This window comes from Vicia villosa, unplaced genomic scaffold, assembly GCF_029867415.1.
Source record: "Vicia villosa cultivar HV-30 ecotype Madison, WI unplaced genomic scaffold, Vvil1.0 ctg.001451F_1_1, whole genome shotgun sequence".
Classification (NCBI taxonomy): Eukaryota; Viridiplantae; Streptophyta; class Magnoliopsida; order Fabales; family Fabaceae; genus Vicia; species Vicia villosa.
Genome location: NW_026705622.1, coordinates 287,042 through 353,103, shown reverse-complemented (window position 1 = coordinate 353,103; position 66,062 = coordinate 287,042). Strand labels below are relative to the sequence as shown.

At 35.3% G+C, this 66,062-nt stretch overlaps 1 protein-coding gene and 1 long non-coding RNA gene across 2 annotated transcripts; both read left to right on the top strand.

The window, feature by feature from the left end:
• The first annotated feature begins 32,969 nt into the window (after positions 1-32,969).
• On the top strand, positions 32,970-33,798 carry LOC131635246 (uncharacterized). The gene is made up of 3 exons (XR_009293763.1): positions 32,970-33,155; positions 33,500-33,535; positions 33,678-33,798. It is a non-coding gene; the product is annotated as an uncharacterized LOC131635246 (long non-coding RNA).
• A 5,212-nt stretch (positions 33,799-39,010) lies between these two features.
• Positions 39,011-44,149, top strand: LOC131635238 (U4/U6 small nuclear ribonucleoprotein Prp31 homolog). Its single transcript, XM_058905840.1, has 8 exons — positions 39,011-39,143; positions 39,261-39,326; positions 39,418-39,555; positions 39,671-40,563; positions 40,679-40,749; positions 41,623-41,725; positions 41,864-41,939; positions 43,860-44,149. Exons 1-8 carry the CDS (start codon positions 39,141-39,143, stop codon positions 43,965-43,967), a joined length of 1,458 nt encoding a protein of 485 aa, XP_058761823.1. The 5' UTR covers positions 39,011-39,140; the 3' UTR covers positions 43,968-44,149.
• Positions 44,150-66,062: the final 21,913 nt, after the last annotated feature.

The window sequence follows — 66,062 nt, the reverse complement described above, 5'->3', positions numbered from 1 at the left end:
GTCCAGCTCCAATTTTATGAGTGTTAAGAAAAAAAATTAAAAAGAAAAAATGAAATGATAAAGATGAGAGAGAGAAAAATGATGAGAGAGATAAAGACATAAAGAGAGCATGAGAGAGGGCAGTAGAGAAGTGGCAGCAGGTCATCCAAACTCGTTGATCTTACAGTCTGTTCCAATCTTGCTACACCTCATTTGAATTAGAGCAAAGCTGACCAATCCTTAGAAACATAGCTACCTTGGTGAAAAGAAAAAATTGCCTTCAATTTTCGGAGATGTATCTTTGGACGTATTGTTTTCACATAAAATAAACGCAAATGGTTGAACTTCCTTTAGATGCATCTTCGCATGTGTTTCAGGGTTTTTCCGCAAATGCATCTTCGGGTTAACCCTTATTTTCAAATTCAGATTTTATTTTAGAGATGTGTCTCAGAACGTGTTCAATTGATATATAACGTGCGTCAAACCCTCACTCTTCTCCTGCTTCATTTTCCGAAATGTTTGAGATACCTCATTGGAGCTCGTGAGCAACATTCTTCCATTGAATTTTTGAGTTTTGATTAATGTATTAGGTAAAATAGTTTGTTTTAAATGCATTAGGTAGTCACATTCGGAATATGTAGCTTTTAAAGACATGCACAATGTTTTGGTTGCATTTTGGGTTGTTAGGGTAAGACTGATATTCGTTTATGCCATTGTTATAAACACAACTTATTTGGAGATGCATATCCAAATTGTGTCCTTTTTGATATTCGGAGATACATATGTCCTGGATGCAAATTAATGTCTTTTTCTCAAGAAAAATGGCTACAAACAATGACGACATAATGAGACTCGGTCGTAAAACCTAACATGCATTCATTCGACGTGAGAGAGTTAGACTTCAAAATGAGCAAGTTAGAGCTAGGCGGGGAACTATCCCTAGGCCTTTTGACGGGGAAGCGTTGACTTCTAGGAGCCGTCTGTCACATAAGGTCCTCATCTCAGGAGCACATCTCACGTAGACCAGGAGGAAACTCCTACTGCACATGATGGTGTCATTCCACTTGCAGACCCTCATCCTGGAGGAGCCTCTGACACCTCTTTATTGATATACTTTATAGATAATGTTGATGGACATGTCTGAGCGGGAGAAGTATATTTGTTAGAGGTTGTTATTTATATGTTTTAAACAAATTTCCTGCGACTGATATTGTTATAGATTTTTAACAGGAGCGTGATTGTTTGAGGTTTGTTAATCACAACAGAAAGACTTTGAAACTTTATCAGCCTAAGGATGATTGGTTCCAGAGTGTCATCCAATACTCCAGTCTTGCCAACCTGTGTTCTTTCAGGTACACGACCATTAGTCATTTCATGCAGGGGGCTTTTGCTGAGAGATGGTACATAAAACGCCATCTTTCCACTTCCTCATTGGCAAGATGACAATTACACGAGATGATGTCGCTTGCCTTCTATATCTTCCCGTCATGGGGTAAGTTACTTGATCATTCCAAGATCAAACGCGATGAAGCCCAGAAGATGATGGTCATTCATATGGGAGCTAACCTAATGGATGTTGTGATGTAGTGTGAAAGCACTATAGGTACTTCCGCCAAATTTTCATACTTGAAAGAGCATTATGTTATGTTTTTTTTTTTTGTATTTTGAGAAGTTTTAGTATTATTTTTCATACTTTGAGTACAATGTTTGTAATGTTATGGGATACTTTTGTAATTAATGCATTACCTTATTTTATGATGTTCGTGTTTATCAATGTTTGAATCAAATTATGACACTGTTAATTGGATTAAAATGAATTTAAATTAAAAAAAAAAATATACAAATTTAGGACAATGTTTATGTCCAAGAATCATGGAGGTAAGTTTTCGGAGATGCATATTCGAAATTAGGCGTTTTCGAAGATACATATTCGAGTTCACCCAAAAAAATTCGCAAATGCATCTCTGGACTATTTATTTTACAGAAATAGGGTGAATATTTAATTTACTAAGGGTGAAAATATTTAAGATGCGTCCGAAAATGTATCTCCCAATATACTTGAGAATAATTTTAAATTTTTTAAAGGTGTGAGCCACATTATAAAGGTGAGAAAAAATTTCCTTTAAAATACTTGGCTAAGAAAATTGATAATGAATATAAAGATGGTTGATTTTTTTTTCCAAATTAGTAAAATCACTTTTAGTTTAGTCAATAGTATTTTTTTTTTTAAATAAATGATAAAAAAATTAATTTCTTTTTACACCAATGAATTTTCTTAGACACCTGTTGTGAAAACCCCAAAATACTCCTATATTTCGGATGTGCATCTTCGAAGTCACATTTTACTACAAAAAAAGGGTGATTTCGGTGTGCACATCCGAAGAAACCCTATTTTCTTATAAAAAATGTGCCTTCGGAGATGCACATCCGAAATCACTCTTTTTTTTTGGTAAAATAAGGCGACTTCAGATATGCACATCCGAAACCACCATCTTTTTTGTTAAACAGAAAATTTCGGAAATGCATATCCGAAATATAGTTTGAAATAGAACACACAAAAACAGAGCAACAAAGCACCGATTTATTATAAATAATCGAAATTACATAGATAGGTCAACATAAAATTAAAGTTACATATTGTTATACACGGGTAGTTGAGGATGACACAATATTTTGATAACGACTTCTCTAGATCTTTGAAGTTTTGCATCCAACTCGATCGGACCCTTCGACGAATATCGTTGAAAATTTGTCCACATAACCTTTAAGTCGTCGTCGTTCTTGAGCTCAATTGGGCTGAACTTGACGTTTCCCTCGCCGCCAAGTGAAGGTGAACGGTACTCAAGCTTGACAACCTTCCAATTTTCTAGGTATTGCAAGAGAAGTTAAGCATCGATATCAAGTCCGCGAATGGCGTGTCGTGCGAGAACCTAAATTGAAGCAGCATCGGATAACCACAGTTGAAGTAGACAAAAGCAAGGTGGGGTAGGTTTGAGACATTTTTGTTTGTGGCTTGATGTTGATGGAAATCTATAGAGGTGTTATTTATAATTTTTTGGTGTAATATAGACCCAATAAATCTTATCCTAATGTCAGTGGATGTTTTGGAAATATACTTCCGAAAAAAGCCTTGAAGCATGAAAATTTCAGAAGTACATTTCCGAATTTTGCAGAAATAGTAACAGGAAGACAACATTCTATTTTAACTAAGTTCAACCTTAATTCAATCAAAACAATTAAATATGAATACGAAAAATGTCGACAACATTAAATATAGATATATTATATATGTATTGAATCGTATTGGTTTTATATTTGTCACGATAATACATACAAAAAAAGACACACACTCAGTCAATACATACAAAAAATGATCCGGAGTATAATCTAAAATGCGTCTAACGAACCCTCACCGCTTAATTCTAAAACTGATAAGAGCTTCGACTTCTCCCTATTTTCTTCCCTCTCTTACTTCGTAATTTCTTTAAACTTCACAATTATTTTAAAAAAAGGATCCGGCCAAGTGTTCGCCTCTTTTGTATGATGTGTCATCCACTAACACAAAGTAGTCGGAATAGGACACCCGGTTTCAAAAAAACTTGTACAAAGAGGCGTGATCTTAGATACCCGATACAAATGATGCGGACGAACGCGTTATTAGGTGGTCAACTATGAAGTGGGAAAGATGTCTTTGAAAATCCAAATCTCGTCAAATCGACACACACCCGGTCGTACACACTTGCTATAATATTACCCATCTCAGGGAAGGACACCCACTTTGAAACCGGTGCGTGATCGGTAAGGGATGGAACAAGGGCATCATGAATGTTATCAAATTTTTTAGTTCTCATAAAGTTGGGTGTAGAGGTCTCTATGCAAAGTCAACTCCGAAATAAGTATCCGGCGAATAAGAGTGTGATTCTCTTCTCCTTTACCGAGTAAACCGACAATCGTGAAGGATAGAAAAACACTTAGAAAGGGGGGGTTTGAATAAGTGTAGCTTTAAAACTTGTAAGATAAAAACAATTTGCACAATGATTTTTATCCTGGTTCGTTGTTAACTAAACTACTCCAGTCCACCCCCTTGGAGTGATTTACCTCACCTGGGGATTTAATCCACTAATCACACGAGATTACAATGGTTTTCCACTTAGACAACTGCTAAGTCTTCTAGAGTATACTGATCACTGTCGCACCCCAATTTTTGACCTAGTCTTTTTCATATAATCATATGGTATTTCATCTGCATGCGAATCATGGCATCGTTGCATATTTTAGAAAAAAAAATTGACTTTTATTAAGGTCAACAAAAAATAACTTTGCATCAACATTCTCGCATATTTTATTTAGTTAAGTTTTGAATAGATTTCTTTTATTATCATTTTAAGATATCAAAAATAGGTGTTTTATTTCTTAATTTAAATTCTAAAAAAAAACGTAGGTTTAGTTTTAAATTTTAGTTTTGAAATTTTATTTATTTTGTTAACATTATTTATTTTTTTATTTTTATTATAGTAGTTTAGATTATTATATTTTAAATTTAGATTAATCTTTTTCTTAGTCCAAAAATATAGTTTGTTTCATTATTTCCATTTTTACTTAGGCCCATTCTATTTCTTAGTTAGGGCCCGATTACACTTTTTTCTCCTAGCCCATTTTATATTTATTTTTCAATACAACAAAACAAACAAAAAAAAACCAATCTATTCCTTTTGTTAAACAAAAAATAGTACAGAATTAAGAAAAAAAAACAAAAAAACTTGATCTGTCCAAATCTTCTCCCTCCCACGCCTATTGCCTCTGCTCCACCAACCTCTTGCTGTCACAAAACTACAAAACTCTGCACAAGGACCTGCATCACACAGTCCATTCCATGCCATAACACTCCAAGAAACCTGCTTCTTGCTGCTGTACATAACTGCCCAAAACTTGCACTAAAATGGATATACAATGACCTGCAAACATAAAACATAAATCAGGATACCAAAACTGATTTTCATTTTCAAATGTAAGGCTCCAATTTCCCCCCTAAAAACTCTTTTCAGTTTACCTATAAAGCACACAGTTCAGCAAGAGAAAAGGGGGAAAAAACCCAATGGAAAAACCAACAATACTACCTCAAAATCCCACAAAACATCTGCTAAAAGATTTCCCAACCAAACTCACTGCATAAAATCTACATCCTCACTTCACTCAACCATACACCATCTTTACACTTAACAGAACCCTCATATCACATCTTCCAAATTCATTCATCAGTAACCATACCATCGCTCACCACATATCCACCATACCTTAAACTTTCATCCTTAGCCACACTCACTAAACTCGTAAGACAACATCAAACTTCGCATCCTCACCGCAAAAACTCCAACTACACACACGCCAAAACCGGACCTTCATTCATACACCTTCACACTCATCAACCAAAACACACATTGTAACACATCAACACACAAACGAAGCAACATAAACGCAGAAGAAAGAAGAAGATTCGAGCAGAGTAAAGTACTTACTTTTATTTACTTTTCGTTTTATGCTCTGCAACACCCTGTAATCTATCTGTAATCTCTACATCATAATGAAGTTGGGGTATTGGGTTATTTGGGATTAGGTTTTCTTTTGATATGTTTGTTAGTGTTTGAGTTTAAACCGTGAATGCACCGTGAGAGAAGCGAGAGATTGAGATGCGGCCGAGAGAGTTATCGAGAATGATTCAGAGAGATGAAAGGAATCGATCAGAACAGAGAGAAACGAGAGAGAGGTAGACGAATCGTGATAGAGATCCACGAGAGTGAGAGAGAGAGACGCGATTGAGCGAAGAGAAGATCTGTTCTTTTTCTTTTTTTTTTTCTGCGTGGACATGAAAGGAGCCGAGTGTGGTCCTTAGGGTTTTTCTAACCCATTTCGTTTGAAGGACAAACCGGGTTTCCTCGACCCGGTCCAGTAGTTTTTTTAAAATTTAATTATCCTCTTTTTTGTGTTGCTAATGTTTTGGGCCAGCAAACTCCCATTTGGATCTCACACCCCCCCCCCACTGGCCCAATGTGCTTCCTTTTTTACCAATTTTATTCTCTACTTTTTTTTTTATATACCAAATTCTCTTTTTTAAAATGATAAGTCATTCTTTTCTTTAATTAAAATTAGATTTATTTTTCTATAAAATCCTTAAAAATGTTTATATTATTTATTTGATTTATCTAAAGAATAAAGAGTATCTTATTTAGATGTTTGTTTAGAATTTCTTTTCAAATATTTTAAAAATGATATAAAAATAGCTTTTTCTTAATCGAGCCAAGTTTTGAGTTTTAATGGATGAATCAAGGAGGGTTCGTACGTACTTGTACGATTTGTCCTAAAAGTATTTGGGTGATGGCCGTTAAGCTTTTATTCGAATACTTGGCTTCCATTAAAGGCTCCATAAAACTCTATTTTAATTCACCTCTTTTACAAAAAACACTTTCTTTTAATCAAATTATTTTATCTATAATGGAAAGAAGGGTTTGTACGTACTTGTACAAGTTGTTCTTTAAGCATTTAGGCGATGGTCGTTAAGCCTTTGTTTGGATGTTTAAACTCCATTAAAGACTTCTTAAAAATCGATTTAACTCACTCTTTTTTTTTACAAAAAACGCTTTTCTTTTAATCAAATCATTTTATCTATAATGGAAAGAAGAGTTTGTACGTACTTGTACAAGTTGTTCTTTAAGCATTTAGGCGATGGTCGTTAAGCCTTTGTTTGGATGTTTAAACTCCATTAAAGACTTCTTAAAAATCGATTTAACTCACTCTTTTTTTTTACAAAAAACGCTTTTCTTTTAATCAAATCATTTTATCTATAATGGAAAGAAGAGTTTGTACGTACTTGTACAATTTGTTCTTTAAGCATTTAGGCGATGCCCGTTAAGCCTTTGTTTGGATGTTTAAACTCCATTAAAGACTTCTTAAAATTTATTTAACTCACTCTTTTTTTACAAAAACGCTTTTCTTTTAATCAAATCAAATTTAGTCTATAATGGATAATGAAGAAGGGTTTGTACGTACTTGTACAAGTTGTTCTTCAAGTGTTTAAGCGATGGCCGTTAAGCCATCGTTTGAGCGCGTAGACTCCATTAAAAGACTTCATAAAAAACTTGTTTTAGCGAGTTCTTCTTTCGAGTATTCTAAGCGATGGCCGTTAAGCCTTTGTTTAAATACTTGGATCCAATTAAATGTCTTTCAACTCTTCAAATCAATCTTTTTCATCACCTACGAGGGGGTTGTACGTACTTGTACAATTTTCTCTTTCAAGCATTTAGACGATGGCCGTTAAGCCTTTGTTTAGATGTTTGATTTTCTCATAACAAAACAAACTTCAATTTATTCACACCCTTTAATTTTAAAACTCTCTTTTTCATAAAACGAGACACTTATTCAATTTCAATACGAATACACTTCCACATGTGAAGATCTAACATCTTCCACTCGAATGCGATGATGGCCAAAATCATGTCTTATCTTGATTTAGTTATCCATTCTTGTAGTGATATCATATCCATGTGCGTGTAGTATTTCCATTTGAAAGCGATCGAGTACCTCTCGCTAAAATCAATCAACCAAACTTTTCGTAGTTAGCCCGAACTACGATTGCTCTGACTTTCCCATTGCACTAGGGAATACGTAGGCACAAGATACAAATGTCTTGGCGAGCACAATAATAAAAAACTTTTTTTTGTTTCTTTCTTCTTTCCAACCTAATAAATAACGCAAGTAAATAATGAGCTAACAATCGATCACAAGAATAACTAAATGGGTCCCATCGAGTACGATGGAGGTAAGGGGTGCTAATACCTTCCCCTTACTTAACCGACTCCCGAACCCAAATTTGGTTGCGAAAGCCATCTTTGTCCATTTCATTTCATTTGTGGGTTTTATCAATATTTTCCCATTCCCATTGGAATAAATAAAAGTTGGTGGCGACTCTGTTCGATACAATTTCGTGGCGATGATTTTTTGACCCGCGACAGCTGGCGACTCTGCTGGGGAATACCTAAGAGAGTCAACCCTAGTTTAGTTTTTTCTTGTATTATTGTTAGCTTTATTTATTTGCTTATTTATTTCCTTTATTGTTTGATTTCTTATTGTATGGTTGGAATATTTTGATTATTGGCACTTTGTGGACAAAGATCTACACCCGAGCTCAAGAAACACATAAGATAAGATGGTGGGTTAGTATTAAACTTGCTTGACGTAGTGTCGAGTGGGAGATACTAATACCCCGCCTAGAGTAGGTCCTTTGAGAAGATGTCTTTGTTTAAGTAAGTTATTTACTTGAGCGATGATGTTTTCAATTTGGATCGTTAACTCTAGGGACCTTTAGAATAACCCTTAAACCATGACTTTTTAGGAAATGGTGGATTCGCACCCAACTTGCGTAACGTAACTATTACCGTGGGTAAGTGCGAAAACCACACTCAGAATAGGCTTCATTTGAAAACATGGTTGTGTGGGAAGTTATTTGCTAGATGATCAAGTTTTCAAAAGTAGCTTGTAACTCTGAGAACTGTGTCTAGAACCTTGTCGAAAAAACCTTAGAACTATCCTATTGTGTGCCACTTTGTGCTAAGAAATCAGAATATTTCTGTTCCATATGATTTGAAATCCATTACATATTAATCATTCATGACATACATGCATCCATATTCATTCGAGTTATCAACTCATACCGTCTGTATTCATCTTCAACAGTCTTCTGTTAACCGTCAAGCTGGTTCCTCCACACGATTACGAGACTAGAGCCAACGTTAGAAGAAGAATGGCAGATCAAGAGCAACACAATGCTGAAGTCAGAATGGAGATTGATGATTTGAAGTCAGGAATGACTAAGCTCACTGAAATGTTGCAAGTTCTGATTGCTAGAGGAGAACCACCTCAAAGGACTGTCATTCAAGAAATCACCGATGATGTTGAAGACCCTATTCCTGTTCAGAGGCCCGCCACTACTTGGCCTGAGTTTGGTTTACCTCCAAATTATTCTCCGCCTCACGCCACTGCTGCTATGTTGGGTCAAACCTCACGACCAATGTTCCAAGCTCCGATCATGACTGAGTCTCAGCCAATTGTGCACACTGCTGCCCAGACCGCTTATGGGAATCCTCTCTTTGAATACCAGCCTGGAGACCATCAAAGTGAAAGCCAAAAAGAAGCTGGTGATATTGATGAAGTCAAAGAACAATATCAAATTCTGGAGAAAAGACTAAGAGCTATGGAAGGCGCTGATTACTTTGGGGTCGCTGCTGAAAACATGTGCTTAGTTTCTGATTTGGTCATACCTGCCAAGTTCAAAACTCCCGAGTTTGAAAAGTACAAAGGGTACACTTGTCCAAGAAGTCATTTGACCATGTACTACCGCAAGATGGCTGCCTATACCAAGAACGACAAATTGTTGATTCACTGTTTTCAAGATAGTCTGACTGGTGCTTCTCTAAAGTGGTATATGGGACTGGAGAAGAGTCGTATCCATTGTTTTCAAGATCTGACTGATGCTTTCATGAAACAGTACAAGTATAATCTGGACATGGCTCCTGATCGCCGTCAACTACAGAACATGTCTCAAAGGGAAAGAGAGTCCTTCAAGGAGTATGCTCAACGCTGGAGAGAGCTAGCTTCTCAAGTGGAACCTCCTTTGGCTGAAAAGGAACTGACTGGAATGTTTATGGACACTCTCTCACCCTTCTATTGGGAGAAGATGATTGGAAGCGTATCCTCCAACTTTACTGATTTGGTGACTATCGGTCAAAGGCTAGAGGAAGGAATTAAGAAAGGCAAGGTTGTCAATGCTGGTGAGTCCTCTAATGGGGCAAGGAGGTCTTTTGGAAACTTCCATAAGAAAAAGGAAGGAGAAATAAACGCTGTGAGCGACGAAGGAAGAAGACCTCGTCATAGAACTAACAACTATGATCAACCAATTGTGGTTACTGTTGCTCCTGTGACCAAGGCTCCGCAAGTTCAAGCTCCTCGACCTCAAGCTGCTAATCAGAATTTGAACCGTGCTGACACCCGATTTGATCCTATTCCTATGTCGTACACTGAATTGTATCCTGCAATGGTTCATAAGGGGTTGATAACGACTAGGGCTCCACCTCCGCTTCGAGATCCTCCTCCAAGAGGATTCCGACCTGATCTTCGCTGTGAGTTTCATCAAGGTGGTATAGGACATGACTTGGAAGGTTGTTATGCATTGAAGACTAGAGTACAAGAGCTGATTAATGCAAAGATGCTCACTTTCAAAGACATCAATCCCAACGTTGTCGACAACCCTTTGCCCGAGCATGACAAAAGTGGCTGAAGATTGAGAATGGCAACCTACTTCCCTAAAGCCTAGTGTTTCAGGCAGGACAGCTCCTCCTCGTCCCTGATTAGTCACTAGGCCTAGTTTCCTTCTGTTTGCAATTTCCTTATTTTATCTTGTGTACTGCATTTGAATTATGTTTGTTCTTAATTGTTTAATGTTAATGAAATGAGCATTGCGTGATTTTGATTCAATTCAATCCACTGTGTTTATCTTTATGTTTTATCTTTCAAAAAAAAAAAAAAACAAAAACATATATATTTCATGTTCACTTTCTTTATCAAACTTTTCTTTTATGCAAAGATTGGAGGGAGGATGATGAAAACCAAATACCCAAAATTATTGAATTGTATGCTTTCAAACAAAACTTTGCTGATGATGTACAGGCATTATTTCAATCCCCAAACACTGGAGAAATAAGGAAGTTAATCCCTAGTCAACCCCTTTGAGCCTGGAAGTTGGTGTTTCTTTCTATATGAAAATAACCCACAATTTTAACCTGGGGTAGGGTAGTTCTCAGTTAATTTGCTTGTGCATTCAATTTCAAGAAAACCATTAAGTACACCTTTCAATAAGGGTTTCAATAAAAAGTGACCAACATGGTTCTCATTAATCATTATCAAGGCAGTCACTATCTTTCCAATACAAAAAAAAATCAAGGAAAAAGCCCGCTAAGTCAAAACCTACGAAGGAGACTTAGGCAAAATTGGGGCATCCCGCTGGCTGTAATCTCAAAAGAAACAGTTCAGGCAAAAGTTAGAGATATAAAGCAAAAAAGAGAAGTCAATAATTTCCTTGGACAACAATAAAGCGTTGTAATTATTAAAAGGAAGAGGTGACTGCCATCTCAAAGATTCCCTTGGTCTTTAAACCATCATCATCATCATAGGTGCAATTCCAAAGCCTCTTGGAACCTGAATGCGTAATTTGAACTAACTAAGCGTAGGATTGAAGTTCATCACGAAGAATTGGGTGGGTACATATATACTTTGAGCCTATTTCCTTTGTTTCTAAAACCGTGAACCAAGCCACGTTACAACCATCAAAAGACCTAATTGAAGCAAGGTTTATTTTGAAAGCATACTACAACAAGGTTGCATTAACCTGACTCCTAAAGATCTTTGCAAATCGTTTGTTTTACCATACTTTTTGTTTTATCCATCTATTTGAACGTCTAGACAATTGTGGTTGGACTTTTAATTCATCTGCTTTACATCAATAACATCATTCCAATAATGATCTTGATTTCAAAATAGGCTTTGAACATTGCATTAAAATTACCATTTTTGAATGAACATTTTATTTGTAAGTACTCATCTTCAAGGAAGTTCAAACGGTTGAGAAACTTGGTTAATGACCCTATCAGGGGGCACGTCACTTCAAGATCCTGTTATTCAAAAATTATATTGGGGGCAAGTATTACCAACATTCATTTCAAGAACTGAAGCAAGGATCAGATAATAATCGAACAATCAGGGGCAGTTTTCATCAGCGATCCCCAAGTATTTTATCAGTCCTTCCCAAAAGGATCATCAGTGTGACATAACAGAGTTGGCAAAGTTCTTGTGTTCAGGAATCAGGATTCCGATCTACCCTCACAAAAGAGTCTGCCTCAATTATCATAACCAATTGCGTCACATTCATCATCCACATATCATGCATGAAAAATTTCAAAAAAATCATGCATCTAAACAAAATTCATACTCATTTACATCTTACTTTGAGATTAAAGCCCAATTTGCTTGGTATCTACCAAAACGTTGTTTGTCCCTTCATCCAAAGCTAGTCGTTGGATTTATAATCTCTCTTTCATTCAAAGCCTGTTATTGGATGTCATAATCTCTCCTTCATCTGAAGCCTGTTATTGGATGTCATAAATTTTCATTATCATCCGAAGCCTGTTATCGGATGTCATATTTCTTCATTGCCATCCAAAGCCTGTTATTGGATATTATAATCTCTCTTTCATCCAAAGCCTGTTATTGGATATCATAATCTCTTTCATCTGAAGCCTGTTATTGGATGTCATAAACTTTCACCGCCATTCAAAGCTAGTCATCTAATGTCATAATTTCTTCATTGCCATCCGAAGCCTGTTATTGGATGTCATAATCTCTCCTTCATCTGAAGCCTGTTATCGGATGTCATAATTTTTCATTGCCATCTGAAGCCTGTTATCGGATGTCATAATCCTTGTTGTCATCTAAAAGCGAGTAATTGGATGCCACGGTCCCTAGTAAAGTGTTTTCACCTCATTCAATGCCACTCTCGAATTTATCTGATTATTGGTATCGTCTAATGCCACCCTTAGACGTTCCTACTGTCATTTTTATCTAGAGTTTTATCCCTCATTTCAAAGTCTTTCCATCATTAGTTTATCTCTTGTGGAACCATATTCACCACAGAGATTCGAGTGTCTCATATCACATTGCATTCAAAATAACAAAAAGAGAGTTCATGCATTTCATTGCATTGCATTTGCATAAAAGGGACAAAAATTCGGTTCCTTCTATATTTAATCACCTTCCGCCATTGATACCACGAAGACTAAAGTCATTCATGCTATCTGGCTTAAGATAATTAAATAGGGGCATCTGTCGCACCCCAATTTTTGACCTAGTCTTTTTCATATAATCATATGGTATTTCATCTGCATGCGAATCATGGCATCGTTGCATATTTTAGAAAAAAAAATTGACTTTTATTAAGGTCAACAAAAAATAACTTTGCATCAACATTCTCGCATATTTTATTTAGTTAAGTTTTGAATAGATTTCTTTTATTATCATTTTAAGATATCAAAAATAGGTGTTTTATTTCTTAATTTAAATTCTAAAAAAAAACGTAGGTTTAGTTTTAAATTTTAGTTTTGAAATTTTATTTATTTTGTTAACATTATTTATTTTTTTATTTTTATTATAGTAGTTTAGATTATTATATTTTAAATTTAGATTAATCTTTTTCTTAGTCCAAAAATATAGTTTGTTTCATTATTTCCATTTTTACTTAGGCCCATTCTATTTCTTAGTTAGGGCCCGATTACACTTTTTTCTCCTAGCCCATTTTATATTTATTTTTCAATACAACAAAACAAACAAAAAAAACCAATCTATTCCTTTTGTTAAACAAAAAATAGTACAGAATTAAGAAAAAAAAACAAAAAAACTTGATCTGTCCAAATCTTCTCCCTCCCACGCCTATTGCCTCTGCTCCACCAACCTCTTGCTGTCACAAAACTACAAAACTCTGCACAAGGACCTGCATCACACAGTCCATTCCATGCCATAACACTCCAAGAAACCTGCTTCTTGCTGCTGTACATAACTGCCCAAAACTTGCACTAAAATGGATATACAATGACCTGCAAACATAAAACATAAATCAGGATACCAAAACTGATTTTCATTTTCAAATGTAAGGCTCCAATTTCCCCCCTAAAAACTCTTTTCAGTTTACCTATAAAGCACACAGTTCAGCAAGAGAAAAGGGGGAAAAAACCCAATGGAAAAACCAACAATACTACCTCAAAATCCCACAAAACATCTGCTAAAAGATTTCCCAACCAAACTCACTGCATAAAATCTACATCCTCACTTCACTCAACCATACACCATCTTTACACTTAACAGAACCCTCATATCACATCTTCCAAATTCATTCATCAGTAACCATACCATCGCTCACCACATATCCACCATACCTTAAACTTTCATCCTTAGCCACACTCACTAAACTCGTAAGACAACATCAAACTTCGCATCCTCACCGCAAAAACTCCAACTACACACACGCCAAAACCGGACCTTCATTCATACACCTTCACACTCATCAACCAAAACACACATTGTAACACATCAACACACAAACGAAGCAATATAAACGCAGAAGAAAGAAGAAGATTCGAGCAGAGTAAAGTACTTACTTTTATTTACTTTTCGTTTTATGCTCTGCAACACCCTGTAATCTATCTGTAATCTCTACATCATAATGAAGTTGGGGTATTGGGTTATTTGGGATTAGGTTTTCTTTTGATATGTTTGTTAGTGTTTGAGTTTAAACCGTGAATGCACCGTGAGAGAAGCGAGAGATTGAGATGCGGCCGAGAGAGTTATCGAGAATGATTCAGAGAGATGAAAGGAATCGATCAGAACAGAGAGAAACGAGAGAGAGGTAGACGAATCGTGATAGAGATCCACGAGAGTGAGAGAGAGAGACGCGATTGAGCGAAGAGAAGATCTGTTCTTTTTCTTTTTTTTTTTCTGCGTGGACATGAAAGGAGCCGAGTGTGGTCCTTAGGGTTTTTCTAACCCATTTCGTTTGAAGGACAAACCGGGTTTCCTCGACCCGGTCCAGTAGTTTTTTTAAAATTTAATTATCCTCTTTTTTGTGTTGCTAATGTTTTGGGCCAGCAAACTCCCATTTGGATCTCACACCCCCCCCCCCCCCCCACTGGCCCAATGTGCTTCCTTTTTTACCAATTTTATTCTCTACTTTTTTTTTATATACCAAATTCTCTTTTTTAAAATGATAAGTCATTCTTTTCTTTAATTAAAATTAGATTTATTTTTCTATAAAATCCTTAAAAATGTTTATATTATTTATTTGATTTATCTAAAGAATAAAGAGTATCTTATTTAGATGTTTGTTTAGAATTTCTTTTCAAATATTTTAAAAATGATATAAAAATAGCTTTTTCTTAATCGAGCCAAGTTTTGAGTTTTAATGGATGAATCAAGGAGGGTTCGTACGTACTTGTACGATTTGTCCTAAAAGTATTTGGGTGATGGCCGTTAAGCTTTTATTCGAATACTTGGCTTCCATTAAAGGCTCCATAAAACTCTATTTTAATTCACCTCTTTTACAAAAAACACTTTCTTTTAATCAAATTATTTTATCTATAATGGAAAGAAGGGTTTGTACGTACTTGTACAAGTTGTTCTTTAAGCATTTAGGCGATGGTCGTTAAGCCTTTGTTTGGATGTTTAAACTCCATTAAAGACTTCTTAAAAATCGATTTAACTCACTCTTTTTTTTTACAAAAAACGCTTTTCTTTTAATCAAATCATTTTATCTATAATGGAAAGAAGAGTTTGTACGTACTTGTACAAGTTGTTCTTTAAGCATTTAGGCGATGGTCGTTAAGCCTTTGTTTGGATGTTTAAACTCCATTAAAGACTTCTTAAAAATCGATTTAACTCACTCTTTTTTTTTACAAAAAACGCTTTTCTTTTAATCAAATCATTTTATCTATAATGGAAAGAAGAGTTTGTACGTACTTGTACAATTTGTTCTTTAAGCATTTAGGCGATGCCCGTTAAGCCTTTGTTTGGATGTTTAAACTCCATTAAAGACTTCTTAAAATTTATTTAACTCACTCTTTTTTTACAAAAACGCTTTTCTTTTAATCAAATCAAATTTAGTCTATAATGGATAATGAAGAAGGGTTTGTACGTACTTGTACAAGTTGTTCTTCAAGTGTTTAAGCGATGGCCGTTAAGCCATCGTTTGAGCGCGTAGACTCCATTAAAAGACTTCATAAAAAACTTGTTTTAGCGAGTTCTTCTTTCGAGTATTCTAAGCGATGGCCGTTAAGCCTTTGTTTAAATACTTGGATCCAATTAAGGCTATGTTTGGATATCATAAAATCAACGGAGCGGAATGGAGCGGAGCGGAGTGGGATGGAGCGGAGCGGAACGGAGCGGAACGAAAATACCATTCCATTATTTGGAAATTTTAGGACGGAACAGGATAAGTTGTTCATTCCGCCCAAATTGGAGGGTAAGAAAAATGGTGGTAAGTGATGGAATGGAATGGAATCCATACCACTCTATTCCGCTCCGTTCCATCCGTTTTTAAATTATCCAAACAATGGAATACCATTTTATTCCATCCCATTCCGCTCCGCTCCATCCGGTTCCATCAATCCAAACAAAGCCTAAATGTCTTTCAACTCTTCAAATCAATCTTTTTCATCACCTACGAGGGGGTTGTACGTACTTGTACAATTTTCTCTTTCAAGCATTTAGACGATGGCCGTTAAGCCTTTGTTTAGATGTTTGATTTTCTCATAACAAAACAAACTTCAATTTATTCACACCCTTTAATTTTAAAACTCTCTTTTTCATAAAACGAGACACTTATTCAATTTCAATACGAATACACTTCCACATGTGAAGATCTAACATCTTCCACTCGAATGCGATGATGGCCAAAATCATGTCTTATCTTGATTTAGTTATCCATTCTTGTAGTGATATCATATCCATGTGCGTGTAGTATTTCCATTTGAAAGCGATCGAGTACCTCTCGCTAAAATCAATCAACCAAACTTTTCGTAGTTAGCCCGAACTACGATTGCTCTGACTTTCCCATTGCACTAGGGAATACGTAGGCACAAGATACAAATGTCTTGGCGAGCACAATAATAAAAAACTTTTTTTGTTTCTTTCTTCTTTCCAACCTAATAAATAACGCAAGTAAATAATGAGCTAACAATCGATCACAAGAATAACTAAATGGGTCCCATCGAGTACGATGGAGGTAAGGGGTGCTAATACCTTCCCCTTACTTAACCGACTCCCGAACCCAAATTTGGTTGCGAAAGCCATCTTTGTCCATTTCATTTCATTTGTGGGTTTTATCAATATTTTCCCATTCCCATTGGAATAAATAAAAGTTGGTGGCGACTCTGTTCGATACAATTTCGTGGCGATGATTTTTTGACCCGCGACAATCACAACCTGATCACTCTAGGAACAATCTGCTTAGATACCCTCTAAGACTTTCTAGAGTATACTGATCAACAACCTGATCACTCTAGTTCTTACAACTTAATGTAAACAAAATCTTTTAAGAGTTACAATGCTTCTTATAAAGCTATTATCACAACTGTGATTTTCTCTTAAGTTTAAGCTTAATCTCACTAAGATATTACAACAGCAATGTAGTGAGTTTGATGATGAAGTTTGAGAGTTTTTGATTTGAACAACGTTTGTGCAAGTTAGTTCAGAGTTCGTAACCTTGCTTCTCATCAGAACTTCATATTTATAGGCGCTTGAGAAGATGACCGTTGGGAGCATTTAATGCTTTGCGTAATCCGTACAGCATTGCATTTAATGTTTCACTCTTTTGTCAACTACCTCGAGCCTTGCTTTCGCTGTGTCTACTGACGTTGCCGTTAATAGCTTCTAACGTTCCTTTTGTTAGTCAGCGTAGCCTGCCATCTTGTACTTGATTCTGATCTGATGTTTGTGTAAACAACGTTTGAATATCATCAGAGTCAAACTGCTTGGTGCAGAGCATCTTCTTGTCTTCTGACCTTGAAGTGCTTCTGAGCGTGATACCATGAGAACTTCAGTGCTTCTGCTTCTGATCTCAAGTTCTTCTGATGCTTCCATAGACCCATGTTCTGATTCTGCTTGACCATCTTCTGATATCTTGCCAGACCATGTTCTGATGTTGCATGCTGAACCTTCTGAGTCAGTGCTTCTTGCGCTGATTTTGTGCATACTCTTTATATAATTCCTGAAATGGAAATTGCATAGTATTAGAGTACCACATTATCTCATAAAAAATTCATATGCTTGTTATCATCAAAACTAAGAATATTGATCAGAACAAATCTTGTTCTAACAATCTCCCCCTTTTTGGTGATGACAAAAACATACATAAATGATATGAATTTGCAATTAGAAAAACAGACGGCTAAAGACAATTACACAGCTATAGCATAAGCATATAGACATTGTGTGTGAATATGTCTCCCCCTGAGATTAACAATCTCCCCCTGAGATAAATAATCTCCCCCTGAAATAAATACTGGAAGAAATTTATAAATAAAGGACTTCCCTGAGTATTTTTCCATTTCAGTTGAGACAATCACATATGCTTAGATCTTCAGAACATTCATAGCTTCTGATTCTTGCTTCCATGGGACAGATTCAGAGCTTGAATTTCTTCTTGAATCATTGCATGCTAGATTGTATCAGAACATTGTTGAATGTACCAGAGCATCATCAGAGCATCTCTACATCCTGAAATGTTACAGAACAAACTAAACGACAAAAGTCAAAGCATGAATGAATCAGAACATAAAATATGTATCAGAACATATAATATGTATCAGAGCAAACAACAGTTATGTTACAGAGCATATTTTATAACTAAAAGCATGCATCAGAACATATAAGGAATAAGAATGAGTTAGAGTATATTCTATCATTAGAATATCAGAACATTCTTCCTTCTTGCTTCTGATCTTGAAGCTTTATAGCACTCAGCTTGCTTCAATTTCTATGAGCTTGTTTCTATACAGAATTGCTTTTCCCCATGTCTTTGCTTCTCAGAAGATCTTCAATTTCTGCAAAACACTCAAAGACATAGAACTTTGCAAGTTCTGTTAGAAATGTGGAGCCTTTCTCCCAACAATTGATAAAATAAATCAGATCATTTATCACATTTTCTCCCCCTTTTTGTCATAACATCAAAAAGCATAAAAGATTCAGATGAAAAGCAGACAATATGAGAGAAGAAGAGATAATATTCATTAATAGCAAGGAGAAATTATCACAGAGTACAAGAAGATGCATAGAAAACAGATGCAGCAAACAAAGAAAACAACTAAGACTCAAGGACTAAGATGACCCTAGCTTGGACATGATCTTGGCCAGCATGTCATGAATCCCATTGTTGCTCTCAGTCTGCCTCTCCATGAAAGTGCGGAACTCAGCATTGATCGTGCGTTGCTCGTCCATGCGAGAAGCTAGCTCAGCCTGATTCTTTTGAATAACTTCTAGAGTCTGTGCCAGACAAGAAGGTTCACCAGAAGAAGCTTCACAACTTCTGTCCAGAGGGACAGCATTCTGAACTGCAGCTTCCATTGTCAGATCATCACCTTGATTTTCCTCAACAGGAATAGTTTCAGTAGGATGATCTTCAGCATCTGCTTCTTCCATAGAAGCATCTCCATATTCTGCAGCAGGCACATCAGAATCTCCATTCTCAAGAGCCTGAAGAATGGCAGCCATATTCCTTGGGGCAGAAGGACCTTCAACTTCTGGAGGTTCAGCAACTTCTGGGATGACCAAATCAAGATCTTCTTCAGAAGGATTCTCCCTCAGAAAGTCGAACAGAGATTTGAAGTCTTCAGTCAGAACTGGATACTGAGGTCTCCAGACCATAATCTCTCTGCAAGGGTTGTCCAACAGCTCATCAACAAACAGCTTCTCCTCAAGAGCTCTCCTGTTTTTGATGGGGTGATAATAGACACCATTATCACCTTCAAGAAGATATCCAGCATAACCAGGAGCAGCAGCCACTAGTCTCTTCTGAACAGCCATAGCTCCAACTTGAAAATCCTGGCGAAAGCTTCTCCAGAGGTTTCTTGTAGAAACATCATCAAGATCATTGAAGAAAGAATCCTTCAAGAGATCCAGCCTACTGATCACTTCATTTCTGAACAGCTCCAGGTAGATATGGGGTTCAGGTTCAGGTGGGTTGAAGGTGAATTTGTAGTCAGGGTAGAGAAGGCAGTATGGGTTGGATTTTCTGGTAGTTAGGGGATGAGAGAAGGTGGAGGTGTTGTGGTTGAAGAAGATGGAATATCTGTGGGGATGATTGAGGAGGATGGTATGTTTGTGATGGGGGTTGATGAGGATGGAATATCAGAAGGAGTTGGGGGATGGATATTTAGTGGTGTAGGGTTCAAGACAGGTGTAGAAAGAGATGGTGGAGGAGGATTTGGTATGGTAAAGGTGTTTTTTGGTTCAGAAGGAGGAGTGAAAACATGCCTGGAGGTGTTGGCAGTTCTTAAAGAACAGAGAGATTCTCTTATTCTCTGCTGTTGATATTCTGGAGTATTAACCTTGTCAGGATCATAGGTGACCCTCTGCTTCTTGGCTTTCTTGGCCTCATCTTCTTGAGCCTTTCTTTTTAGCCGTGCTTCTTGCTTCTTTTGATCCTTCTTCTGAAGATCAGCCAAAGAAGGAAGCACTCTTCCACGAATCCACGCAGGATCAACAGAAGATTGAGTCCTAACAGCAACTTCCAAGTAGTGCTTGAGAGCCTTGCGAAGTTCATCTTGGAACAAAGTAACAAAGCCTGCAACAGGAACCCTTCTAGAAAGAATATCTGGGAAGCTTGTACCAACAGAAGTTACCCCCCTGATAAGTTCCAGTCTAAACAGATCAACACCATTGAAGACAGGACCTTGAACAACTCCAAGAAATTGGGACGCTCCAGTAGTCCTTATAGAATCCAGCAAATCACTTTCTAACAGAATATCTGAGATCATTCTGGCGAAAGGAATAGTATTTCTTGGAAGATGAGGACACTTTGCATGTTCTTCATCTCTTGACTCTACAATAGATGTCTGCAGATTCTGAAAAAGAATGTGAGAGATGTTGAGTTCCATTCTTCTTCCAATGCACAAGAGAGTGTATTTGTGATCAGGACTGATGTAGGAGGAGGAGGAGAATAATTGCTTTCTGTGATGGAGAGAACCCATAATAATTTCAGCCCACACTTGATAAAACGTCCTCAATGTACCAGTTTTATGAGATTCAGTACCAGTAGCAAATGAGATTTGTTTCTCATCCTCAATGTTCACAAAGAGCATCTGATTTGTATTTCAGATTTGGGAGTCCTCTGACTAGATTTAGTTTGTTAATCTGAGAAATTTTTCTCAAACTAGCATGTCCTAGTCTTCTGTGCCAGACCCATTGCTCTTCAGAAACAGACATAAGGCAAGTCACCTTCTTCTTCTGAAGATCAGAAAGATCAATCTTATAAATGTTGTTCTTTCTCTTGCCTGTAAATAGGATTGAGCCATCCTTCTGACTTACAGCCTTGCAAGACTTTTGATTGAAGATTATATCATAACCATTGTCACTTAATTGACTTATGGACAATAAGTTATGCGTTAATCCTTCTACAAGAAGTACATTAGTTATGGAAGGAGAGTTACCAATACTTATGGTTCCAGAGCCAATAATCTTTCCCTTCAGATCTCCTCCAAACTTGACTTCTCCACCAGATTTAAGCACCAGGTCTTGGAACATAGACCTTCTTCCCGTCATGTGTCGCGAGCACCCAGAGTCCAGGTACCATGACATTTTGTGCTTTGTCTTCTTTGCTGCTAAGGATATCTCTTCAGAATCTGATTCTGATATAGATTCTGATCCATCATCCACTGTGGCCATTAGTGCAAAGTTAGCTTGCTCGCCTTCAGAGTCTGATTCTGATTCTGATTCAGAATCATCCCATGTTGCCATAAGACCTTTCTTCTTATGAAACTTCTTCTTGGGATTCTCCTTCTGAAGTTTTGGACATTCATTCTTGAAGTGTCCAGGCTCATTGCACTCATAGCAGATGACATTATTCTTGTCAGATCTTCTGCCACCAGAAGATTCTCCTCTTTCAAGCTTCTTTGAACTTCTGAAGCTCTTGAACTTCCTTTGCTTGCTCTTCCAGAGTTGGTTTACCCTTCTTGAGATCATGGACAGTTCATCTTCTTCTTCTGATTCTGATTCTTCAGAATCTACTTCTTCAGCCTGAAAAGCGTTAGTGCATTTTTTAAAATTAGATTTTAATGCAATAGACTTACCTTTCTTCTGTGGCTCATTTGCATCCAGCTCTATCTCATGGCTTCTCAAGGCACTGATTAGCTCTTCCAAAGAAACCTCATTCAGATTCTTTGCAATCTTGAATGCAGTCACCATTGGACCCCATCTTTTGGGCAAGCTTCTGATGATCTTCTTTACATGATCAGCCTTGGTGTAGCCTTTATCCAGAACTCTTAATCCAGCAGTTAGCGTTTGAAATCTTGAGAACATCTTCTCAATGTTTTCATCGTCCTCCATCTTGAAGGCTTCATATTTCTGGATTAGAGCAAGAGCTTTGGTCTCCTTGAATTGAGCATTTCCTTCATGGGTCATTTTCAATGACTCTTATATATCATAGGCATTTTCCCTGTTAGATATCTTCTCATACTCAGCATGAGAGATAACATTCAGCAAAACAGTCCTACACTTATGATGATTCTTGAAAAGCTTCTTTTGATTATCATTCATTTCTTGTCTGGTAAGCCTTACGCCAATAGCTTTCACTGGATGCTTGTAACCATCCATCAGAAGATCCCAAAGGTCACCATCTAGACCAGGGAAGTAACTTTCAAGTTTATCTTTCCAGTATTCAAAGTTTTCACCATCAAATACTGGTGGTCTAGTATAACCACCGTTACCATTTCCATTGTACTGCTCAGCAGAGCAAGATGTAGATGTGTTTATTGGATCTTCACCAGCCATCTTTCACTGAAGCGTTTTTCTCTTCCTGAATCTTTTCTAAACATGGTTAAGTGCTTGCACCTTAAAACCGGCGCTCTGATGCCAATTGAAGGATAGAAAAACACTTAGAAAGGGGGGTTTGAATAAGTGTAGCTTTAAAACTTGTAAGATAAAAACAATTTGCACAATGATTTTTATCCTGGTTCGTTGTTAACTAAACTACTCCAGTCCACCCCCTTGGAGTGATTTACCTCACCTGAGGATTTAATCCACTAATCACACGAGATTACAATGGTTTTCCACTTAGACAACTGCTAAGTCTTCTAGAGTATACTGATCACAACCTGATCACTCTAGGAACAATCTGCTTAGATACCCTCTAAGACTTTCTAGAGTATACTGATCAACAACCTGATCACTCTAGTTCTTACAACTTAATGTAAACAAAATCTTTTAAGAGTTACAATGCTTCTTATAAAGCTATTATCACAACTGTGATTTTCTCTTAAGTTTAAGCTTAATCTCACTAAGATATTACAACAGCAATGTAGTGAGTTTGATGATGAAGTTTGAGAGTTTTTTATTTGAACAGCGTTTGTGCAAGTTGGTTCAGAGTTCGTGACCTTGCTTCTCATCAGAACTTCATATTTATAGGAGCTTGAGAAGATGACCGTTGGGAGCATTTAATGCTTTGCGTAATCCGTTCAGCATTGCATTTAATGTTTCACTCTTTTGTCAACTACCTCGAGCCTTGCTTTCACTGTGTCTACTGACGTTGCCGTTAATAGCTTCTAACGTTCCTTTTGTCAGTCAGCGTAGCCTGCCATCTTGTACTTGCTTCTGATCTGATGTTTGTGTAAACAACGTTTGAATATCATCAGAGTCAAACAGCTTGGTGCAGAGCATCTTCTTGTCTTCTGACCTTGAAGTGCTTCTGAGCGTGATACCATGAGAACTTCAGTGCTTCTGCTTCTGATCTCAAGTTCTTCTGATGCTTCCATAGACCCATGTTCTGATTCTGCTTGACCATCTTCTGATGTCTTGCCAGACCATGTTCTGATGTTGCATGCTGAACCTTCTGAGTCAGTGCTTCTTGCGATGATTTTGTGCATACTCTTTATATAATTCCTGAAATGGAAATTGCATAGTATTAGAGTACCACATTATCTCATACAAAAGTCATATGCTTATTATCATCAAAACTAAGAATATTGATCAGAACAAATCTTGTTCTAACAAACCGCCCGATACCCACAATTACCGTAGGTACCTACATCAACTATATTTTCAATATGTTTATGCATAAATAGTGCCATCTCATCAATGTAGACCATCAGGGTTTTATAATCGGAGTGTCGCGGGCGAAAAATCGTTTTGTTCCTTTTTTTTGTGGGATGAGACACCTGATGCCTTCTTTGGGCTCGAGTGCTCATAAAAAATGATTTTTCTTTGTTTCGACCAAACTTTTTATTATTTCCAAAGGAGGAAAAGGAAAAAAGTTGCAATAACCTAAAAGGTGGGGGGAGAGATCTTGGGTAAGAGGGTTGGTTATACGAAGGGAAGGTATTAGCACCCAACGTATCTATAGTACTCTATAGGATTCTTTATTGTTTTTCATTCTATGTTATGGTGGAGGTTCTGTTGTGAAATAGGTGGGACCTAAGGTGTTTGTTTGATTATGCTCGTAAAGATCATCGCGATCCTCTGCATACATATCCCTTAGAGGGAATCAGAGCATCTGTAGCTCGGGGTCTACGGGTACTAAGGTTTGAATGTTTTTTTTGTGTTTTGTTTTGCTCGCCAAGGATACGACCTTGTGCCTACGTATTCTCAAAGGGATGTTGAGAAAGTCAGAGCAATCGTAGTTCCCACTTATGCTAGTGGAAGCAAAGGAAAAGAGACAAATGTCATCTCAATGTTCGATGTATCTAATCTATATCATCACATACATCTGTTTGTTTTTGTTTGAAAATCTTTTCATTATAAGCCCTGGGCCATGCCACTTATGGCGCTTAGAATGATAAAGATGTTTTTGTTTGTTTAACCAGCCTTGTGGCAAAAAACTTTCAATGAAGTCAGCCTTGTGACAAAAAGTTTTGATTAATCAGCCAGCCTTGTGGCAAAAGTTTCAATGAAGTCAGCCTTGTGACAAAAACTTTGATTAATCAGCCAGTATGGTGGCAAAACGGTTTGATTGATTAGCCAGCCTTGTGGCAAAAAGTTTGATTGATTGATTGTTTGTGATGATATAGAAGAGATACTCCTATCATAGAGATGAAAAATGTCTAATCTCCTAGGGTATTTGTTTTTGGATATTGGGGATGCTTATAAGAAGCCCGTGGGTCCTTGTACGAAGCCCAAGAGGAGGCTATTCGAGGGTCCTTGCATTGTAAGCCCAAGAGGAGGCTATGGGAGGGACAATCCAGGGTCCTTGCATTGTAAGCCCAAGAGGAGGCTATGGGAGGGTCACTCGTTTGTACAAAGCCCAAGGGGAGGCATGGTATAGTTGGTTTGAGCTCTTAGAGCGATTTCACCGGGAAACCATACTCTATGTCCTAACCTAAACTAGTGGAGATTCTTTGCACGAAGCCCAATAGGAGGCTATGGGGAACCTAGTGTTATACTAAGTTGAACAAGCACACATATCACACATATGAGCAAACATGAACAAGTATGAACAAACATGAACAGGTATGAACAATTATATATATGACAAAGTGTGTGTATATAATGGAGTTTATGAAGGAAATATACCTGTAAGCATGATCCATTTGTATACACGGGGGCTCGGGACTTATACTCGAGGAGAAGTCCACTTGAGTTTATTCAAAGCTATGTAAACAGGTATTTACAAAGGGGCTTGGGACTTATACCTACATGGAGGCCCATGATATTTTTGGGAAGATTTAAAGAAACCTTCATTTTTGTTTTTTTGTTATTCAAAGTTAAAAAACAGATCAAGATATGTACAAAAATGTGTGTGTACAATGAAATACCTAATTTCATGTACATGAATGGGTATGTACAAAAGGGACTTGGGACTTATACCTACGTGGAGGCCCATGGTATTTTGAAAAGTTTTGTTTCTTTGAAGTTTTGTTGTTTTGAAAATGATTTGAAAATTGTTTGAAAAGATTTTATTTTGAAGAAGTTTTTTAAAAAAACTGTACAAAAAGGAAAAGAAATGGGACTTACACTCTCTAATATTCGAGAGGCCCCACTTCGTTTTGAAAATTAATTGATCAATCAAAAAGATTTAATCAATGGTTTCTTTTGAAAATCAAAAAGAAATGGTTCATCGTTTTGAAAAAGAATCGCGATCGCTCGTCTTAAAATGATTTGAATTTGACAAAAGTCAACTTAATTAAGTTAAAACAAGTTTTAATACTCAATTAAGACCTAAGTGATTAGGGTTTGATCACAAAAAGTATTTACAAGTGATTAAGTTTGAAAATTAGATAAAAAACAATATTTAAAGTATTTAAAAATACTTAAAAATGTATCATTTTAAACCTAATTAAAAACATATTAAATAAATCTTTTTTTGTGATTTTTTTTGATATTGTCAAAATATGTATATTAAATAAGAGGTGTGTAAAAAATGAATGAAAAATGAATTGATTTGATTGGTTAAATTAAATGATGAAGTTTGTTAAAAAAGAAAGAAAAATAGTGTCAAAAAAATTGGTTTTGGTCCTACCAGGGTTTGAACCCACGCACCCACGCTTGCTGACCAAAACATGGACCAACTGAGCCACGCTTGTGGCTTGTTAAACATACGCGTTTTGTAAAATATATTTTAAATCAAGAATTTGAATTTTCCAAACCAAATCTGGCGCCAAGAACACAACCCTAACTGATTTTTGAATTTCTTCAAATCTGTGTTGTTTTGATCGATCAAAGGGTCTATCTCACTCGGTTTTGGACGAGGAACATGATGATGACCTTTAATTTCATTTATTTTTGCTCTAAGATGATTAATTCTCTGATGAACACGAAGAACCCTAATATGACAAATCTTTGTGAAATCGTGTATGAACATGATATGATGCAATTGATTGAGGGTTATTATTCAGTGATGGTGCAGAAACAAGATGGTAACTCAGTTTTTCATTTATGATGCATGTATGATAGAGTTTGAAGTTCATGAGCACTTACCTCAAAAACGGCCAAGCTGGAGATTGAATTTTGCAAAGGAGGTGTTACAGATGTTGTTGCTCAATCTGGACAGCTTCAATGAACCTTATGGAAGGTATCTGGATGCTTGGAGTGAATTGAAAACACCTGGAGCAGTTGGAGGTACCCGATCTGCAGTTAAGCCTAAGTGTGAATCGAGCTTGATGATTCTGATGTTTCAGGTTGATGATGAGTGTTTGGATAGCTCATATGTGATATATGTGAGGCGTGGGAAGTGTTAATTTGGACAGAAATGATCTGGAATGAAAATTGGCATGATAAGGCTCTTTATGTGTTCATATGGAGGTTGAAAAGTGAATCTGAGTTTTGGGGTGATTTGGGGTGTGTGAGTGGTTCAAACACATCCCATATGATGTTTATGAGTTGCTAGAACCATCACTTTGGCCATAACTTCAAGGGTTTGGAGGTTGAGTTTTGTACCTCTTAGAAACTTAAGAAACTTGCATTCTAAGAAAGAAAGAGAAAGCCTAGAGGTTATTGAGCCATGGTTTGAGTTGTGGCACCATGTCCTGATTAAAAAGTCAGTTGTTCAGTGAATTAGGTCAAAAACCCTAATTGTCGACCTGATGAAATTGATGACTGTAGGTCTTGAATTGAGATGCAATTTCCATTGTATATTGTTATAGGGATTATTTGAAGATGATTGAAATCTTTGATTGACTTCCTGGGGATTTTTAGGGTTTCCCAAATGCGATCCCTGATTTCAGTCCCTGATAGTTCAAAACCCTGATCTGAGGATTTGTCTGATCAATCTTTGTGTAGGAGATGTCTTGAGCTAATGGATTAGATCAAAATGATGTACTTGGGGTCTTGAGGTCATGTCCCAAGTCATTAGGTCAAATCCTAAGCAAAAGTCAGGGGTGTGCTATCTTCAGTCAAAACCCTAATTTGGTTGATTCAAAGCCTTTGAGCTTGTGAAGTGAATCTCTGAGGACCAAATGTTGATTGTTGATGAAGATAATTCTTTTGAGATGGAGGGAGAACAAAACCCTAATTGGTTGTTACTTGTACTGATGAGTGATTTCTTGATTAAACCCTGCTGAGTCACAAGTAGCAAACACAAGCTATGCAATTTGTTAGAGATGCAAATGATGTATATGCAGATGATATGAGGTGGTATCTTAGGTCAAAAATTGGGGTATGACACGGAGGTGTGCAAAGAGGTTTAGAAATGCGTGCTCCATTGTTAGCACTACACTTGTATTGTGGTGTAGGTGAATTCGGGATCAAAGCATCAATATATTTATGATAAGAAGGATTCCGCTTAGCTGATGTCTCCTGGGTACTTTTCGCCCTTTTAGGCGCACCCTTGGTTTTAAACGGTTGAGATGGAGGATTCAAATCGATTGTTTCCGAAAACGCGACTTTTCGCAATTGTTCTTTTATGTGAAATTTCATGGTGTCATTCGCTTTAGAAAATTTATCCATTATCTCTTCCAACTCAGAGGTGATGGTTATTTTGGATTCACCCTCTTTCGTCAGTTCGTAATCATCAAAAGAAAGTTTTTCCAATGATTGATTACTTCATCCATGCGTATCGCGAAATTCGACTTCATCTTTTTAGAAAGTATACAAGCACATGGAAGCCCGTAAGTTTTTCTAATTGTACACCCACATTTTGAACTATCCAGACCCGTCATTTTCGCCCGCCTCGCTTCATGAAAAATAAAATTCAATCCCGTACGAGATATGTTGTAAATCAATTGCGAGTAGAGATTTTTTTCCTTAAACCGGTGTTCCACAACCGTCTTGCTCTCACCAAACGATGTTTGAATTTCATTATGTTAATTTTTGAGAATCTGGTTCATGGTGTCCCATCCCCTACACAAATCCCCATTTCTATCACCCAACCATATCTTCAACGCCGCATGTGCGGATTCAACTCGGTTGGATGTAGTGCAACTGAGATGTCTAACTCGGTCCGTCCAAGCAGAAACAACTTTTTCTTTTACTTTTTCAAGTATAGTAGTTGTGACGTATTTAAGAATAGTGGGATATCTGACACACTTAATCTCTTGTTAATAATAGACGGGATCGTGTTAGATGGGATAAACTTGTCTTGCCAACATGATAAATTGTAAAGTAATTGAGGTTTTATCGTGGAATGGTCGTTCACCGTTTCGTGTGAACTTAAAAGAAAATGAATATCAAAGAATTGAGACTTATTGAATAGTTCGAAGACTTGAGTTGTATGCAAACTAACGCCGCAGAGTGGAGGATTGAGGATTTCAAAGGTAAACAATGATTTTCTCGCGGATAGTAAAGAAAGTAAGAAGCTAGATGTGAAACTTGTAAATTTAGTAATTGACAGAAATCAAATGAGGACATTGGTTTGAGGTATATGATCAGAGTGGCGTAGTTGTTATGTTATGTGACTTGTTAGGAGTCAAAGGATAAACGTTAGAAGGCCTGCAAGACTGATGCGAACCATTGGACATTCTAGAATGGAAGTGATAGGTGAAAGGTTTAGATATTATTTATGTTGCTTCTATGTCAATAAATGTATTGATTCGCATGTTCAACTGGTGGATTATTGATATCATGATGTTGTGTCGTTGTAAGGATGTATGGTGTGATATATAACTTTAAATAAGTTTGTATGAATTATTGTAATTGCATAATACATGTCGATGTTAAATTGATGCTATGTTGATGATTATTAAGTTGTGGAGAACACACCTGACTAGCCGAGGACGAATCTGTGTGTGTTGTTGTTATTTTGCTACTTTGAAATGTTTTTAAGTGGTTGTTATGTTTGTTAATCGTTATGTCGAGATGAGGGGTAATCGAAGTGTTGTCAAACATGACTTGGGGGGGAGGGGTTAGAAAGTAGGATGCGAGATTCATATTCAAAGTAGTTAGTATGAAGGGAATTTTCAAGGACGAAAATATTCTAAGTGGGGGAGAATTCTAACGCCCGATTATTTAATTAATTATTTTTATGGTGTTTTGTAAATTATTTGATATAATTATGAGATTATTTAGTATTATACTAATTTATTAACTAATTAGTAGTAATAATATAATGAGACTATTAGCATTTGGGCCTAACATGGAGTTAGTAGTAGTATTAGTGGGGGTGTGAGGTTAAAACCATTAGTAGTTAGTAATAATAATAAAACAAAAGAAAATTAGAAAGAAAAAAAGAATTGACAATTGTTAAAGAACGTAGAAATAGAAGCGAAGAGAGAGAGTTAGGGCAAACCCACTGGAAGTTTATAGCAACCTTCAATCCAAGGTAAGGGAGGGGTTCTTACATTATAAGGGTTTGTATCATGATAGACTATGGTGGGGATTAGATTCCATGCTTTAATATCCATGTTTGCATAAAAAGTTAAAATTTTGATGTGTTGATGAATATTATGAGTGATGTATAATTTTTGGTGCGATTGATGGAATCGGTATTTGTGTTTGAATAATTACATGATACTGGTGTTAAACTTGAAAAATCATGACCTATAATGATTTCCTAGTATGTGAAAATTGGAGTTTTTGGGGTTTGAGAAGAAAATCCCGTAGCAGGAAAAAATGTAGAATTATTCACTATCACAGGGTGGAAATTGATTTATCACTTGGGGAAATCGATTTCCTGAATGAAAAATATTTATTTTTGCCATTGGACTGTTGGAAATCGATTTACCCTTTTGGAAAATCGATTTCCTGTGCGAAATTTGCAAAAATTGGCCTCTGGAAGTGAGGAAATCGATTTACCACCTGGGAAAATCGATTTCTTGAAGCTGGCAGCTTTTTTTTCCAAAATTTTGAAAATTCATATCTTTTGATCTCTAAGTCCGATTGATGTGCCGTTGGACGGTTGGAAAGCTAAAAATATTATCTTTAACATGATCATAATTTTGGGTTTTTAAATTAATATTTTTTTGCTGTTAATTTATATTTCGCGTGTCAGTGTCGTGTATAATGTGATGATTTTGGTGATAATTAATGAGGATGTTGTTGGGATGATGGTCCTATAATTTTTAGACTATATTGCGATGAAGTTGTTGTTGTTGACCTGAAAAGACAGGAATCATTGTTGAAGGCTTATGCCTTGTTGTTTTATTATGATGTTGTTGTGATTGAAGTGATGATATTGTTTGAATTAAGTGTGGATAAATCGCATAATGCATTGTATGATAATGTTGTTGCTGGCCTGGAATGGCGTAATGCTGAGGGCTGATGCCCTGTTATTGCATAATTTTATTGTAGCATGACGATGTTGTTGTTGTTGGCCTGTATTGGCAAGTGTTGAAGGCTTACGCCTCGTGGTTGCATAATTGTTGTCATTGTGTTATATTTTATGAATGTTGCATTATTGAGTCGCATTCATTGCATTCTTAAGTTGGCCTGGATTGACAAATTAAGTTGGCCTGGATTGACAAACACGTTGGCCTGGATTGACAAACTAAGATGGCCTCAAGCCCATTGTGTGGATTGAGTACAAAGTTGAGAAGAAGGTTTATGCCTTGTCGACGCCTCTATTAATTATTAAATATTAAGTTGGAAGTTATGCTTCGTTGGTACCACATGCATTTGCACAGGGTCAATTGCATTGCATTTTTATGATGATACGATGTTAAGTTGTTTGTGAATGATTGACAATATGCTGATGGTTGATTAAAAGTTGTATTATGTTGAGAAGTGGGGAATTGTGTGTGATCTTATTTCTACTATACTTATTATCATACGTTCCTTTATACTATTCGATATCTCACCCCTTCTGTTTGAATGTTACCCTTATGTTGGTAACATGCAGTTATTCAGGAGTGAAGGCTAAATACCTTCGGTAGTTCGAGTCGGTGTCGTTGCTCTAATACGTAACACTTGGGGGAATGAACGCTAATTGTTTTACTATTTGTTTCATTGTTTCTTTTTAAATTGTTGTTGAAGTATTTTCACGGCTTGATGTCAATTATGTTGGATTAAGATGTTATGATGTTTAGTTGAATCATGATGAATTCCACTACTTAATTAAAATTGTTTTTGGAAAATTAATTATGTCGTATTTGGTTCATCCAAGTTAATAGTGTTATGTATCTATTTGTTCAAAAATGTGAGCACTTTTATGATGTTGTTTTGAATGTAGCATCCCATTTGATGTTGTTTGAAATTTAACTACTTTGATTGTTTATTTGAATATAACGATGGGGAAATGGGGTGCTACATGTTACGAACTCGAAAATATCCCAAAAACTCATTTTTCAACAGCGTAACTTATTACCCAAATCCTGATAATCGATTACAATATAGCAGAAGCACTTTTCTGCTACTTATCAGTACGAAAATCACTTTTTAAGCCATTCCAAAACCCCAATTTGCAACCAAAGTCATGCTTCTCAATACCAACAATCAAACATACATACTACCCAATGTTTTTACACGTTATACACCAACAATTGCATCGATTCAACCACAAATATATCAACAACTCATCCTATAGGGTCATACATTCACACAAAGCTATTTCATAACAAAATCATACAACAATGGCAATCAACCCCACATATTCATGGTTTATCATCCAAATCTAACATTTACATAACATGAAATTCAATAGATTTCACATCCTAACATGCAGTACCCACAATATATCATCATACGATCTCATAATAATTCAAATAACCCACCCTTACCTTGATTTCCGTTTGATTCTTCGAAGTTCCCGCTTGGTGTTCTTCCCTCTTTTCCTTTTTTCTACGTAACCCTTTTTCTTTTCTCTTTCTAACTTTTCCTTCTGACTACTAATTTCTTTTTACAAAATATTAGTAACTAATACTAATTCCCAAAATTTCAAGTTAATGGACTCATTATTCACACCCCGCTAATTCGTCATATTTTCACTGATTTAAGCCCATTACTATTATTTTCATTATCTATCATATAAGAAAATCGAATGTTCTTGAAAAACCAATTTTGCCCTTCTTTGCATTCTAACTTGCCACATGGCTAGCCTCTTCAATGGGCTTTCAAATTTGAACTTTTTCATTCCTACTTCTAAGCTTCTTTTCCTACCTTTTCTATGCTACTTTTTTGCAAAACTACTTTATGCAAAATTACTTTTTCTTTTCCTTTTTTTTTTTATCGAAAACAGAAATTTTTTTCCCATCCTTTCCCATCAAATGACTACCTAGCAGACCTACCTACTTTACTTGCATTTTTGGTTTTCCTTGCTTCCATACAAACCATTTGTTCTTTTCCTAGATTTCCTTCTCTCTTCAACTTCCTTCTTCTAAGCTAAACCAACTTTCTTCTCTTTTGGCTCACCTCTCATTTTCCTACCTCCAACTTCATCTTCCTCCGTGAGATTTTCAATTATTTTACGGTGGTAGGAAGTTTGAGAGTGGTACATATGTGGTTTATCAACAACGTTGGTATGTATTTTTTATTTATTTTACAATATTTTTGTATTGATTTGTATTTATTACTCAAAAATTCATATTGATGGTTCAGATCTTCGGATCTAAAAAATATTGTTGATATACTATTTTCTTCTTTGAATCTAAAAAAAATTATTGAAGACACTTTGGATCTGAAACTAATAACTGGTCCAAAGTATCTCAGAACATATATATTTTTTCTACCCACTTCAAAAAAATTGATAAATTTTTTATTTCATGTTTTATTGTTGACTCCTTTTCTCTTATTTTCTTTCTAACTTCATTTTAACTCTCATCCATCTTTTACTTTTTCTTATCAATTTTTTTTTTGTGTGTAGAAAATATTAATTTTTTACATCCAAGAAGAACCAATGGTAAGAAGATTTCTCACTTTTTTTTAATTTTCTTCTGCACTGTTTGGTCATATTTTTTCTGTTTTGATTTTTAATTATTCTTTTCTCTTTTTTAATCATGTCATCATGTTCACTAACTACATTTAACAAATATGAATTGCAGGCCGAACTCGGGAAGAATATTGATGGAGAAAAGTATTCATAAAGCATATTGATGAGAAAAAAATATTTGTTGAAATTAAATACACTTAAATATTACTAATTTGTCATAATTTTATTGTTTTAATACTGAGTTTATTTTGATTATGAATTTATAAATCTGTTTATGTCATATAAAATATATTTAATGATGAATATTTGTTGTTTATATAAAAATAACATTGAAGTAAAATTTGTTTTACTTTTAATTCAATTAAAATAACATTGATGTTCTGCTTGCTGAAAAAAATATGTTTATTACATTGTTCGTTACTTCTTCATGTAGTATGTGGTTTATCAATTTAAATTCCTATATGGAAAAGTATATGAGAAAAATGTACGATTGACTAAAATACATTATAAATTCAGTAAATATACAATTTATATGTAATTTATATCAAGTCAATAATATTAAAATTTAAATTTACGTTACTATTATTTTCTTCCATTTATATCATAAAGTTGTTATTACAATATTAATAAATTTTATTATTCTTTATGAAATTAATTAATTTTTTTAATAAAATTCATTATTTAGAATTTAATTACATTAATTTCTTTTTTCGACAAATAATTAAAAGTGTTATTTATAAAATAATAATATTTGCAGTAAAGAATATTATAAATACCAAGTTTTAAAAAAAAAAATAGAATATATGGGTCCGTTTGAAATAAATGATGTAGGAAAGAGAAAAAAAAGATTCACTCAAAATCTCAACCATTTATTTTAAAATCCAATGGTTCAGATTCATTCTCACATTCTCATATAAATATGTCATTCTCATATGATATGCCCTATATATATATATATATATATATATATATATATATATATATATATATATATATATATATATATATATATATACTTTAAAGAGGAGGTTTATATTTAATCCAGGAGTAAGTAATTATAACTTACTCAAAATCTAGATCATTGATTCTTCTCAATCTAATGGTTAAAAATAATAAGTAATAATTTTCTCTTTCCACATTTAATTACTTATTATTTTTAACCACTAGATTGAAATGAATCAATGGTCTAACCCTCCTCATACTTTAAATATCTAAAAAATAAAACATATTTGTGCAATTTTTTGTATTTGCATCAATTGTACAAATATTAATAACTATTATTGTAATCATTATTGAATATTATAAATGGTATAAAATAATACTAACATCTCATCATTCTTTTTAAAATTTAATATCATTGGTTACATATGGACCAAACATCTCATTATTTTTTTTTTGTGTTTTAGTATTTTTATTAGTTGAGAAAAAATTGTTCAAACTTTAATCATAAATTGTAACATCTTATACAAAATATAATTAACTTTATAACATTTTGATTAAATTTGTTAAATGTAATAATTTTATACAATTTGGATAAGTTTGCTAAATATAATAATTTCAATAAATATGAGTAATATTTCAAGAATCCAAGTTGAATATGAAGAATAAAAAAAAGTGCAATAGATATTAAAAATTGTCTATTGTGTTATTTGACAATTGACATCACTTAAAAATAATAATGATATTGTCTTGTCACACACCTTTTAAGTAGTGATAAAATGGGATAGAGTTGTATTATTATTATTATAATAGTAAGGCTTGAAGTAAGATGATTATTTTGCATATCTGCAAAATATGATTAGAGTAACATTTAAATTATTGTGTCAGTATATTACCTTGTCTTGCCCCATGTATGCGGCAAATATTTACTAAAAAATCATGACCCATGGAACAAATATGTGAAATAATTGAAAAAGAAGAGGGAAATGAAATATTAAAGTGAGAGAAGAGGGAAGTGAAAAGTAAGAGAAGATGAATTTGAAAAATTAGAAATCATAAGTGAGAGGAAAAAGAGAAGAAATGAGACATGGGAGAAAAGAGAAGAAAAGACTTGATGTGATAAGTGAGAGGAGAAAGAGAAGAGATGAGACATGAGAGAAAAGAGAAAAAAAGACTAGATGTGACATGTCAAAAAAGCCAAATAAAAAAAGAAGATGTTAAAATAAATAGATTTTGTTTGGAGAGAAAAAGAGAAGAGAGAAGTTGAAAAGAGAGAAGATGGAGAGAAGTGTCAAATCAGTTGTGTTTGGAGAGCATAGAAATAGAGAAGAGAGATTAAAATTGATTGGGTCCCACATCAAAATTGTTTCTCTCTTCATGTGGGAAGAAATGGAATGAAGTACGTGAATTTGTGTGTTTTTTCCTATATAACCTTGCTGATAAAATGTATATTAAAGGCTGTGCTGATAAAATGTATATTAAAGGCTATGTTGCTTCTTTTAATATAAAAAATTATTTTTACATATAGTCACATATGAGAAATTTTATAATATTAGTTTAATAATTTTATAAAAACAGTATCATAATTTAATCACATAAATTAATAATAATTAATAAAATTAATTTGTTATAATTGATTCAATGTTAACTTAAATCCCGATTACATTGATAATGTATCCCGATTAACTTAACTTATTTTTAAATTCCTTGAATCTCAAGTGTGTTTCTCCCTAGAAATTTTCCCTTTCAAGTTAGTAGTTCTTTCAAAATGCTAAGATAACCGAAGAGAAACCTTATTGAAATTGTACATAAAGTGATAATTATTTACATAATATTAATACATAGAAATATGGTACTATAGAGCCGGACTCTATTACCAAACATATGAGTGTAATGGGTCAGTATCCATACGAATGTACGGGTGTCCAAATTAGATTTGCGAATCCAAGAATTATTATAATTTTTTTGAAAAGTTAAAAATAATAAAAATATTTTAAAAATGTATAAATTCAAATACGAGAAAAATTTATTGTTTTTTAACTATTCATAAAAATATTGAATAATAGTAGAACAACTTTACTATTAGTTTAAATATTTTTGTCAATAATTCCAAAATAAAAATAATATATATATATAATATAATATATTCAGTACCCATGCGAATGCACGAGTATCCCTTTAATATTCAAATATTAACGGGAGCACAAAGTTATTTATTAAAATATTAAATATTAACAGGAACACAAAGTTATTGATCAAAATTTTGAATATTATCGGAAACATTAAGTTATTAAGTTATTGATCCAAAATTTGAAATTAGCGGAAACAAATTTTAAATATTAACGAGAACACGAAGTTACTGATCAAAATAATAAATATTAACGGGAACACAAAATTATTGACAAAATATTGAATATTAACAAGAACACGAAGTTACTGATAATTTTTTTTAATATTAACTGAAACATTAAGTTACTCATAATTTTTTTTGAATATTAATGAGAATACGAAATTACTGATCAAAATAGTGAATATTAACGGAAACATGAAGTTACTGATCAAAATATTGAATATTAACAGAAACATAAAGTTACTGAATAAAATATTGAATATTAACGGAAACATGAAGTTACTGAATAAAATACGAAGTTATTATTTTTTCACAAATACCATATATTTTTTCATTAAAAAATATAAATTTGAAATAAATACCAAATATTTTTCTATACATTCAATTATTATTTTTTCACGGGTACCAGATATTTTTTTATACATTCAATTATTATTTTTTCACGGGTACCAGACATTTTTCTATACTTTCAATTATTATTTTTTCACGGGTACCAGACATTTTTCTATATATTCAATTATTATTTTTTCACGGATACCATATATTTTTCTATTAAAAAATATAAATCTGAAACAAATACAAGATACTTTTCAATACATTCAATTATTATTTTTTCAAGGGTACCAGACATTTTTCTATATATTCAATTATTATTTTTTCACGGGTACCAGATATTTTTCTATATATTCAATCATTATTTTTTCACGGATACCATATATTCTTTTATTAAAAAATAAATCTGAAACAAATGCGCGTCCCGTACCAGAACCCGTGCGAACGCACGGGTTTGTTACTAGTTCTTTACAAGTTCCACTAATTTAATTAATTCTCCACTAACCGAAATTACCTCATAATTAAACCTCAACGTTCGACACTCTCACACCGACTAACCCGTTTCATAGAATAATTTAATATTACATCAATTATTCACAAAATCAAACAAATAATTAATTAATAACATATAATAAAATAGATACAACTAATAATAAAAATTGGGGTGTTACAAAAAGAATAGAAAAATATTGCTTGGGAGGGTTTTGAAGAGTTTGTTTTTCTTCCTAAGACCACACATCTCTAATTTGAGGAACTCAAAATTTATATTATAGGAGAGTTTTGAATGACTTACATAAAATTTTCAAATATCTTTTAGGCTTAATTGTAACTTTGGCCCCCTTATTTTGTCATTTTTTTGATTTTGGTCCTTCCATTATTAAAACTACGATTTTGATCCCTTTTGAGTTTTCTGTTGAAAAGGGGACAAAAATAATGATTAATTTTGTAGAAAAAAGGAGAATATGAGAACGAAAATTGCACGGAAAATTTAAAAAGATAACTAAAATAGTAGTTTTTAAAATAGAGGGATCAGAATCAAGAAAAAGACAAAATACGAGGACTGAAGTTGCAATTAAACTTATCTTTTATGTTGTTATAGTATTTTGAAAATTAAAAATATAGTAAAAATAAACACTATTTTATAGATCTATACAAAATAATTTTCTTAAAAATTTTAAATAGAATTTTATATAATTTTTAAAAATTTTATTTAATAGTCCAAAATCTTGTTGGGTGTCTCGTAGAGAATGGGCAGGGAGTGGGCTAAGATCTTCAAAAAGATCGTATTCATCAATGGTCATAAATTAGAAGTATTATCTCCCTTTCAAATTAATTATTATATCGATGTTTGATGTTTTTACCAATAAGATTTAAAAACAATAAAATAATAAAGATTAAAAATAAATTTCTAATTACAATAATATATTTAAAACTTAAACAAATTATAATATTTATTTAAAAAAATTATAAAATAAGAGATTCACTTATCGTGTAATCTTCTAAAATAATAAATTTATGTATTAATTACATATATTAATTTCAAATATTACAAAAAAATATATAAAAATTTATAATTATAATAATATATTTGAAATTTTAATAAATCATAATATTTATTTGAAAAGATATATAAAATAAGATATTTATTTATTGTGATAGAAATCTTTCAAAATAAGAAATTTATACATTCATAATTAATAATTAATAATATATTAATTTTTGAATCTAAATAAATAATATTTTCAAAAATATATCTCCGATTTAGATTTAGTGGATTCGAAAATATATCTCTAAATAAATTCAAAATCGTGTTGGGCCTCTACACGAGACTGGGCCAAGATCTTTATATTTATACCCATCCTTCCTTTCTACACACGAATCCTATTCAGAACTCCATTCTTGCATTCTCCCCTACAATTCTCACAATCACAAGGATTCCAACCTCTCGTAAACATGGTACTCTTTCTCTCTCTTTATTCTCTTCTTACTATTTCCACTTAACCCTAATTTCTCACTCTAATTCTTTCAACACATTCATCTACAGTTTCCGATTCTTGTTGTGTTTCGTTGCAGGCTACTCTCGCTGACACTTTTCTTGCCGACCTCGATGAACTCTCCGATAACGAGGCTGAAATTCCCGTAAGTATTTTTAATTTTTATCTTTAATTTTGAAGCAATTTCTTGCCGACTTATGATTAACTTGATGAGCAATGCTGTGTGTTTATCTCAGGCGGATGATGATGTGGATGCGGCTGACATGGATGAAGATGTTGATGGTGACCTAGCTGATTTGGAAAACCTTAACTACGAGGACTTGGATAGTGTTTCCAAGTTGCAGAAAACCCAGAGATACATTGATATTATACAGGTTTGTTACAATTCTTTTGGTTTTTAATGGTTTTATATTAGGGTTTGTTACTATTTATTTAGATGTGTGTTGAATTTGGCGTGTAACTGATTGTTAATGTTATTCTTTATGGCAGAAAGTGGAAGAAGCTCTTAACAAGGGTTCGGATGTCTCGATTCAGGGAGTAGATTTAGAAGACGATCCTGAATACCAATTGATTGTGGAATGCAATGCGTTGTCGGTTGAAATTGAGAATGAAATTGTCATTATTCACAATTTTATTCGCGACAAGTATCGTTTGAAATTTCCAGAGCTTGAGTCACTAGTGCATCACCCAATTGATTATGCGCGTGTTGTTAAGAAGATAGGGAATGAAATGGATCTGACTCTTGTTGATTTAGAAGGGCTTTTACCTTCGGCCATTATTATGGTTGTTTCGGTTACAGCGTCGACTACGACTGGCAAGCCACTTCCTGAAGAAGTCCTTAGTAAGACAATTGAGGCTTGTGATCGAGCTCTTGCTCTTGATTCAGCGAAGAAGAAGGTTCTTGATTTTGTAGAAAGTAGAATGGGTTACATTGCCCCTAATGTTTCTACGATAGTTGGGAGTGCTGTCGCAGCTAAACTCATGGGAACTGCTGGTGGTCTATCTGCTCTTGCAAAGATGCCGGCTTGTAATGTTCAGCTTCTTGGAGCCAAGAAAAAAAATCTTGCTGGATTCTCTACTGCAACTTCGCAATTTCACGTAGGTTACATTGAGCAAACAGAAATATTTCAGACTACTCCTCCTCCTTTACGTATGCGTGCATGCCGACTCTTGGCTGCAAAGTCTACACTTGCGGCACGAGTAGACTCAGTACGTGGGGACCCATCTGGGAAAACTGGAAGAACCCTCAAGGATGAGATCCATAAAAAAATTGAGAAGTGGCAAGAGCCCCCTCCTGCCAAGCAACCGAAACCACTTCCAGTGCCTGATTCTGAACCTAAAAAGAAGAGAGGTGGTCGAAGGCTTAGGAAAATGAAGGAAAGGTTAGCAGAAATTTTTTGTAGTACTTGTTTATCTCAGGGTGCAGGGTTGAGAGTACATTACTTTTTTTAAACTTTTTTTCCCTTCTAAGTCATGATTTGTTGATTCTTATGTCAGGTATGCAATAACAGACATGAGGAAGTTAGCCAATAGGATGCAATTTGGAATTCCTGAAGAGAGCTCTCTAGGTGATTTTACCAGATTACACTTGTCCTGATCTGTTTTACATTTGGAGTGCAATGCTTTGCATTTTTTTTTTTAAGGAATTAAGGAATAGGTAGAAGGGGAGAAAAGCAGAATATCAGGAATACTACTTTGAATAATTGTGATATTATGATAGCAAACTCTCTGTTAGCCATGACTATGCTGGATTGTGCAAGTGTAATTTTGATCTGAATTCCATTAATCAGTACTCCTATTATACTTATTATATTAATATATTAATAATCGACACAGAAAGCACACTGTTTGTATGAAACTTAACATGGCTTAAAGGAGTTCTTATAATTCTATTCAAAACTCTCAACCGGATGAGTAAAAATATCCGGCAACTTTTTGTTGACTTGTTTTAGCTTTATATTGGACTTAAGTCATCCTTACAAACTGTCTTGTAAGGTGAGGGGTGTCATTCTTTATTAACTCATTTCATACCTTATCTTTATTCTATGCGGGACTTGGATTTTTTCTAATATAACATAAAAACATACAACAAATTATGAAAAATAAAATATAAATTAGAAAAATGTCATGCAACATGTTCAAACAACAATTTTAGGATTGGAAGTACAAGGGCTGTAAAAGGATAAAACTATTACCAGCCTTAGACACAATATTGTGCTACCACAAGTTCAATTCCAATAATCCGGATCACACTAGTCTGACGAAGATTAAAACCAACCTCCCATCTAACATGATAAGACTCCTAATACCTAACCTTTTGATAAAGGCATACTGTGAAACCCTTTGGAAGTGAACTTCATCCCTTTTATGTTTTAATATGCTTAAATATGCAATAATGTTTTTTCTCCTTAATTTTTATATTTTTATGATGTGTATTATAGGGGATGGTTTGGGTGAGGGTTATGGAATGCTTGGTCAAGCTGGCAGTGGCAAGCTTCGTGTGTCAGCAGGTCAAAGCAAACTTGCTGCAAAAGTTGCTAAAAAGTTAGTATTTTCTTTCTGATTTTCGTTCTACATATCTTAGTCCCGGTTAATTAATTTGTGTTGCAATATTCTTAATCGTCATTTCTGTCTCAGTAATTATCTAAGTAAACAAAATGACTTACTTTTTTCATTTGTCAGATTTAAGGAAAAGAATTATGGTAGCAGCGGTGCTACATCTGGTTTAACCTCAAGTCTTGCATTTACACCAGTACAGGTTAGCTTCATTCTTTACTGTTTCTGTAGATTTTCTCTTGCTCTGTAGCTCCATAACTAGTGTTGGGGGTTGTTTTTTTGTGTAAAAATGGTTATGAGAAACTGTTAATAGAAGTATTGTGAAGCATGAGAAGCAAATTTAGGGACAAATCACATCATAAGTTTTCCAGGCCCTCAAATTAATCAATGGCATGTTAATGATCATCAAAAGGATGTCTACCAACACATGATTTTTCTTTATCTAGGAACATGTTGGGCATGTGATGCCCTAGTTGAGGTGTTTTAGAATTCCATGTTGCCCATTAGGCCACTTCCATACTAGGTTATGTCCTTTCAGAAGCCATTTTTTGACGATTCGTCACTCTTTAAAGACTTGAGAATAGAGATATGATTGCTAAACTTTCAAATTAACTCAGTGTCGTATGAGTTTAGAATTTCTGCATCAAAACCAAACTAGCTTCCATACAAAAATCACTTTTTTCTAAACTCGAGTAGACTTGCTTAGAACTCAAGTTTAAGGTTGATTGAACAATTCTACAAACATAATGAGGTTTAGTAATGTAAATGAATATAAGACTCTAGTGCACAAACAATTATTCTCGTAAATGCAGCACTCTACTCCATTGATGCATGATGCATCTAAAATCACAAGTTGTGTTGATTCCCAATCTCATAGCTACTATCAACCAGAAAGCATGAGCAAAAACCCTTTGTTACAATTTTACAGTGATTTCAAGTCAATTAGGGAGTGAACCCAACTCTGATGAGCTGAATCCTGCTCCTACTCCGAGTGGAACCCAACTACTCCACCATCCTTCATTTTTGGCAATTTTGAATCTTGTCATTGTCCATTTGTTTATTGATTTTGAACTTGTTATTCTCTTTTAGATGGAATAGAATTTTCTGTCATCCCCACTATACACCCCACTCATGGCATCCCCACCATGCATCGTAGCTCCTTGTGATTGATTTCTCTCATTTAATGCCCTTCACTCTCACCAGCAACCACTTCTGTTTTCATCCTTTTCATTAGTCTTGAGTATTTCATTGATTATCACTTCTTCCACCTTTGGGTCTGTCTTCTGACATTATAACGAGATTCCCACTGGCAAGTTGCGGTTTGTTAGATGCTGGACTGCAAAGTGCTTGTCTCATGAGAAACAGGGATACAAGTCTCTACTTCTTAAACACCCTTCATACAATTGTACCTTCAAATTTGCTCTCATACCCTAATTTATTGTTTAGTATCACAATCTGCTAGTTGCTTCTTCTCCTTAGTCATTTCCTTCATTTAGAAAGCCTGTTAATCTCGATCACCGTTCCCAAGCCTTATCTCCTTAAGACTGGGGATTATTAACCCTGTCATTTCCTACATTCAACCACCTTGTTTTCAAGATTTAGGAGTAATTGCAACAACTGTACCTGAATCTCTTCCATGCATTTGCATTTGGCTTCCATGGGCCAATTCACGTCGTCAATACTGTGACACCAGTTGTTTGAAAGCCACCCTGATACAGTTGAAAACTGGGGATTAAGGAGACAAGTTAAGACTTAAATGTAGAAACTTTTTCTGGGAAATTGTATATTGATTTTATTTGGTTTCAAAGCATTGGGGGTTTTAGATACCCAAGATTTAAATGATTTTTTTCTTCCAGTTATATACCAAATGATATTGAGAGTAGATTAGATATTTGAGAATTTGTAAAGCATTCAATTAATGATTTGAGTAAATGTGTCTTATTATAACACACATCAATTCAATTATTTCTTAATCCATGTGTGATTAGTGGGAGTATTAGTTGATGTATATATCAATAATATTTATTATTTACTACCATGGATGGTGAATATTTGTGTTTGAATTAAAATGCTTTTAGCGCAGTAAATTAATTAGTGGTGTTTATTTATTATCTATTTTCAGGGGATCGAGCTGACAAATCCACAGGCTCATGCGCACCAACTTGGTAGTGGAACTCAAAGCACCTACTTCTCTGAAACAGGAACATTTTCAAAGATCCAGAGGAGTTGAAACCATGCATGAACTGAAAACTTGTTGTCTCCTGAATTGGTGATGTAAAGCACACCAGTTGAATTTGTATCATAATTCTTAGCCATGTTTGATGTTAATTACGCTTGAATCTGGTTCCCTGAGATCCGAGTGTTGAAGTTCCCTCTGTACATCACCTTTTCCAATGCTTGCTTTGAAGTTTCTATTCATAGTTATAGAGAAGTGATAATCAATCTATACCATTTTCGTGAGATAGGTTAAGAACAAAAAAAGAACGGACAATGTAGACTAAAAGGTTATGTCAACTAAAAGTTTCTTTGGGCTATCTTAAGGCTCAATGCCATTTTTTAACTACAGAAACGTTACATCTTTTTCATTCCTAATTGTGAGATTTTGGATCGAACTCTAGTATGGCCGAAGGGTAGCTTCTTGGTTCGACAGGGTTAAGCATGAAGTCGAAGGTTGTTCACATGCTTGTGTCGAAGATGCTAGGGTTGTTAGCATGTTAAATTAGGTTTTAGTGTTTAAACCCTAATTTGTTAAGTTAGCTTGTTTATTAAGTTGACTTGTGTAATGGGCCTTGTGGAAAAAGCCCATTAGTTAGTATGTTAGGTTTTATTATAAATAGCATACTAGTCTCTCATCATTGCTAAGCTGCAAATCCTAATTTAGGGTGAGAGAGGTTATTTGTTATTCTTGTAAACTTGTAATCTTGTTTTAAGAGAAAGTAAAAGAATAACGGTTATAACCAATTATTGTGTTCTTCTTCTCCCCTATAATTCCCTATTATACTTTGGTATTGGTATCGTTTTTCACAACAAATTGGTGCGGTGAGCGTGGAGAAGATGCCGTCAACAAAGTATGAGATTGAAAAGTTCACCGGAGTGAATGATTTCGGTCTGTGGCGCTTGAAGATGAAAGCCCTACTGGTTCAGCAGGGTTGTTTGGAAGCGTTGAAGGGAGAGGCAGCCATGAATGCTGCATTAACGGCAGCGGAGAAGACGACTATGATTGAGAAGGCACACAGCGCAATTTTGTTGAGCCTTGGTGATAAGGTTCTCCGGCAGGTATCAAAGGAGACGACGGCATCAGGGTTATGGGTGAAACTTGAAAGTTTGTATATGACCAAATCGCTGGTAAATCGACTCTACCTGAAGCAAGCTTTGTATTCATTCAAGATGATTGAAGACAAAGTATTGGCTGAGCAGTTGGATATGTTCAACAAGCTGATTCTTGATCTTGAAAATATTGATGTGAAGATCGATGATGAAGATCAAGCGCTGTTACTATTGTGTTCTTTGCCTAGATCACATGCTCACTTCAAAGAAACTCTCTTGTATGGAAGGGAGTCCCTGACGTTTGAAGAAGTTCAATCAGCCTTGTACTCTAAGGACTTGAATGAACGAAAGGAGCATAAACCTTCGACTGTTGGCGAAGGTTTGGCCGTTAAAGGAAAACTCTTACGAAAGGATGGTAAGTTCGACAAGAAGAAAGGCAAAAGCCAGTCGAAGTCTTACAGTGGCGAAGCATCTGGCATTCGATGCTATCATTGTAAGAAGGAGGGTCACACAAGAAAGGTGTGCCCTGAACGCCTGAAATATCATGGAGGTAAGGATAATGGCAACGCTGCCATTGTTCAAGATGATTTCGAATCATCTGATGTTCTTGTGGTTTCAAGCAGTGACTCTAAGAAGGAGTGGATTATGGATTCAGGTTGCACTTGGCACATGACTCCAAACAAAGACTTGTTCGAGGAATTATGTGATCAAGATGGTGGATCAGTATTGCTGGGAAACAACAAGGCTTGCAAGATTGCAGGTGTTGGATCTGTGAGATTCAAGCTCCATGATGAGTCAATAAGGTTGTTGACTGAAGTCAGGTATGTTCCTGATTTGAAGAGAAATTTGCTTTTTCTTGGTGAATTCGACAAGAAAGGATATGTTTTCCAAGGAGAGAAAAGTATCCTAAGAGTCATGAAGGGTTCGAAGGAAGTCTTGAGAGGCGTGAAGAAACAAGGCTTGTATACCCTTGAGGCTGAAGTTGTAAGTGGTTCGACAAATGTTGCATCCACGAAACCTTTGTCGAAAACAGAAATCTGGCACATGAGATTGGGCCATGTCAGTGAAAGAGGTCTGGTCGAATTAGGGAAACAAAATCTGCTTGGTGGAGACAAAATCGAAAAGCTGAAGTTTTGTGAACCCTGTTGTAATACGGTGAACTGACTTTTTATCGATCGAAATGTTGCGGTAAGCAAGAGTCGCCACCGACTTTTATTTTATCCAAACTATATTCGGGAAGGCAAAAAGAAACAGAAAAAAACCTTTTAAAAGAAATCTAAGTTCGGGGGGTAATTTATGCAAAGGGAAGGTGTAAGGCACCCTTTGCATCCATGGTTTTCCATGGGCTCTTAATTGCTTTGCTTGCTCATTTGTTTAGAAAAAGTAGATGAAAGAGATAGGGACTATAGCTTGTGAATAAGCGTTGCCCTTTTGAAAAATTATGAGAAAGAATATAATAAAAAGGTTTGAGCATTGCAAGGCAATTAGGGGCAATTACCTTAAACTCAGATGATAGGTCTCTTTTTTGCCTTCCAGAATGAAAGGGTCTATCCTTGCCATAAGAGGGCAGGAAGCCTTTCGTTTGGAGGTAGAAGGGTCATCGAAATATCCTTTGCCATAAGACTGTCCCATGCCATAGGAGGGCAGGTAGTGTAAGGTAAGGATCAGAATAAGCCTTATTCGTAGGCAGCCAGAAGATACCTCAGCCTTTTTCCGTAGGCAACTTCCGAGGGTCAAGGTCATATTTGTGTATCGAAGGCAGCATCATTTAGGGTCGCATGACCTTTAGTTATCGAGGCAGCATGGCTGAGGTATCCTCATATTCGAGGGACATGGCTTATTCTGCAAAAAAAAAAAAGCACAAAGGCAACAGGCAACAGGCAACAAGGCAACAGAGAGGTTACCCCAAAAGGGTGCGTGTGTGTAACATTCAAGTAGTTATGTTCAGATAATATTTATCTTGTAATTAGTGATTCTAATTGATTCAGAGTTGCACTCCCTAAATTACTAACCACACAGTATATAAAGCAATAAAGAGGAAGGGGAAAATGAAACCAGCGGATCCCAACAGGGTTTGACATAAGTAATAATAAAAGCCATAAAATAAAATAAGGTTTAGGGTTACCAAACTCGTAGCCTTGGCAGTTCACAAACCCTGAAAAGGCAAATAACAAATAGGGTGAGTGTATGACTAATTCAGAGGCGAACATCTCTAACCCTAAAATAAGAAGGTTGAGACAATAAATTGAAATGAGCAAATAAATGACAGGTACTTAGCTTTTTGTATTTGATCTGATATGGTTAGTAGTCAGGAGAGATCTCAGGGTTAACCCTGAAAAAGACAAAGGCAAAATGATGAAGGCAAGGCAAACCTAATTTTTAAAAGGAAACCAAATAAACTTTTAAATTAAAATAAATAGAATACTTAGCTTTGTGACGGACGTGGCGTGTAATCGGAGTGTACCTAAAAAGTCAAACCTGAAAAGAAGACACAAAACAAAAATATTCAGTGTAGGGCATGATCTTTGTAAACCTTGATTAGGGTACGAAATAAAATAAGAGAATATATATGATTTAATTAATTATTGGTCTCATGACCTAATTAATTAAATCAGGAAAAGAAAATTAAATCGAATGTAAAAATATTTTTTCGGAAATTTTTTGTGTTCATACAAAATAAATATGAATTTTCAAAGTATTTTTAATAATTAAATTAAGTTAAATAACTATTATTATGTTTATATATTAATGGTGTAAAAAAATAAATAAATATTATACAAATATATAAATAAAATAAATAAAGTGTAGATATTAATTAAAAGTTAAAAAAAATAAACATTTATAATAGTTTTAATACTATTAAGAAAGAAAGAAAAAAAAAAGACTTAAAATGCTATATATATACATATATATAAGAATTTAAAATTTAAAATAAAATAGAAAAGGATTATGTAATTAAAAGTAAAAAAATTTGGAAACTTAGCTGGTCGATCCTGTGTGGCGAGGTTGCAATCCATAGCATACACCCTTCAATCTGGTGCGTGAAAATCCCTGATAGTGGCCATCCGACGCTGGTGATTCTGAGTACCCATGATAGTATCCCTAACTCCGGTGCACAGGATCTGCATTCGCAACTTGTTGGAAGAAAGAAAAATAAAATATAACAAAGGCCAGGGATCGAACCCTGGACCTTTGGGTTACCTTCAAGCGCATTGCCATCCAGCCAAAGATGCGTTTGTGATAAATGGCTGCATTCAAACAAATATATAAAAACAAAAGCTCAATTGATGGGAAAAACGCGCGCTAGTTTCAAACTAGCCAATATCCGTTTGCCACGACTTCGTCTTCTTCAACAAGCCGTCGTTTTTGATCTGGACTTCTACCTACGGACTGAGCTCCATAGCTATACACCTGCATACGTACAAAGTAGCATACACACGCGAAAAATAGCTTCTAATACCACGAATGGATTCGTTTCATCCTCCTCAGTCCATTGATGGCCTTAATTTAGGTCAATTCGGTTTGTACCTGAAAACCCTAAACAGAACTACAAAACCCTAATAATGGTGTAATGATCAAAACAGCATGAGAATACAATTAATCCTCCAGAAACACACAACATAACATAGTAAACACATTCATACAATCAAATTTGGATATGGATGCATGAATTCATGAAATCGAGTAAGTTTATATGGATGCAAACCGTGGTGAATTGCGTGCGATTCTGGGTGCTTTGAGATGCGATGACGATTGGAAACACTTCCTAGAGACCTTGGGAAGGTGTTGAGATCGATTGGAAACCTTGAATTGGCTTGTAGCACAGAATTGTAGTTTGAGATTTTTGATGAACTTTGCACTCAGGTTTTGGATTCTATGGCTGCAAAATCGTGAAACCTTGTATCTGCATTTGTTCTTCTACTTATAGAGAAGGATTAGGGTAACATAACATGACCAAATCTTCATTGAATCTTTGATTTCTCAATTTAGAAAATTTGATTTGAACATATTGTTAAAAGTTTCTAATTTGGTTCAATTCCAATATTTTTTCACCAAGCTTTGTGGACCACGAAAATTAACTCATTAATGTGATTTATTTGATTGGAATTGGAGCAAAATAAAATCTCTAACTATTTTTATGATTTTATATATTTAATTTATGATTTAAAATAATAAAAAACCATAAAATAAATAACAAAATCCTAAAAACAATGAAACTTTGGTTTTAGGGCGTGCATGGGCTCAAAGTGAAGGTTGGATTAGTAGAACATAGGCCCATTTGGAAGATTTTTAGATTTTGTGACCTTTTCTCTTCACATTTTCCTCACAAAATAGCCCAACTTTGACAAGGTGTATCTCCCTCAATTTTTGAGGTATGGAGGTGTTCTAAGACATTCTAGAAACCTTAGAGAGTCCTCTAATCAGTGCTTTTGGTCTCATATCAAAATTAGTTTCCATGCTCTTTGTGTGTCCTTTTGAAAAAAGTGTCTTTTTGTTGACTTTTGAAAAGGACCTGTAATGTTTTGGTCCATATCTCTCAAATGAAGCATTTTTAGACTTGGCATGTGAGAGACAAATTTGTAGAGAATTCAATTTCCTTCAAAATGAGCTTTGGATGGAAAATTTCTGATATTCCATGTGAGAGTTATGGCTGGTCAAAGTTCAGTTGACTTTTCCTATGCAAAACCCTAATTTAGGAACTTTTTGATTTGTTGATTTTTGTTCTTTCCTTGATGAACCATGATCAATTCTTGATCAGATGGTGAATGACACTTCAATATGAGGATCTTGACAAAAAATCAGGAGTTTTGACTTTGCTTTGACCACAGTTGACTTTTTAAGTCAACTAGTCGACTATTGATTTTTTTGAATTTTTGAGTGACCAGAACTTTGAGATAGGCCTTGATACTTGTCATAGAGGTACTGTAGAATATATTAAGCCAAGATAGATGTCTTGGAGCCATTGATTCAATGATTTCCTTTTGAATTAATCAAACCCTAGTTCAGAGCCCTTGTATAGGAGAATGCATCTATGAGCTTTGTATTTTGATTTGAATTTGAATAGAAGGATTAATGTGGGCAAATTTTGGGGTATGACAGCTGCCCCTGTTCAATTATCTTAAACCTGAAGATGTAGAGTGGTTTGTATGCCAGTCGGTATCTGAAGGTGGAAGATGATTGAACACTAAAATACCAAGAAATTTGCCCTAGCTGAAGTAGGGACTTTTTGTCGGAGATGGGCTTGTAGATGCCATCTGGTAGTTGTTGGAGTGAATTAATTGTAGTGACTCTATTGTCACGATTGTTTCTGTACTGAATACCGGGATTAGACATGTGACTTAATCGTTATGACTCCATTGTCGTGACTTCGTTGTGGTGATTCCATCATCGTGACTCGGTTGTCGTGATTCCATCATCGTGACTCAGTTGTCGTGATTCCTTTATCGTGACTCAGTTGTCGTGATTCCATCATCGTGACTCAGTTGTCGTGATTCCTTTATCGTGACTCAGTTGTCGTGATTCCTTTATCGTGACTCAGTTGTCGTGATTCCTTTATCGTGACTCAGTTGTCGTGATTCCTTTATCGTGACTCAGTTGTCGTGATTCCTTTATCGTGACTCAGTTGTCGTGATTCCATCATCGTGACTCAGTTGTCGTGATTCCTTTATCGTGACTCAGTTGTCGTGATTCCATCATCGTGACTCAGTTGTCGTGATTCCTTTATCGTGACTCCGTTGTCGTGGTCTTTTCTGATTTGCGTGTTGTGATTAAGTCTGTTTCTTTCTTTGATTGTGTCAGCACCATTCGTGGTGGCCAAATTAGGTCTTGGAGAGATGATCGTGTCAGTACCATTCATAGTAACTGAATTAGATCGTAGATATTGTTTATCTGCTTGTACTTATGTCCTGAGAAAAGTAGAGTTAGTCTTTATGCAATGTTATGATGCATGTGTTATGAGTTTCTCAAAATAAATGAGAAACTTGTATATGAGACAATGTATGTAATGTATGAACATGTTTATGATATATGATGTCAGAATGTGGTTTGTCCTTGATTGAGAAAATAAATCTCTGCATCATTGTGATTTTGATATATGATCTTTTTTGAAGATGCTCAGCTGGGGATTTATGATTTTTGCTTGGGGACAATCAGTAACTTGATGCACCCTGATTGGGAATAAAAAATATTAGTAAACCATGTTGGAGAAGAGCGAAGTGTTGAAGAAACCGGTTGTGTTGAAGATGTAAACTCTATTGGGGAGCCATATCTTTGTCGGGACGAGAGCATTTGAAGATATCTTCTTAATGATTGCTCTGTGGGGATATGATCTTGTGAACCCGACTCTGTGGGGGAGACATGGGTGTCTTGAAAGTTGCCCCCAGTATTATAGCTGCCATTCATGGATTTTTATTGGGACACACCGCTGAGTATTGATCAAGATGTCGGACTGGACTTGCATAGATTTGCCCCAGTTAGCAGGAACTTTGGAAAGATTCGCCTCGCGAGGACTTTATGAGATATTCAGTATGGGCGACATGCCCCCAGTAATCATGGGCCCAAGACAATGTCTATGTTGGTTGAGAAGTATCTTTAGATTTTCTTGGATGCATGCCTCTGATCCGCATCCTTGAGATATTCTTGGAATCTTGACTTGATTGCCCCAGATTGATTGGGAAATAGTTTGAAATCCACTTGGGATGTATGCGTTTGACTTTTCGGCATTTAAGAGATTCTTCGAATCTTGACCTGATTGCCCCAGATCAACTGGATAAACTGTGTCATTCCCCTTGTATACATAGGAGATGTTGCTTTTGAAATGATTTTGTCTGTCGGGAGAACTTTCAGTCATTAGTTGTACCATGTGCAAGTTCTTTCTGATGCTAACATTTGAACTTATGTAGCAGAATATGTTTAATAATGAATTCATGAGATGCAATGCATACGTTCGTCTTGAGTTTTTGGAAAGCCTTAAAACAAAGATGTAAAAGCGTGATATTTGTAAAACATGATATTTGTAACAATGTGACGTTTGTAAAAATATGAAATACCAACTCAGCATTTGTGGTAAACCTTAAGGAGTCGGGATACCTTTTTGGTGACAGTATGCTTTCGAACTAACCATGCTTCAATTAGGACTTTCAAGGATTGTAACGTGGCTTGGTTCACGGTTTAAAAAAAAAAAGCAGAGGATAAAGGCTCGAAATTTGATTGTACCCATCCCTCTTCGTGATGATCTTCAGTCCTAAGCTCAGTTAATTCAACTTATGCATTCAGGTTCCAAGAGACTTTTGGATCTGCACCTTTGATAATGACGGTGGTTCACAAGCAAAGTGAACTTTTGAGATGGCAGTCACTTCTTCCTTTTGGTAGTCCCAACATTGTGTTGTTTAGGAATTTATTAACTTCTCTTCTTTCATTTTTTGATATCCCTAACTTTTGCCTGAACTGTCTCTTTTGAACTTACAGTCAGCGGGACGCCTTGATTTTTGCCTAAGTCTTCTTTTTGATTTTTGACTTAGCAGGCTTTTCTTTGTATATATGTTTTTTCACTTTTTTTTGAAAGATATTGACTGCCTCGCTTGACGATTGATGAACCATCATTGGCTTTTGGCATCTCCAACATTTCTTTGATGTGTACGGATGATCGCTTGTGATTGAACCCTTTGTTGAAAGGCGTAATGAACGATTTTCTTGAAATAGAATGCACAGCCAAATTAAACTGAGAACTACCCTGCCCCAGGTTATGATCAAGGGTTTTAAATTGTGCAAGAAAGAAAACTTCTACTCCTTAGGCTCAAAAGGGTTGACGTGGGATTAACATCCTTGTATCTCCACTGTTTAGGAATTGAAATAATGCCTGTACATCGTCAGCATAGTCCGCTCAAAAGCATACTGTATGAGGCTGCGGTATCGTTTTCGTCATCCTCCCTCAAAAGGCTTACAGTTTTAGCAGGAGTTGAGTATCATAAAAACATATGTAAAGTAAAGACATAACTTTAAAATGAGTGATAACGAAATAAATTATTCAAGACAAACATATGCAATGCACTGATGATGATTATTAAAAATAGGTAATGTCTATCATAATTCGAATGTTTACACAAACAGAATAAGAATTTGCAAACGAAAGTAAAACTAATGATTAAAAGTTTATCCTTCTAGCCATCCACATTATTAGCAGCTACATTAGGAGTCTCAGGAGGATCAAACTCGACTTCTCCAGCATCGATCATATCTTGGATTTTGTTCCTTAATGTCCAGCAGCTATTCGTATCATGACCAGGACTATCAGAATGGTATGCACACCTCATATTAGGGTTATAGCTTCGAGCAGAAGTACTAGGATTCTTAGGGGGATCCTTTAGAGTGATCAACTTTAACTTCAACAAGTGTTGTAGTGCTTGAGCTAGTGACATATTGATCTTTGTGAATTGACGTCTGGGTGTAACTTGTTTGTCTTGACGACCTTGTTGAGGCGCCGGTGTGGAGCTCAGAACTGCCCCAATAGATTGATCATGGTTTATCCTTTTCTGCCCATACACAGCATTGGAATCTGCCCTCCCATTGAAATGCTTCTTTGTAGTACCTGAGGATGTCGCTATTTGAATCTTACCACTTCGAATGCCACTCTCGACACGTTCCCCAGACAGTATGAGGTCAGTAAAGCCAGACGAGGAGCTACCCAGTAAGTGACTATAGAACGGCCCAGTTAGCGTGCCCATGAATATGTCCACCAACTCTCTATCATTCAAAGAAGGTCGGACTCTTCCAGCTAGATCTCTCCACTTTTGTGCGTACTCTTTGAAACTTTCTTTAGGTCCCATAGACATGCTTTGTAGTTGCATGCGAGTTGGTGCGAGATCGGAATTATATTGGTATTGCTTATAGAAGGCAACAACTAAATCTTCCCAGGTATGGATGTTGGTACTTTCCAGTTGATAGTACCATTCGAGTTGAGTTCCAGATAAGCTTTCCTGAAAGAAATGGATCCAGAGCCTCTTATCAGCAGTGTGAGGTTGAATCTTCCTTACATAAGACCTCAAGTGTAGTTTAGGACAAGAGACTCCATCATACTTAGCAAAGGCGGGAGTTTTGAATTTTGGAGGAATAACGACCCCAGGCACAAGTCCAAGCTCTTCAAAATCCAGCCCAGGTACCTTCTGAATTTCCACACTTCTCAGACGCTCTTCTAACATCTTGTATTTGTCATCGGGATGTTCGCCCTCATGGTAATAGTCCTCTTCTTCTTCAGAGAGTTCGGCAGAGTCGTGGTTACTTTTTGCATCGGTTTTGATACTAGCATCATCATCTTGCTCATCCTCATCACTGTCTTCAGAGGTTTCAGCATCCCTGAGTTGCAAGATTGGTCTAAGCTTTTTCCTTCGAGTCTTCTTACCCTCTTTGGGAGCTTCAGCTTCTTCAACCTTTTTGAGAGGGCCTTTGAACCTTCTTCCCATATTGAGAACACCTTTAGGTTTCTTGGTCTTCTTTTCCTTCTTAGTCAGAAGGGATTTCAGCTCATCTTGCCCCTTGGACAAATTCAAAATCAAGGCTTGGAACTCAGTGTTTTGAGCTTGGAGATCCTTAACTGATTGTTCGAGATTCATGATGCTGAAATAAACAGCGAGGAAGGATGAGAGACCTATTGTAAGAAACCTGTTATGCGATGTTTATGAATGCAAATGCAATGTCTTTCAAGGATCTTCAGGAATCTAGTTAGCAACATTGAAAATGGTTTGGTCGCATCTCTGATTCTTGGATGTTCTTCTACGGGAATCAAGCTCACCATATCCAGTGGGTCATAGCCTCTGACTCAGGATACTTCTGAATTTGAAGATACGTGGCCAGAGGAAAATAAATCCTCTTGCCCCTTGATAGGTACTGGATCTCTGAATTGGAAGGTATGTGGCCAGAGGAAAGTAAATCCTCTTGCCCCTTGATTAGGAGATCAACCTTTGATAAGGGCACCTGAAATTGTGCGCCCTAAATCCCTAAGATCCTTGAAAGGGTTAGTTAAATCATGTTATTCTTATGATGTCATGATGTCATGAATGTTATGCGAATGCAATTCATTAGGCATAGTGTGAGATAGTAAGGGCAAACACGTCCTTTTAACAAAACCTGCAAAGAACAAATGTTAGTAGCATACACAAACAAGTCACACAAGTCACACCATTTTTTGGCTTAAGGCTTGCATGGATTCTGATCAGGTGTCCTTCCCAAGGGTATTTCTATGGATAAGGAGATTTCAGCAACGGGTTCTACAAGTTATCCAGAATTGTCAGCCCTTCTAAAGCACCCTCGGACATGATGCATTCGCACCATGCAATGATACTTTGAGAAAGAACCTATCTGAATTGTAGTATCAGGTAGCGACTAGTCCTTAACATTTGTCAAGGGTAGTCCCCCCACTACGTTCCTAAAGGCCAGGATGGGTTAAGGGTAACTAAAGGTCCTTGAGCTCCGGCGCACCCACAGACACATACATAGACCCCCCTCATTTGAGAAAGGTGTGCATATGCTATGGAGTCCTAACTCAAGCGTGAACTTCATATTGACTCATCTCCCACATATGTGAAAGAGGTCGCCATGACTATGCCACTCCTAATCTTAAGTGTTCTTGAATCCGGGAATAGGATTCGTCCATCAGTTAATTCCCAAAACGCCCCTGAAAAATAAAACAAACAAAGCAAACAATAGAAAACATTTAAGGTGAATCCTAAACTTTTAAGGTAACCCCTCTTAATCGAAATGAATCCCCAGCAGAGTCGCCAGTTCTGTAATACGGTGAACTGACTTTTTATCGATCGAAATGTTGCGGTAAGCAAGAGTCGCCACCGACTTTTATTTTATCCAAACTATATTCGGGAAGGCAAAAAGAAACAGAAAAAAACCTTTTAAAAGAAATCTAAGTTCGGGGGGTAATTTATGCAAAGGGAAGGTGTAAGGCACCCTTTGCATCCATGGTTTTCCATGGGCTCTTAATTGCTTTGCTTGCTCATTTGTTTAGAAAAAGTAGATGAAAGAGATAGGGACTATAGCTTGTGAATAAGCGTTGCCCTTTTGAAAAATTATGAGAAAGAATATAATAAAAAGGTTTGAGCATTGCAAGGCAATTAGGGGCAATTACCTTAAACTCAGATGATAGGTCTCTTTTTTGCCTTCCAGAATGAAAGGGTCTATCCTTGCCATAAGAGGGCAGGAAGCCTTTCGTTTGGAGGTAGAAGGGTCATCGAAATATCCTTTGCCATAAGACTGTCCCATGCCATAGGAGGGCAGGTAGTCTAAGGTAAGGATCAGAATAAGCCTTATTCGTAGGCAGCCAGAAGATACCTCAGCCTTTTTCCGTAGGCAACTTCCGAGGGTCAAGGTCATATTTGTGTATCGAAGGCAGCATCATTTAGGGTCGCATGACCTTTAGTTATCGAGGCAGCATGGCTGAGGTATCCTCATATTCGAGGGACATGGCTTATTCTGCAAAAAAAAAAAAGCACAAAGGCAACAGGCAACAGGCAACAAGGCAACAGAGAGGTTACCCCAAAAGGGTGCGTGTGTGTAACATTCAAGTAGTTATGTTCAGATAATATTTATCTTGTAATTAGTGATTCTAATTGATTCAGAGTTGCACTCCCTAAATTACTAACCACACAGTATATAAAGCAATAAAGAGGAAGGGGAAAATGAAACCAGCGGATCCCAACAGGGTTTGACATAAGTAATAATAAAAGCCATAAAATAAAATAAGGTTTAGGGTTACCAAACTCGTAGCCTTGGCAGTTCACAAACCCTGAAAAGGCAAATAACAAATAGGGTGAGTGTATGACTAATTCAGAGGCGAACATCTCTAACCCTAAAATAAGAAGGTTGAGACAATAAATTGAAATGAGCAAATAAATGACAGGTACTTAGCTTTTTGTATTTGATCTGATATGGTTAGTAGTCAGGAGAGATCTCAGGGTTAACCCTGAAAAAGACAAAGGCAAAATGATGAAGGCAAGGCAAACCTAATTTTTAAAAGGAAACCAAATAAACTTTTAAATTAAAATAAATAAAATACTTAGCTTTGTGACGGACGTGGCGTGTAATCGGAGTGTACCTAAAAAGTCAAACCTGAAAAGAAGACACAAAACAAAAATATTCAGTGTAGGGCATGATCTTTGTAAACCTTGATTAGGGTACGAAATAAAATAAGAGAATATATATGATTTAATTAATTATTGGTCTCATGACCTAATTAATTAAATCAGGAAAAGAAAATTAAATCGAATGTAAAAATATTTTTTCGGAAATTTTTTGTGTTCATACAAAATAAATATGAATTTTAAAAGTATTTTTAATAATTAAATTAAGTTAAATAACTATTATTATGTTTATATATTAATGGTGTAAAAAAAATAAATAAATATTATACAAATATATAAATAAAATAAATAAAGTGTAGATATTAATTAAAAGTTAAAAAAAATAAACATTTATAATAGTTTTAATACTATTAAGAAAGAAAGAAAAAAAAAGACTTAAAATGCTATATATATACATATATATAAGAATTTAAAATTTAAAATAAAATAGAAAAGGATTATGTAATTAAAAGTAAAAAAATTTGGAAACTTAGCTGGTCGATCCTGTGTGGCGAGGTTGCAATCCATAGCATACACCCTTCAATCTGGTGCGTGAAAATCCCTGATAGTGGCCATCCGACGCTGGTGATTCTGAGTACCCATGATAGTATCCCTAACTCCGGTGCACAGGATCTGCATTCGCAACTTGTTGGAAGAAAGAAAAATAAAATATAACAAAGGCCAGGGATCGAACCCTGGACCTTTGGGTTACCTTCAAGCGCATTGCCATCCAACCAAAGATGCGTTTGTGATAAATGGCTGCATTCAAACAAATATATAAAAACAAAAGGTCAATTGATGGGAAAAACGCGCGCTAGTTTCAAACTAGCCAATATCCGTTTGCCACGACTTCGTCTTCTTCAACAAGCCGTCGTTTTTGATCTGGACTTCTACCTACGGACTGAGCTCCATAGCTATACACCTGCATACGTACAAAGTAGCATACACACGCGAAAAATAGCTTCTAATACCACGAATGGATTCGTTTCATCCTCCTCAGTCCATTGATGGCCTTAATTTAGGTCAATTCGGTTTGTACCTGAAAACCCTAAACAGAACTACAAAACCCTAATAATGGTGTAATGATCAAAACAGCATGAGAATACAATTAATCCTCCAGAAACACACAACATAACATAGTAAACACATTCATACAATCAAATTTGGATATGGATGCATGAATTCATGAAATCGAGTAAGTTTATATGGATGCAAACCGTGGTGAATTGCGTGCGATTCTGGGTGCTTTGAGATGCGATGACGATTGGAAACACTTCCTAGAGACCTTGGGAAGGTGTTGAGATCGATTGGAAACCTTGAATTGGCTTGTAGCACAGAATTGTAGTTTGAGATTTTTGATGAACTTTGCACTCAGGTTTTGGATTCTATGGCTGCAAAATCGTGAAACCTTGTATCTGCATTTGTTCTTCTACTTATAGAGAAGGATTAGGGTAACATAACATGACCAAATCTTCATTGAATCTTTGATTTCTCAATTTAGAAAATTTGATTTGAACATATTGTTAAAAGTTTCTAATTTGGTTCAATTCCAATATTTTTTCACCAAGCTTTGTGGACCACGAAAATTAACTCATTAATGTGATTTATTTGATTGGAATTGGAGCAAAATAAAATCTCTAACTATTTTTATGATTTTATATATTTAATTTATGATTTAAAATAATAAAAAACCATAAAATAAATAACAAAATCCTAAAAACAATGAAACTTTGGTTTTAGGGCGTGCATGGGCTCAAAGTGAAGGTTGGATTAGTAGAACATAGGCCCATTTGGAAGATTTTTAGATTTTGTGACCTTTTCTCTTCACATTTTCCTCACAAAATAGCCCAACTTTGACAAGGTGTATCTCCCTCAATTTTTGAGGTATGGAGGTGTTCTAAGACATTCTAGAAACCTTAGAGAGTCCTCTAATCAGTGCTTTTGGTCTCATATCAAAATTAGTTTCCATGCTCTTTGTGTGTCCTTTTGAAAAAAGTGTCTTTTTGTTGACTTTTGAAAAGGACCTGTAATGTTTTGGTCCATATCTCTCAAATGAAGCATTTTTAGACTTGGCATGTGAGAGACAAATTTGTAGAGAATTCAATTTCCTTCAAAATGAGCTTTGGATGGAAAATTTCTGATATTCCATGTGAGAGTTATGGCTGGTCAAAGTTCAGTTGACTTTTCCTATGCAAAACCCTAATTTAGGAACTTTTTGATTTGTTGATTTTTGTTCTTTCCTTGATGAACCATGATCAATTCTTGATCAGATGGTGAATGACACTTCAATATGAGGATCTTGGCAAAAAATCAGGAGTTTTGACTTTGCTTTGACCACAGTTGACTTTTTAAGTCAACTAGTCGACTATTGATTTTTTTGAATTTTCGAGTGACCAGAACTTTGAGATAGGCCTTGATACTTGTCATAGAGGTACTGTAGAATATATTGAGCCAAGATAGATGTCTTGGAGCCATTGATTCAATGATTTCCTTTTGAATTAATCAAACCCTAGTTCAGAGCCCTTGTATAGGAGAATGCATCTATGAGCTTTGTATTTTGATTTGAATTTGAATAGAAGGAATAATGTGGGCAAATTTTGGGGTATGACACCTGTGTACTTGGAAAATCTTGCAGAGTGAAGTTCAACAAAGGCAAACAAAGAACACATGGATCCCTTGATTACATCCATGCTGATCTTTGGGGGCCTGCAAGGTGTCCATCACATTCAGGAGCAAGGTATTTTCTATCCATAGTAGATGATTATTCCAGAAAATTATGGGTATTCATCCAGAAGACTAAGGATGAAACTTTTGAGAATTTCAAAAGTTGGAAGACTCTGGTTGAAAATCAGACTGGCAGAAAGGTCAAGAGGTTGAGAACCGACAATGGCCTTGAATTTTGCAATGAGGCATTCGACAGTTTTTGTGCTGCCTCTGGTATTGCAAGGCATAGAACTACTGCAGGTACTCCACAGCAAAATGGTTTGGCTGAAAGGTTTAATCGAACTATTTTGGAGAGAGTCAGATGCATGTTGACTAGTGCAGGGTTAACAAAGGTGTTCTGGGCTGAGGCTGTTTCGACAGCAACATATCTGATAAACAGATGTCCTTCGACAGCGTTAGATATGAAGACACCTGAAGAAGTTTGGTCGGGACATCCACCAGATCTCGACAAACTGAGAGTATTTGGCTGCGTAGCCTATGCTCACATTAGGCAAGACAAGGTCGAACCTAGAGCTCTGAAATGCATGTTCATGGGATACCCTGAAGGAGTCAAAGCTTATAGGCTATGGTGCCTAGAGCCAGGTCACAGCAGGTGTATCACCAGTCGAGATGTAGTTTTCAATGAAGCTGAAATGGCTTTTAAGAAAACTAATGATGTTGGTCGAAGTACAGAAACATCTGACGAAGAGCTGGAACAGGTAGAGATTCTTGTTGAGGTGGAGCATGTTGATGCTGAATTGCATATCCCAGATGAAGTCGAAGAAGAAGCAGAAAATGCTGAAGTTGAGGAAACTGACGATGACTACCTATTGTCGAGAGATAGGTCGAGAAGAGTCATCAAGCCACCTCAGAGACTTGGATATGCAGATCTTATAGCTTATGCCTTAATCTCTGCAAGTGAGGTTCTAGACGAAGAACCTAGAGACTATAAGGAAGTTATGAGGAGTCAAAATAAGACTGAATGGCTGAAGGCCATGGATGATGAGATAAAATCTCTTCATGATAATCATACCTGGGAACTGATCAAGAAACCTGCTGGGGCAAGGTTAGTCAGCTGTAAATGGATTTTCAAAGTTAAGGAAGGAATTGAAGGAGTGACGTCGAAAAGATACAAGGCAAGGTTAGTTGCAAGGGGTTTCACTCAGAAAGAAGGTGTCGACTTCAATGATGTGTTTTCTCCTGTTGTGAAGCATAGGTCCATTCGAATGTTGCTTGCCATGGTGGCACAGTTCGATCTTGAACTGGAACAGATGGATGTGAAGACTGCGTTCTTGTATGGTGATTTAGATGAAACGATCCTGATGAGGCAACCTGAAGGGTATGTCGAAAAGGGGAAGGAAGATTATGTGTGCAAGTTAAAGAGATCTTTGTATGGGCTGAAACAATCTCCTCGACAGTGGAATAGGAGATTCGACAAGTTCATGGCACGCATAAGTTTCATTAGAAGTCAGTTCGACCACTGTGTTTACTTCAGATTTCGACCTGGTAATTCATTTGTTATTTTGTTGCTTTATGTGGATGATATTCTCATAGCAAGCAACAGTGTCGAAGATGTGATGAGGGTGAAGGCTGAACTCAATAAGGAGTTCGATATGAAGGATCTGGGAGCTGCTTCCAGGATTCTTGGAATTGACATTCGAAGAGATAGAAAGAAGTCGAAGTTATGCCTATCTCAAGAGGCATATCTACGGAAGATTCTTGAAAAGTTTGGTATGTCGAATTCGAAGCCAGTTGTGACTCCAACAAACCCTCAATTCAAGCTGAGTATTGATCAGTGTCCCAGTACTGATGTGGAAAGAGCCTATATGAATAGCATCCCATATGCTAATATAGTTGGTTCTTTGATGTATGCTATGGTTTGTACTAGACCCGACATAGCATACGCAGTAAGTCTTGTAAGCAGGTACATGGCGAATCCTGGAAAGGCTCACTGGCAAGCATTGAAGTGGATTTTAAGGTACATAAATGGGTCTCTGAATAGAGTCCTAATTTATGGTGGAGCCTTGGGTGAAGATGGTAAAGCAGTAATCGAAGGATATGTCGACTCTGATTATGCAGGTTGTATGGATTCCAGGAAATCTATTTCTGGATATGTTTTCACTATGTTTGGCACAGCAATTAGTTGGAAAGCAACACTTCAGAAGGTTGTTGCTCTATCAACCACTGAAGCGGAGTACATTGCATTAACTGAAGCTGTGAAAGAAGCATTGTGGCTTGAAGGTTTTGCGAAGGAGCTGAAACTTCAAGGTCGAGGTATCACTGTTAAATGTGATAGTCAAAGTGCAATACACCTGTCGAAGAATTCAGCCTATCATGAGCGAACTAAGCACATTGATGTGAGGCTGCATTTCGTCAGAGGAGTAATCGAGCGTGGAGAAGTCCAAGTGCTGAAGGTTTCGACTGAAGACAATGCTGCTGATATGATCACCAAGACATTGCCGAGTTGCAAGTTTTTCCACTGTATGCAGTTGATAAAGCTGCATGAAGAAAGCTAGTTTGTTCCCTTGATGTTGTAGAGTTAGATCCAAGGTGGAGATTTGTGAGATTTTGGATCGAACTCTAGTATGGCCGAAGGGTAGCTTCTTGGTTCGACAGGGTTAAGCATGAAGTCGAAGGTTGTTCACATGCTTGTGTCGAAGATGCTAGGGTTGTTAGCATGTTAAATTAGGTTTTAGTGTTTAAACCCTAATTTGTTAAGTTAGCTTGTTTATTAAGTTGACTTGTGTAATGGGCCTTGTGGAAAAAGCCCATTAGTTAGTATGTTAGGTTTTATTATAAATAGCATACTAGTCTCTCATCATTGCTAAGCTGCAAATCCTAATTTAGGGTGAGAGAGGTTATTTGTTATTCTTGTAAACTTGTAATCTTGTTTTAAGAGAAAGTAAAAGAATAACGGTTATAACCAATTATTGTGTTCTTCTTCTCCCCTATAATTCCCTATTATACTTTGGTATTGGTATCGTTTTTCACAACACTAATTAATATATATAGGGTCATTGGGGCACCCGACTCACATATGAGAGGTCGTGAGTTCAACTCTCAATGTCAATGTTACGATATTCTTGATATTCTTGGTAAGTATGTCTATAAGTGTTCTTTGAATCTTGAGATATGCATCGACCCTAGTGAATCCTCATAACTTAATTCATCTAAATATTTTTAGCCTAACTTGTAAAAAAATTTGTTACAAAAGTATCCTAATTAATATATGTCCTAAGTCTTTTCTCCATTACAATATTTTATTAGTCTCTGCTATCATCCACCTCAATCTCATCATCTTTTGTATATTGATATTGATTTCATCTAAGTTTTTTATAGAAAAAAATCCTAATTAATATATGACCTGAGTGTTGTTCTTTCAATTACAATATTTTAATCAATCTCCCATCACCCACCTCATCATCTCTGTTGATTAAGTTCTAGAAGTTATGAATATTAAAAAGAAATCTTGAAATTAGACTTTTATATGTTGAATATTGATTTCACCATTACTCCAGAATAAAATGAATCTGAAACCTGGAAGTCATGTTTCAAGATTTTCAGCTAAGAAGACCAAACGGTGTTTCTAAATTTGACATTTTTGTATCACACTCAATTATTTGAAAAATTAATTTCGTCAACTTCGTCTACTGTCTAAAACAATTCTTTTTGAAAACTTTAAAGTTAATAGTAATGTTGACTTAATGGCCTACAAAAATTGGCTTATCGGAATATATTTATGTATGATATGTTCCATTTAGGTTATTCCACGTGAGTTGATGCCAAAATATTGCAATGACTGAAAAAAAAAATATGAAAAAGACATACACTCTTATTTGGCATCTTTGCATCTTTCTGCCAAATTCTTTTGACATTTTTGCATCTTTTTATCTTTACTTTAAATTTATTAGGAATAAAATTATTTACACGATTTTATTTTAAATAACAATTTTTGTATAAATATAAAATCAATTTGATGCTTCTTCATGTTTGAATGGTAAAATGAATTAAATATATTTTATTTAATGTGGATTTTATGATTTGCATTATTTTCACCAAATACCAAACATTTTCCTACTTTTTGCAGATTTTAAATTCCTCACATCTCCCACACCCATAATCTTAATTATAAGCACATGTACTTTTTTTTTGTCTTCAAATTTAAAAGTACAAATTTATTGACCTTCTAATTGTAATTGGCACCACAACAACCAAACAATAAAAAAAAATACTTATCCTTCAAACACCGAAAGAAAATATAAAAAACTCTAAAATATTTTCTCTTCTAAATTAAATTGAATAATAATATATTATAAATTACCGTATGAACTTATCAATAGAATTAAAAAATGTATATAGTCAAGTCAAAGTTGTCAATACTATGCTAGAAAAGGATTTCTTAATTAAACAATTTTCCTTGAATGAATAATTGACAAAAGATCTCTTCTACACTTCTTAATTTAATGCGCATATAGACATCGCACAAATTATAAATTAATAGAGGCAGCTCGTGTTTCTTTCTACCATTTTTTTAATCATACATGAAAATGAAATTATTAGTCATAGAAGTATTATTTTCTTATATAAATAATAAACTCTACAATAATGTTTGTGAGATCAAAGAAGTAACATAACGTGTTTAATTATTATGTTGTTTGGATCCTACTAATAAATTAGTATATCATGTTGTTTGGTGAGACGCCATTGAATTGGTTTGTTTGTAGTCTTATTAAGCTACTTTGACTAGTGATTTTTATTAATTCATACTAGTGATTCTACATTTATATATTTTTAATACTAATATTGAATACAACATAATTGAGCTGAAGTATTTTTTCTTTCTTTCAAACAAATGAAATAAATAAAGTCTAGAATGATTAGACTTATGGCCGTCCAATGGATTTAAATATTTTTTCTTGTTAAGTTTTGACTAGAGACCTTGCTCAAATGCTAGCTACACAAAGGAATTTATTATGTTTTAATTTAAAAATTAGATAAACGTTGTAAAGTAGTAGTAATATTAGAGTTCAACTATTATAAAGAAAAAAATAACTTTAAAGTTTAGTCACTATTATACCTTTTACACAAATAAATATTTGTTTTACTATTATATCTTTAATCATGAAATGAAAAAAATTAATTACATTTAATTAAATTTGTTAGTCTGTGTGAAAATAATTATTTTAGCTTATAATAACGACGGGAAGGATTTAATTAATGAGTTAAAATTTAATTAAGGTTTTAGAAAATTGTAGATATCCGAAATGAAAACAATGCATTGTGCGGTGCGCATTGATAGACTCTCGTTTTAAATATTTAAATTTATCTTTCACATGTCTGTCATTAATGAAAGACAGCTTTGTAAAAACTTTTATAATTTTTTTATTTTCATATAACAATTATTATTTTTCTTATTACGTGTGGAAAGTCTAAAATAACTTACACGAAGGTAGTATTATTTATGATCAATTGGTATATACCAATAATTTAAATTTAGAAAAAGTTGTAATTAACTGTAAAAAAAGAAATAGATTTTCCAAAATAAAATACGGGCTAAAAATTATACCAACCATAAATATGCCCAAAGGGGCAAGGAATCAATCATAAAAACGAAAAAGAAAAAAAACATCGCCAAAATCAGTACTTGTTCAAATACAAAATCTCATGACTATTGTAGTCAGATGTCACGAACTCGAGTTTAATAGGTGGTGCAACTTTTACAAGATCAAGAGAGATCGCATTTAAGATTTCTATCAACTCAAGAAGGAGATAGAGTGTCTCATCTAAGAAGTCACTTGAAGAAGTATGTCAAGCAATGTTGCCTAAACATTAGTCACATCGAGCTTTCAAAGGCGAGATACTTATGGGAGTCCTATGTCCAAAAGGGGCAAGGAATTAAGCAAGGAATCAAGGACAAAACCGTGCGCCACACTTTTAATACCATAGTAGGAAGATTCATCATAGGAGGACATACCAATTCCGCTCGCAAGAGATATGCTCTCCAAGTTCTAACTGTTGAGGGCTCGTCCACAAATCTCGACACTGGCGACAAGGAAGCTCCAAAATATGATATTAGCTTTTTGTGAGAGTGACGTTGCAGGAATCTACCTACATGACAATGATCCCATGGTTTTAATTGTATGGTGTGAAGATTAAGAGATTAAGAGAATGTTGATTGGTTAAGGAAGCTTTGCAAATATCCTCTATTGGAACGCTCTTAAAAGACTTCGTCT

Excerpts from the sequence above, each read along its gene's own strand:
- LOC131635238 (XM_058905840.1), top strand. Across the intron at positions 40,750-41,622 it reads TCCTGAAGAGAGCTCTCTAG|GGGATGGTTTGGGTGAGGGT; the intron begins GTGATTTTACCA and ends TGTGTATTATAG. Across the intron at positions 41,726-41,863 it reads GCTGCAAAAGTTGCTAAAAA|ATTTAAGGAAAAGAATTATG; the intron begins GTTAGTATTTTC and ends TTCATTTGTCAG.